This window comes from Phodopus roborovskii, unplaced genomic scaffold, assembly GCF_943737965.1.
Source record: "Phodopus roborovskii unplaced genomic scaffold, PHOROB, whole genome shotgun sequence".
Classification (NCBI taxonomy): Eukaryota; Metazoa; Chordata; class Mammalia; order Rodentia; family Cricetidae; genus Phodopus; species Phodopus roborovskii.
In genome coordinates, this window is record NW_026126434.1 from 29332437 (window position 1) to 29402588 (window position 70152).

Below are 70152 nucleotides of genomic sequence, written 5' to 3' on the forward strand. Positions count from 1 at the left end.
TGGGACCCACATGTCTCAGCCATTCCAATGCTGGGAACAAAGGACACTATGCCTGTCTTTTATGTGGATGCTGGGTACCCCCACTCAGGCCCTCATGCTTGTATGACATGCACCTTTCCAACTGAGCCATTTCTGGCCACAGGTTGGCCAGTTTCTACAGTGTCCACACCACATGGAATTACTGGGGAGTGAGGCGTGTGTGCGTGTGCACACACACACACACACAGAATATATGTAAAAATGTAAAGCCTTAACAATCTTCCCACCTTTTAGAACAAGTCTGTGATCTCAGCTAGTCCACAGGTTAAGGCAGGAAGGTCACAAGTTCAAGGCTAACCTGGGTAACTAATGAATCCTGCATCAAAGTAAAGAGAGGTCTGGGCTGTAGCTCTGTGGCAGGCACTTGCCCAGCATGCGTGAGGTCATAAGTCCAACCCCAGTGTGATCTGCCCAGTGTGAGCTCTGAACTCTAAGACAGCCAATGCTTTGCCATGCTGGGGTGATGGGAGTCCTTGGGAGACCTAAATGCAAAGGAAACTGGTACTCTTCCCTGTGCCATCTCTTCCCTGTGCAATATTAATTTTCACAGCTGTGAGAATTCCAGATCCCTCCCTGAGCGTCCACAGCAGCTCTGCATCTGATCTCAGTGTGCTGTGCTGAAGGATATAAAGCCAGGTAAACTGAGTCAAAGACATCAGGAAGAGGAGCCCGCCTCCAGCTGATGCCTGCAGAGATGAACACATCACCCAGGGTGGCACACCAGGTCAGAGGTCTGCTTCAGTCTGGATCCAGCTCTGCCACATACTCTACACTTCCCAGACTCTTGCTCTCAGGACTTCAACCTGGCAGGGCCCACCCTCTTCCCCCAGGATGCCCAGCCTCTGCTTTGAATGTTTCCCTTGAGGACTGGGCTGTGGATGACCACAGGGACCCTCAACTGAGCTTCTGGAGTCAGCAATAGTTCCAGGGCTGGGCTGGAAACACCACCCTCCTCCCTGGGTCAGGACTGCACCGTCCACCGTCCAATCAAGAGCTGGCATTCTGCCACATCATCAGTTACCAGGGGAAGCTGCTCCTGGAGATGTCCACAGCACCACAGCCCACTCCAGCTCTAGAAAATGTGAGTGACAGTGGCGACTTCACCTGAAGTGGACACACTTGCATCACCTTTGACATCTTCATCATTAAGCTGAGGGGCAGTAAGTGCCAGGTTAAGGCACCTGGCTCATAGTCACCTTCAGTCACCTCCTTTGCTCCCACAAGCTTCAAGCACAGTTGTCCCAATGGCCCTGTGGAGGAAGTGAACACTCCCCCGTGCTCAGAGCTGGCTGAGCACTGTGTTGATGAATGTATGACAGGCCATGGCAGAGCTGGCTCAGCACTGTGGCCTGATTAATGTCTCAGCTGCAACTGGATCAAGCTTTAAAAACACTAAATAAAAAAATCTTTTGAAAAGGTATACATGTATACTTTTTTATACAGTATTTAGTCTTTGAAAAAGTTGTACATGTGTAGTATTTTGATAGTACTATCTCCTTCCAGCTTGCCCTAGGATCTTCCCACATATCTCCCTCCCAACTTCATTTCCTCTAAAAAAAAAAAAAAAAAAAAAAAAAAAAGAGTCCACTAAGTCCAGTAAGTGCTGTCCACATGCACACAGATGTGGGACCCATCAACAGGGGACAAGAACTACCAACCAACAGCCACTCTGCCCCCACAAAACAACTCTCCTTTTGTTCACTTGGTCCTTGGTTTGTTTGTTACTTTGAGACAGACTCTTACAGTGTAGACCAGTCTGCCTCTAACTCACAGAGACCCAGCTGCCTCTGCTTCCCAAGTGCTGGGGTTGGAGACTTGGGTCACTAGGCCAGGCCCAGTGTCATTTTAATGAAGAGAATTGGAATTGCAAGTTTCAGAAGGGGACCTTCATACTAAATCCCTAACCAGTAACTGATGATGCTGTTCTACTCTGCTGCTGATTGGCTCCTCACACTGACTTTACCCAATCAACACCAGAGCAGTGACTGCCCTGGCTCTTACTAACTATCCTGTCAATGGGTAAAGAGGGGAGACAGTTTCTACTGTGTGAGTTTGTCTGCTCCTCCTATTCAGGTCTCTCCTCTCCTCCACCATGATTCGACTGTGGCTCCCCAGAGGCTCTCGTGTAGCAACTGTGATCCTGACCCTGATGGTGCTGAGCCCTCCTGTGGCTTTGGTCAGGGACCCTCGACGTAAGTGTATACCTCAAGGGCTGAGCAGCTGGGGGCAGGAAAAGAACTGATATTTTCTGTGACGACCCACATTCTCACATGAAATCTAAACTATTTCCCCAAATAGGAGCCTGGATGTTTGTGTTCTTTTAGATGTGTGTAAGAGGCCCCTGATATCAGCCATTGCCTTTTAGTTTCTTCCAGTAACATCTCCAGCCTTGTGTCATACTCTCTCAGGGCCTGGAGAGGATTGATAAATCATGATGTTGTATTAACCCTTTATACAGGGATATTATCTTCATTGTGATGAGCTTTGTGGGACAAAGAGGTTTCTGTGTAAAAAAAAGGAACTTCATGTGTGTATTCTGTTTTGCAGATATGTTTCTGTTATTTTAAGCAACCAAAAAAAAAAAAAAAGGCCAATATTCAAGTTTCTAAAAGATTTCTCTGGGAGAATCACAGGGTCATGGGAACAGGAGGGAGTCCCAGGAATGATCATCCTCTGTAGGCTGTGAGATGCTGCCTGGGCACCTGGCAGGCTGAGCCCAGGGCTCTGTCTCTCTCTCTCCCTGACTTCAGTGTCTATGCAGGCTGTTCCCCTGGTGACTCTGTTGGGTGGTGGGTGGGTCAGTGCCCTTTCTCCCTGGATCACACAGCAGCTAAGGCAGCCGTAGGGAGAACGGGCCCTGTGAGCTGTTTCTAAGTGTGTGAGGCCTCTTCTGAGAACCTGAGGTGGGTTAGAGCCCATCTGCTGTTTTTGACTTGATCTATTTCTATTTTATTTTTCCTACATGGAAAAGGCCTGACTTCTCTTTGCATTGTGATCCACTTCTAGCTTCAAGGTCCATATCTACACCACACACAGGGAAATCATAGTCTGGGGTCTGCATATGGGATATAGAAAACAGGGTTATTAACACCGCTAAAACCGTGACCCACAAATGCTGGGACTGTGGACAAGCCATGTGACCCCTCTGTGCTTTAAGGGATGTAAAATGGAGGAGAAGATGCTTTTCATAGAGCTGTTTAGGGATTGGCAGGGATGGCGTGCAGAGCATGAGGCATGCTGCCAGTTTCCTCTCTGTAACTGTTATCTCACTCAAGAAAGGACACAGAGGCTTCCAGACTGCCTCCCACCTCTTTGTTATACTCCACAGACCAGGCTCCTGTCCTTGCATCATCGTCCCTCACACAAACTATTCTTTTTCATTAATTAATTTAATGTGTGAGTGCTCAATCTACATTCCACCTTTCTGCCAGAAGAGGGCGTCAGATCTCACTACAGATGGATGTGTTTTCTGGGACTTGAACTCAGGTCCTCTGGAAGAATCCCCAGTGCTCTTAACCACTGAGCATCTCTAGCTCACTCACATAAACTATTCTTATGGCTTCTGAAACTGCTGCTTTCCCTCCATTTTCTCTTTTTATATAAATCAAACTCATTCTCCTCACTGTTATCATTTAGGTCTCAAGTCACGGAGGTCAGTAATTCTGTCTTGGAGACTCCCAGCTCACTTTCTCTCTCTCTTCCTCCCTCTCTCTCCTCTCTTCCTCTTCCTCTCTCCCTCCCTCTCTCTCTACTTTTCTCTCCCTCTCCCCCCCCCCAAGTCATGGGCAGTAATGACTGCCACAGATCTTTTCCCACAAAAGGCACTGAACTTCAACTCTGCATTTGGTGAGATGATGATGTCCGGTGCTCTAATGTATTTGGGTGACTGTTAACAGACATCTTGTACATTTTCTGAGTTAGATTAAGTATGAAAATGAAAAAGTACACATCTGATGTGTCCCCATCTCTATCCGTGGAAGCCCAGAAGGTCACATGACTGACTGACACCCTCACCTGTCCCTGGGGTCACACTTGGCGTCTGATCTTGTTTGTGAATTCTCTGGATCTGAAATTTAGACAAGAGACTGTGGGTCAGTGTTGGCATCATGGTTTTTATTTTCAGAAACTTCTCCAGTAGTTTCCAGAGGCTCCTGTCAACCCCCAGGCTTGTGACTGGGGGTGGGGGGAGGGCTCCTCAGACTCCAGAGCCTCATCTCTCAGCTGCGCCCTCCCTCCCTCAGGCCCTGTGCACTGTTGCTCCTGAGGCTCCCACCTCAGTACCTGCAGGAGGGTTACCTGGGCAGAGCTTCTCTGTCCCCTCCTGTCACTCAAGTCTCCCTGTTAATGGAGCTCCAGGCCTCTCTCCTATTTGTTCCTCACTGGCAATTTTAATCTCCAAAGTCTTGGGGGGGGGTTCTGTTTTTTGTTTTTTTCTCTTTGGATTCCCTGGGCAGCACAGGCTTGCAGCTCGCACAGGTCAGAGCTGAGGGAGATTTCAGTGTTCTACCTGGTGTGTTTAGAAGGAGCTTGAGCATGAGGGGTGGAGGGGCGGTGTCTTCCGAGCTGTTGAGGTGAGTGCTGATTTCCAGCTCCAGGTGGGGCAGTTGTGGGGTCAGAGATGACACCCTGCTGCCCCTCTGCCTCTAGAATAATGATTTGGGGGGTGAGGTGACTTGAGTCTGGCACCAACACCAGTTCCTGCTGGATGGTCTGTTCTCTAGTTTATACCCACGCTTGCTTGACCAAGAGTGTGTGACAGGGAAAGCCCACCGGGGCCTAGCCCTGCACAAGGAACCACAGGCACCTGAGGAATGCTGGGGGTGGGAGGAGCACCCCAATTGGTCAGCCCTAAAAGCAGACATGCAGTAGCATCACAGGGACTGAGAAGGGTGTGTTGGGTATTTAGGAATGTATGCACATAAGCACATAACAGTTAATGACAAAGACAGCAAGGAGGGATGTGCAGGAGGGTTCATGGGGAGGAAAGAAGCAAGAGATGGAATTATATTACAATCTCAGAACTGGAAGATCCCCACTGGAAGATACACACCACGCTTAAGGGCAGGCCCAGCAGTAGACTTTCCAACACAAAGTGATCTCAATGGTGTTCTTGGAGTTGTGTTGTCTGTTTGCTTTGTGCCTTACAGATCTTTTCTCATATATTATGGTTTTAGACTTTGTGGGTTTTTTTTTTAATTTAGAAATTTAATTTACTAAAATGAAAACTGCTGTCCATTTCAAAACCTAGAATTGCTGCTTAGAATCACCTGTATGCCTATTTTCTCATAATTTTTTTGTCAATACATGTTACTTTAAATTTTTTTCTTATTTTACATATCGATCCCAGTTGCTCTCTCTCCCTCCCTCCCATACCCCCTCCCACCCCATTCAGATTTTGTGTCTTTATGTGACAGGGTTTCTCTGTGTAGCTCTGTAGACCAGGCTGGCCCCAAACTCACAGAGATCTGCCTGCCTCTGCCTTCCGAGTGCTGGGGTTACAGGTGTTTTGTCCTATCCGATTTCCCCTCCTCTCTTAGTTGTCTGTTTTCTAGAGGGAGAGGGAAAGAAAAGGTGTGGATTTGGGTAGGTGGAGAGATGGGGAAGATCTGTGGGGAGCGAGGGAGGGGAAACTGATCAGAATATACTATATGAAAAAGTCCATTTTTTAAGTGTCATAATACAGTGGGAGATAAAATGGCCAATTAACCTGTGCATCCTCTCGGGAGGTGGAGGTCGTAGATGAGGCTTGAAGGAAGTGTGGGCGCCTCCTCTCACGTTACACCTAGATGAGGTTACTCAGTGTGGCATGTTTGATCACCGGAGGCCGCCTTTTTCTGAAGAGAGGAGGAAGCGTTGGGGGGGGGGACTGGGAGGACAAGAGGGGGGGAAAGTGAGGAGGCAGGAAGGGAGGCAGGGAGAAAGAAGAGTGGAGCCAGGTGGCGGGTCACGCCTCAGGAGAGGCAGGGGATCATTAAGTTCGAGGTCGGCCGGTGTACAGAGTGAGTTCCAGAGAGCTGGGGGGGGGGGGGCGAAGGCCAGAGCGATAGAGAGCGCGAGAGCCAGAGCGAGTGGGCGAGAGACACACAGAGAGAGACAGAGACACACAGAGAGATACAGAGAGACACGGAGAGACAGAGAGAGGGAGGGAGGGAGGGGAGGAGGGAGGGAGGGACGCAGTATGAATGTCCTGCCTGGCCTAGGGTTTGGAGATTTCCCAAGTTCCTTGTTTACACCCTTGCCGACTGTCTGTCCTGCGGGCCGCGCTGTGTGTCCTTCTGCCCCGTGGGTACTGACGTCAGAGGAGTCAAAGCTTGTTTCCGGTCATTTGGGGGAAGCTGAAGATAATTCCCGTCTCCACAGCGCGGTTCTTGGAACAGGTTAAAGCCGAGTGTCATTTCTACAACGGGACGCAGCGCATGCGGTTTCTGGCCAGAGATATCTACAACCGGGAGGAGCACGTGCGCTTCGACAGCGACGTGGGCGAGTTCCTCGCGGTGACCGAGCTGGGGCGGCCGGACGCTGAGTACTGGAACAGCCAGAAGGAGTTCATGGAGCAGACGCGGGCCGCGGTGGAGACGGTGTGCAGACACAACTACGGGGTTTTCGACAGCTTCCTTGTGCAGCGGAGAGGTGAGGTGTGAGGGTGGGGAGTGGGACCGCCGCGTCTGTGTGTGTGTGTGTGTGTGTGTGTGTGTGTGTGTGTGTGTGTGTGTGTGAGGGAACAGTAGGAGGGTGCGTGCCTGTTTGCTTGGTGCCTGCAGGAGCCCGTCTGTAGTGCCCCCGCTACGATCTCTTCCACAAATGGGGCGAAAGCCTAGAGATTGAAATAGAGAGACAAGACAGCGGGCCATTCGTTCAATGGCAATGTCAGAACGAATGCCGTTTATTAAGGGGATTGAACCGGCTTAAATACTGATTTACAGCACAGTGGAAAATTACAGGATTTTCCGGTTTAGCTCCTCCCACGAGGTGTGTGTTGTCAAAACGAGAAGACTACCAACAACAGGTTTGTGGCAAGGAGTTCCAGCCAACAGCTTTAGGCTTGCGCAAGGTGCCTCGGGTGCCTCGGGGGTCCATGCAGGGGCCTACACCCGGCCAGGATGCCAGGTCAACTGCAGCTGCTGCCACAGATGGGTGTAAGCACCCTGGGCACAGAACTCCTGGCCTCACCCGCAGCCGCAGCACTGTTAACAGCTCACTTCTCCGCCCCTGAGAAAAACGCTAAGTCTGTCCAGGACATGGACGTGGGTGGGAACTGTATCTTTGAATCGGGGGTTTAGGAGCACCGGAGTGGACATATGCACCCCACATTGTGGGCTTCCAGCAAGAGTCACACAAAGAGGGAGACCAGCCCGAGTGTGGGTGCAGCACCCACGGGCAGGGCAGGCAGGGGGTAGTCATGGTGTCAGCCACATACTGCGTTTGTCTCCCAGGTGAGTCCACAAAATCATTCTGAGAAATTTATCTTTCTCTTCTCCACGAGAGACTCGTGGGGTGACTGCGGGTGTCGGATGGGGTGAACTCAGGAGCGATTTGTGTAGCGTGAAGGACTGAGAGTCTTTCCAGCAGGGGGTCTCAGTGAGATTACTAGAAAACTGCAGGTCACAGCGGGGGACAGAAACTTCACAATGGGTTGATGATTGTCTGGAAACTTTGCTTCTTTGTTAGCCAGAGGCTTTGAACAAACCCCTGAGTGAGGGGCCTCTCTTCACAAGCCCTGTGTTTCCTGGATTTTCCTTCCTGCCTCAGGTGAAAGGGTGTGCAGTGCTGGCAAAAGCAGCCCACTGGCAATGAAGACTCAGACTAAGTTGAGTGGGGAGAATTGGTGGTGGTGGGGGCATGACCTGTGACAGGAAGATTCCAAAAAGAACTGCACCTGCTCCAGGACTGGGGATTCACTGGGCCTTCAGTGATGTGGGGAGGTTGGAATGTTGCAGATCTATGACCGAATTACACTTAATCTTGGCCTATCATTAGTCCACTTAATAGCCACTCTTTGCCCTCTGTCTCTGACTTGACATTGGGGACCACTGAGTGAAACCTTTTGGGCTCCTATAGGTCTAAATTCCACTGTTGTCTGATTCCTTATTCACATATTTTTACTTTTCTGGATTTTCCACACTGGGCCTTTAACTCATCATTTCCTTATTTAACGTTAGCATTGCTATGTGGATATAGCTGACTGTGTTTACTGGTTCCATGTTCTTTCTCGGTGTCACTCGGTGATGGTGTGTGTCTCACATGTCCTCCTTACATCTGCTGTCCTCTCTGGTGTGGAGAGGCTGTGTGGTTCCAGGACCCCAGGGTGGCCTGACATCCAGACGCTCAAGCCCCTTTCATGAAATGAGCCAGCGCTGAACCTGTATACCTGCTCCTGAATGTATCAAAGCCATGTCTAGGTTACTCAGGCTATCTCCTGGTTCCCAAAGGCCTAAGTTTGGGGTCCTGAGTGACAGGGTTTGGTGACCTGCCCACACCCAGAATGAGAAGAAAGGGACAGAAACTGGTGGAGACAGGAAGACAGCTGTGTCCCTCCACTGTTACAAATTACAGCAGCAGACAACCTGGAGATGTGGAGATGGCAGGCTGGGGGCTCAGGTGCAGCCAGGAGTGTTGAGAATCTGGCGTTGTGTGTGCTCTAGTCAGGGTTACTGAGGCAAACTGGGCAGGGAGGGATTATTGAGCTTATACTTCTTTATCACTGCTCATAATCAAAGGAAGTCAGGACAGGAACCTGAAGCAGGAGCTGAGGCGGAGACCATGGAGGGTGCTGTTTACTGGCTTTCTCCATGGCTTGCTCAGCCTGCTTTCTAAAATAACCCTGGACCACCTGCCCACAATGGGCTGGACACTGACCCATCAACCACTAATTTAAAAATGCTCTACAGGTTTGCATTCAGTCCAGTCTTATGGTGTCATTTGTAAAATTAATGTTTTGTATTCTAATGAGACTTTAACAGTGCTGACTTGATATATAATACTGGCTAGGAAAGGTTGTGACGTTTAAAACTCCAAACACCACTTCCAGAAAACAAGGTGGTGATGGGGGTTTCTTCATGAAGCTTGAGAAGACTGTACAGAGATGAACTGAAAATAAGAAAAGAAAAAGAAGGCTTTTTAAAACTAATTTTAAGGGAGGGAGATTGACAATGATAAATCAAATGAATGTCTGCTACACTGTCGTCTAGACAAAAACAGTAAGAAAAAATAGCTCTTCTTCTTTGGTTCAAATAGAATTCTCCTCCAGTACCACTTTCTAAAGCTTGTCCTCTGCTCTGCATGGGTCAGGATGCAGACAGCAACACAGCCCACAATTCCTGCAGCTCACACTGATAGGCCCCTGCTGAGGTGCCTGTGAATCCCTGTGTAACAGACATTAAGAGAACATTGACCTAAGATGTGGCAAAGTTGATTTATATAGAGTTTGGCAGAAACAGATGAGAAAAGAATTCTCAGTAAGTCTTTGTGCCTGACACACAAAACCATCACCATCTATAGACAAGAGACAGAATCTAGGGACACAACCTGTGTAATTTAGCTGTTGGGGAAATGATCCCAGCTGGGAGATTAGCCTTTCTGTCACTGCCAGGAGTCACTCCAGCTGGTGACTCCTCTTGGGAGTGGAGCTGACAGCTAAAGTGTGTAAGCAACTCTAAGTCCTGGGAAAACAATGTTAGAATCTTTCAGTCTGGGTGGACAAAGGCAGACAGGCAGCCAAGCTGAGAGGACAGCTCTGCCCTCATTGTTGTTCTTTTGATGCACAGCTAATGCCTAAGAAACACAAACACGAGACTCAGCGCCCAAGTGGAGTTTATTGAGAGAGGGGAGAGAAAGAGGGGGTAGCTGGTGGCAAACCGAAAGCAGGAGAGAGAGAGAGAGAGAGAGAGAGAGAGAGAGAGAGAGAGAGAGAGAGAGAGGCAGAGAGAGAGAAGCACTTGGCGCGCTTGCTTTAAAAGAGGCTTGCTTGCGCATGGGTAACTGAGTCCTCTGGCCGCCAGGTAAAGCCAGGTAAGGCTGAGGCTGACGTAGGGATGACACGGCCAAGAGCATCCCGCCCATCGTGGGGGCGAGGGTCAGCTGGCTGCTAGTTCCTAACATTCCCACCTCTTATTGTTATTAAAAAGGTGGGGGTTGGGCGTGGCAGGTTAGGGAACAAGGACGTTGAGTTCTAGAGACTGCTTCCTGCTGAATTGGGGGCGTAGATAGTCTTTGGGGGACCTGAGAAGGTTGGGGTGCTGCCACGTCCTGGTAGATGGTTGTTTCATCATTGTTCTGACAGTATGGGGCTCTGGCGTTTCTTTGAGACCTGGCAAGATGTTACTGTAAGACCCTCAGAATGAGGAGTCTTCCAGGTTCGGTCGATACCCCAAGAACTCAATGTCCAGTCCAGTTACTGCAAAACGCAAGAGGCTTTAATGAACAGGAAACATTTGCGCATACGGGCTCCTCCAGCACGCAGGCTAGGGAGAAGCCCCCTCCCTTGGGCCCAGGTGTTTTTAAAGGCAAACCCACAAGCTTAGGGAGGGGGTGGGACCCTTTGTCCATTGAGTACGCGACCCTTGAAGGCCGGATGGTCTGCTATTAGGGTCAGCAGACCTTAGGGCCTCAGGTGTGCTAATTAATCTTGTCTGGGCAAACCAGAGTTACAGCTATCTCTTGACCCTATTTACCACCTGTTGACTCACAGGAAAGGAGGGGCAGTGTGAATTCTTCTTATCTCAGGGCCCTGTGAGAGGAAGCTAGCAAATTCCAAGGAACAGATATTGGTTTCTAGGTTAGTCCATCATTAACATTACTTTTTAGGTCTTTCAGTTAGCAGAACAGAGGACAAGGTTAGGTTTTTTTCTCTTAGGTCTTAGTACTTAATGGGAGAAGTGTGAGGTGGGGGAGGGACTCCCAAGGGGGTCCCGGGACAAGGGAAGGAAGTCCCGAGGCCAGGAAAAAGGTGATTTATTTGGAGTGAATCTGACCTGTAAATAGATCCAATTCAGCTCCCTGGAACTTAAAAGAATCCTTTGAGTTTGTGAAAACATAAATATTGAGACACATTAGCAGCATACTCATGTTAGAGAAGATTTGGTTGAAAGAATTAACACAACTGGCAGTTTTTTAGCACAATGAAAAGCATCTTAATTGTAAGTTATAGTTTACAGTTATGATCATATAATGGCATAGTATGGTGTTTAATACTGTTAAAACTTTATTGATTAATGGTAAGACTATAAACAGTAGCAACCTTAAAATACCCATTTTTGAAATCTGTTTTGAAACAATTGGAGCCTTTGTTGCTGCTTTAAGCTGACAAAGCTACCAGTTGTCAAAAGCATCAGAGTTCTTGAGAAGGACAAAATTTTACCTGAATGATTAGAGAGTAACAGAGACTTACTAGCTGGCAGCATGGACAGCCACCCCAGGTCCTCCACAGTTGTTGAAGTCAGAGGCTTTAAAGACATCTGCCTTCTGCTGATGGCACAAGACCTGTGGATTATGAGCTTTTGGAAGACTTACCTACCGTTGGCCCAAGCAATGTGGAGAAAGTCGATTCCACTGCCCTCTTGTCCACGGTCTTTAGAGCCCTTTGCAGCAGTTGAGACGAAAGGCAGGATTGCTCAGTGGCTAGCGTTGCCACTTTTGTGGATGGAGCTTCTATCAGTGTCCATCAGTCTTCTTGGAGGAAATGGGTGGTGCCAGCAGCTGGCCTGTCTCTCTGTTATAAAAGCTTTTTAATGAAACATTTTAAATGCCATATTCTCTAGATCTCTGAGCATTTGAGGACTGTCTGACTGTTTAGCATACCTTAGTATACAAAAATATGTCTTTAGTTACTTGCCTTAAGCACACAGGTGGCTAGGTAAGGCTTTGTCCCTGTAATTAATTAATCTGTTTGGAAAACTGGATCCAAGCTGAGAGGCTGTGGAGGGATGTTTTACTCAGAGCCCTGCAGCCTGACTGTAACTGGTTTTAACTTAGTAGGTTAGACTTATACCTGTAGAGGGCAAAGAGGTAGAGAAAAACTCCCTTTGATAATAGAGGCTTAACCTTTATAAACAGCTTACAGGAAAGACTGGGTAGCATAAATATTTTGTTAGCTTGAAATAGACATGTATAACCTTAAATGTTTACCACCATTAAAAGGCACATAACAATTTAGAAGTATTTGAGACTTAGTACAGTTGAATTTAAGTTGTATGAAGTTAGCTTACATTTACATAAATTTAAATTAAATGTACAGATATATTAAACAGGACTGGGTAAAATTGAGAAGGCTAGAATGTGAAGCTATGTATGACATGGTGAAAAAGAAATTAGAGACAAAGAATAAAGCAAATAAAAGAATAAAAGCAAAAGGTAAATGAATTACAGATTCTGTTGACGGCAGAAGCTGGCTAGACTACCTCTGCCTAGGTGGCTGGTATAGCAGAGGGAAGAACCATGGCGGGGGGGGGGAGGCTAGGCCACGTGGTCAAGATGGTGGCTGCCATAAACATATCCCCAACAACTGGCAGAAATCATAAAGTTTTGAGATAAAATTTTGTCTTGAGGAGATGCTTCCTCAGCCCAGACTACTGCTCTGAGACAGGCTGCAGCTGTAGGCAGGAGAGTTTTAACGTGGCGGGAAGAGAACAGAAATAAGTTTAGGGTAAGAGATTATTTAGCAGAGAGATAGAAAAAACTCCTTCCATCTACCTGTTCGCTGGCAGTAATTTGAAAGATCCAGTAAAATATCAGGATCTAGAGAGCCGTTACACGGCCAATATGAATTATTTTCTAGGGGATATCTAGGCCACTTTTCAGTACAAAGGTACTGGGTGCCTTAACAAGTGGCATTTACCAGGCATCCCAGTGGAGTGGTGAGGGATATTTCCTTGGTCGGTTTACTCCCAATGGGTAGAGCAGAAAGTGACCATGCAGTCTTGGAACTCGTCAGCTCAAGAGTGTGGCCACACAGTAATTGAGAATGGCAGAGCGTTATTCGAAGCTCATCAGCCCGAATACATTGCCAGGGCCAACAGCGGCCAGAAGGACTCAGCAGTCCGAGAACAGAGCAGATATACCGCCCTGGGCGGTATGTCTTCCACCCATAAGGAATGTACCCGACCTTAAGGAAATGGGTTAAAATTTAAAAGGGTACCTTACCTAATTGAAGTCGATGTGGGGTGGTATCGATGTGGGGTGGTATTTCCAGCGAACGGGGGGGGGGGGTGGAGGCAGACCGCTGGAATCGGAAACAGGATCCCTAGGAAACAAGATCCCGAGTGTCTCTGGCTGGCCGCCCACCAGCAGACGGCCACCAGTGACCCTCAAGGAGAGCCTGCCTGGGGTTCGGCACCAATGTTGTTCTTTTGCTGCAGCTAATGCCTAAGAAACACAAACACGAGACCCAGCGCCCACGTGGAGTTTATTGAGAGAGGGGAGAGAAAGAGGGGGTAGCTGGTGGCAAACCGAAAGCAGGAGAGAGGGAACAGAGAGGGACCAGAGAGAGAGCAGAGAGAGGCAGAGAGAGGAAACAGAGAAACCAGAGAGAGAGCAAAGAGAGGGCAGAGAGAGAGACCAGAGAGAGCAAAGGGAGAGAAGCACTTGGCACACTTGCTTTAAAAGAGGCTTGCACATGGGTAACTGAGTCCTCTGGCAGCCAGGTAAAGCTGACATAGAGATGAAAAGGCCATGAGCGTCCCGCCCATCGGTGGGGCTGGAGTCAGCTGGCTGCTAGTTCCTAACACTCTTGACTTATTCTCACCTCCCTTTCTCCTCTAGCTGAGCCCCAGGTGAGTGTGTACCCGACAAAGACTCGGCCCCTGGAGCACCACAACCTCCTGGTCTGCTCTGTGAGTGGCTTCTACCCGGGGAACATTGTAGTCAGATGGTTCCGGAATGACCAGGAGGAGAAGGCTGGGGTCGTGTCCACGGGCCTGATCCGGAATGGAGACTGGACCTTCCAGACCCTGGTGATGTTGGAGATGGTTCCTCAGAGTGGAGAGGTGTACACCTGCCAGGTGGAGCATCCCAGCCTGACCAACCCTGTCACAGTGGAGTGGAGTGAGTGGGAAGCCCTGACCCTGGGAGTCCCTGCCCACCAGGGATGGGTGTGGCTTGCCTCTGCCTGTCAATTTTTTCTGACCCTGTGAATCCCCGCCTACCAGGGAGGGGCGTGGCTTACTCCTGCCTGTCAACTCTCTCTGCCCACACACTGTTTCCACTGGTCTGTGCTGTTCCCTCCTTCAGCCTGGATCACAGGGTTAGCTGTGTGATCTTCTACAAGCACCTTGGCCCCCTGGGAAGCAGTTACACCACCACACACTTTTCTAAGCTCTCCAGTGACACCACAGCCCAGGAACCAGCTTTTTCCTGGCTGCAGCCTCTTCTCTCTGGCTGGGTTGTGTTTCTGCTGCTGCTCATGAGATGATGGACAAGGAGCAGCGAGGGTCATGGCTGACCTCAGGGACATCCAGTCTCAGCTCTGCCTTTGCTTACCTCTGTCACCTTCAGGATGGTGCAGCCTCAGAGCTCAGAGGCTTCCTGTCAGATCAGCTCAGGGGGGCCATATGATATCTCTTCATGCTGTTTGATTGCTTTCCAACATCAGCAGGGATGTTCAATTCCTGCTCCTTCAGAACAGGGTTCTTCCCTAGTCTCTAAGCTCTGAGTCTCAAGGTCCCAAGGGGAAGCGGGGTTTGGGTGAAAACCTGCACACCTGGCTTCTTTTCTCAGGGGCCCAGTCCACATCTGCACAGAACAAGATGCTGAGTGGAATCGGGGGCTTCGTGCTGGGTCTCATCTTCCTCGGGCTGGGGCTGTTCATCTACTTCAGGAACCAGAAAGGTAAGGAGCCTGGTGGTGGCCAAGACCCCATTGCATTTGAGGCAAGACCCATGCTTTGTTCTTGGATGTCACTGGGTGTGTGACCTCAGATTTCAGTGGACTCTGAACCCAACAGTCTGAGTTACTGGATTGAACCCCAAGGAGTGATAACATTAGAGACAGGGAAAGCTGAGGTGACTCTGCCTTGAGAACTGGGAACAGAGGAAGAGAGAAGGAAGAACCAGTGGGCTGGAGTGAGCCTGTGGCTTCCTCAGCCCCCCTCTCTGTCCACAGTCTGCTCTGGCCTCAGTGCTGTGGGCTGTGGTGCCAGGGGAATCGAGGGTGACAGCTCAGAGTCTGGGGACATGTGTCTGGAGATAGATCCTCCTCCATGCACTTAAGTGCATATTTTATTCTCTTTTCTAGGACAGTCTGGCCTTCAGCCGACAGGTAACACCTTTCAGACAGATCTGCTTTTCCTGCAATGTGGGGATGGGGTTGATGGGCACCAGACAGAAACACCAGGGGAATTATAGACCCAGGGCCCGGCCAGGCGGTTTGCAAAGAGCCTTGTTCCCTGCACTTACCGAAGGCCTGTGCTCTGAAGCAGGGTTGACTTGGAGCGGGAGTTCTCTCTGCCCATTGCCATGTTCTCAGGAGAGCCTGAGGGGGGTGAGACAAGCCACTGCAGAGTTAGGTCTGGAAACACCTGTGTCCCTGTGCTCTGCAGGGCTCCTGAGCTGAGTGGAGCTGACAAGACTGGAGGAAGGAGCATCCCCGTCTCCATGTTTGGTACCAGTCCCTCCATTGGCAGAGCTTCCCAGGACCTGGCTCCTCCTGGCTCTGGACCCTTCAGACCCGTGCTCCCTGGTGGCTGGCTGGGCCCCTGCCTGGGCCTGGCAACACCACACAGAACTCCCTCCCCTCCCCTCCCCTGTCCTTCTCCTTCTTGTCCCCTGCACTTTGTCTGAGCTTCTGAGTCAGGCTGTTGTCATAATGCTGCCTTATATTTTTGTCAAATAAACAAATAATGAAAGTCACCTGCTTCATTGAGTTTCAGGAATACGAAATAGCAAAGAGAAAGGAACGGCCCAGGGTAAGTCACTGCAGGGCAGGTGACATACAAGAAATAAATTCAGCGGTCTACATTACTTGTGAATTTTACTATTTTTGAAATTGTATTTGAATTTTAAAAGCCAACATATAATCATATCAAACACAGGCATTTATGCACATAAGAAGGGAATCCGTGAGAGGCTGTGTGAGAAGAGGGAACACATAAACACTTCTTTAACAGAAGGCAGGTTACGTCCCTGTGTGCCTGCTGCCATCTCCCCAGAGCACCAGGGTTCTCAGGCACCTCACCGAGCCTAAAGGGAAATGAAAACCAAGACATGTTTGCTGTGAGTCGCAGGGAAGGGAAACAAGGTAGGTTTGTGGTTCTCAACATAGCCAGAGAGAGAGTCAGGACCTTGTCCAGGCGGTACCTTGTGGCGGCACAGAGATCATAGGCTGACAACACAGAGGTCTTCCACAGTGCTGGTCCAGCAGCCCAGGTAGCCACACCCAGACTCCTCATCCTCTGTCCTGACTGTGCTCACCAGGTGTTTCCCTCCTCCCCTCCCTGTCTGTTACCCAGACCCTGTAACTGCCCTGCTGCAGCTGCACAGCCAGCCACACAGACCTTCCCACTCTGTATTCCTGCATCCTGTCCCAGGGCAGCTCTGGGCTCTGTCTGGTGATTCCCATAGTCACCCATCTGAAGTAGTTGATCTGTACCGACTCCAAGGCAGCCAGAGGAAGCTGCTTGCTTTGAACCCAGTATGGAGAGCAACAAGAACGCTATCCCTTACTTCCTGTGAAAACAGTCCTGTGGGTTCATGACTCAATTTCAGGGTCTATAGCAAGGGTCTGTGCAGACTGATCCTGGTTCCCAGAAACCAATGCGACTGCCCTCCCTCAGGGACCCAGCCTCTATTCTGCCTCCTCACACTCAACAGAAGGGGAGAGTCTGGCTCTGCTTTGCCTTCAGTGGGGGAGTTCAGACTAGACAACCCATGGTTTGGAGACAACTGTTGCACTGTTTTACCTGAATGAAGATTATCTTAAGTTAATATTGAAGGAAATAAAAAAAAATGGTCAATTTAAAACAGCCTGCTTTTGACATTCATAATTTACAAAAGCAATATAGAGGTTTCAGTTCAGGCATGCGTCTTAGTCCAGTTATCTTACAAAAGAAGCATGGGGGCCAGAGGGCTGGGTCAGTGGTTAAGATCACTGGCTGCTCTTCCAGAGTATCCTGGTTCAATTCCCAGTACTCACATGGTGGCTCACAACTGTCTGCAATTCCAGCTCTAGGGCTGCAGTGCCCTTCTGGCTGCTGTGGGCACTGCAAACAATATTCTATACAAAATGAAAAGTTTAACTCCTAAAAACAATTGCTTGTCAGTTATAAACTATGAGAATGATACGAATGTAGTTTTGATGTAATCTCCTGTGTTCCTGGGCTGTGAGTATGTAATTCTCAGGAAAGACCACCTTAGCTTCCCTCCATCAGTGCTCGTCACAGTGGCCTGGTGTGCTGGTCCTGTTTTCTCTGTTGGCCACATTAGTGTCCTGTTTCTCTTGGTGCAATCAAAAGCTCCCCCATAATGCAGGATTGTGGGGGTCTCTGCAAAGACCTTGGCCAGAAGAGTAATGATTCCTATGAGACAAGAAGGAGTCCAGTTCAGCACGACTCAGTAGCTGGTGCTGGTTCACGCTTCCATAGACTGACACTGGGCAGTTTATTTTAGGCATATTTAAGTGCAGTACAATGTGGGGAGAAAAGTCTCCTGGTGTAACACAATCCCAGTGAGTGATGATCTTAAGGAATCATTACATCAAAACTCTTTCCAAAGCACATCTCACCTCCTCCATGAAGATGGGTTCTATAAATAGACTATATGTGTCATCTTTGGGACCTGGAGGAGGATATAGTGTGTACTCTCATACAGAAAGTGCAGGGGTCACCAGCCTAGTAACCACCTCTGTTTCCAGCCTTCCTGGTGGACAACAGGTAATAGGCCTCTTCCTTTGAAGAGACAATTATTCATCTTTAACATTCTTGGGTTTTCTCATGGTTATCTGTGAGTGCAAGGACCTCATGCCCTGTACACCTCTCTCTCTCTCTCTCTCTCTCTCTCTCTCTCTCTCTCTCTCTCTCTCTATCTCTATCTTTCAAAAGAAAAATAGTGACTATAGGAAGCCAGGATTGGATGTGTTACATCTTTGGCCATTCTAAGTAGTATTGGCAAGTATAGGAGAATTATAAAAATAGCTAACAGAGGACCAAGCAAAGGGAAAAGTCATCTTAACCATGATGGCCATTCAAAGGTCATTTCAGAAATTTTGTTTATGTCCTTATGCTAATCAATTTGGCCAACAATAGAAAAATATGACCTGGCAACACATGCCAGGAAATTGTTGACAAAGTAGATTATATTTCAACAACAATAATTTATAGTGATCTATTTTGTGAGACTGTGATCCTCAATCCATCCATCTTGATTAACTTCTGCTAATGTTTTTTTATGTGATATAATAGTTTTGCTGATCATACAGACCATCCCTGAGACCTCACTTTGTAGTCCCATAACTATTACTGGGATTGGCAAACAAACACACTGTTGTGGCTGCAACCATCACAGGACCAATAGATGCAAAGAACCATCACAATTTTCAGGAGAAAGCTCTTAATTCCATTGACTGACTGCAAATATTTGATGATCACAATAGGTGTAATATGACCTATTCCATATGAACCTCCATAACCCACAGGAGGGGTGGTATAAGTAGCATTTTCATAGAGACAAAAAACAAACAAACAAACAAAAAGAAGAGGTCCATCCAAATGCAGTTCTTTAACAGAGGGAAAGTTTTGAATAGGAGGAATTCCAATAAGGAGGGGTATAAACATAAACAGTGTGATAAAAAGAAATCAAAACACTATTGACAGGTGTTGCTGGGCTGTTTCCTTGTCCTGTTGGGTTTCGCTGCCTTTCAGCCCCAAATAAACACACATACTCTATATTAATTATAAAATGGTTGGTCAATGGATAAGGCTTCTTGTTGGCTAGCTCTGTCTTAAGTATAAACCAATTTCTATCAGTCTATGTATAGCCATGAGGCTGTGGCTTACCCTGTAATGCCCTGGCATGTTATTACTCTTTTGGTAGCATCATGACTCTGTGTTGAGCTCCCTCTACCTAACTTTCCCAAAATTCTCTTTGTCTCCTAGTCCTGCCTAGGGACTCATTGGTCAAACAGTGTTTTATTTTTCAACCAATAAGAGAAACACATATACAGAAGGACATACCCCATCATACAGGAATATCAGGGGAGTCACTATGAATACGGGTACAGGTGGGTGCTGTTCTGTGGCTGTGTCTCAGCACTTGGGATCATACACCTTTAATCCCACCACTGTGGAGGTGGGGACAGGTGTGAAATGGCTGGGCAAAAAGAGGAATAAAAGGAAGAAGCAAAGGGTCTCAAGTGGAGATTTAGTGTCCAGACAGGGAGAGCAATTTCTCTCTGAGGATTCGTGGAGACTGGATCACCCATTTTGGCACGTGGTAGAGGAAAGAGGTAGTTGATGGTGGCTTTGCTTTTCTGATCTTCAGCTTGAACCCCAATATCTGTCTCTAAGTTTTTATTTTTCATGTTACACTCCATTCTCTAAGACCTCATCTCATTCCCTTTTCAAATGACCTTGCTTACCACAATTAAAGCATCAGACATTTTGATTTTTCTTTAAGACTTTTTAGAAATTCCTTCTCTTATCAGAGTAGCATCATAAAGGTGAAATCTAATATCAGCCATATTTCTAATCCATTCATGTAAGGGCACTTACCTTTAAAGGCCTAATCACCTTTTTGAATGCTAAATAGCATTTTTAAAAGCCAAAGGTTAAATTAATATTCATCTGACATTTGGATCTGATACTACTCAATTTATAGCTGAAGTCAACCTTTGCAAAATATCAGTGACGGCTTCTTTTGTGCCTTGTATAATTTTAGTAAATGACTCAGACCTCTTTCCTGATTCTTCAACCTGTCCCAAGCACTTAAAGTTGCTAAAGGACATAGTGCCAAGGTGTGGTCATCCCACTCAAGCTGTCTTTGTAACTCAGCATGTTAGCATTCATCTAGAAACTGTCTTGGGAAATAATAATATCTCTAGCCCTATTTTATTTTCTATAGCCCCAGCTTCCTCTTTCCACCGCGTTTTCCATTGTGACTAAGGACCAGCTTCTGATACTGCTGTTACCAAATCTTTTCAGTCTTGAGAAATAATTCTGCTCTGAACTTCCCACGAATTTAACACCCTTCACAAAGGGTGAAGACATGCTATCCTTAAATGTCCTCAAATCTAACATTTCTATAGGATTGCATTAAATTCCTCCTTCTGTGGGAGTTTCTGTTTCCTCGGGGTGGTTCCTCTGTAGAAGCTGGATAAACCAAGGTTATTCTCTAACAACCTTTGGTCACTCTTTTGTTTCACCGTGCAGTGGCACAATAAATTCTTGTCTAAATTACTCTGTCTGTGTCTGAGAATTTTTCTTACTTTCATTTGTAAGTCTTTCTAAGGCTTGCATCTTACAAATTCATTTTTTATACTTTGCACTACAAAACCACTACAGCTATTAAAGATAAAATATGAATTACCAGACTGATAGTAAATATAATCAGTATTCTGTCAACCTCAGTTAAGTCGTTTCTCTTCTCATTCTCTGCTTCTATTCTCGAGCTGTCTAATGTACTCTTTCCTTGAGAATTTCCCAGGTGTCTTACAAAAATTTGATGAGTTCTCAGTTTGTTTGCCACTGTCACAACTTCTCTGTCCTGAAGGCATGCACGTCTTTGGACACCAACTGTTGTTATTAACTAAATCTCAATTGTTCTATTTTACCAACAGCAATTCAGGAGCCAGATGCTGGGTGAAAACCTGCTAGCTCAAAGAGGCAGAGAAAGCACCCAGCTGCTTATTCCTTCTATGTCATCCCAGAAAGAGAGCTTTCTCCTCCTTCATCTCAAACCAAACTCCTCCAACTGGAGGTCCCTCCCTCCTACTCCCTGTGCATCTCTCTATCTGTCCCCCTGACTCTTCCTTACTCTCTATTTTTTCCTGTCAACTGGTTGCATCCTCTGACTCTTAACCTATGATTCATTTTATTAATTCTGTTTACAATAATCATGCAGAAAATTCTTGGACTTAAGTTGTATGCTAGGGCTGAACCATACCACAGCTAGCAGGTTTTTCCAGTAGATAATGTAATCTCATGGTTCACAGTATGATTAGATATTGATATGTGGAACACTGATATTTGAAAGGAATATAAATAGAGTCACTGTGTTGCTCTATTAGTTATCAACTTGACCATATCACTAATGAAGTACAATCCAGAAATGGAAGGCACACCTGTGAGACATCTTGTGCTTGGTTTGAAGTGGGTGATCCACTACTGGTCTGCACCTTTGAGGCAGGAAGACATATGTTTTAATCAGACCTTGAGTCCTGAAGACCTTTATTATGGGCCAAACCTTCTGATGGGATTCTAAATAAGGACACAGAAGAAGAAACATTTTATTGTACCTGCTTTCCCTCACCTTGCTATCACACCCACTGCATCAATGGTATTGGAACCTACTTCTTCAGGATTCCAGCATATAAAAAAGAGCTGGTATATCCAGTCTTAAGGGATTTAACGACTACTGGGTACTTAGACTTTCCATTCATAGCTACCTGATGTTGGATATGCTGGATGGCAGCCTAAATGTCATTCCAATAAAACACCTTTATATATAAAGAGAGATTCATTTCATAACTTCTATGACTATAGAGAACCCTGACTAATACAGTCACCAAATAACAGCATAGACAATGCCCCAACTAAACCTCCTTTACCAGTAAGTAAAATTTCCTGTATCAGGAGGTTACATCTTGTTGAGTTGTTGGGAGAAGGGGCTCCATGAAAACCCCAAACATCACAGGCTATTGCCAAGACTATCAGTTGCTCTTCACAACCTGATGGTAAGTTCCTGTTATTGAAGACAACCCTTACATATGCCTTCAAACATGGAGAAATTGAGTTGTTGCCAAAAGGGAAGGTCCAGCCCTACTACCTAGTGTTTGTGTGTGTACCCTTTATGCTACCAGAGGAGAAAGGAAATCATCAATGTCTCCCAGCTACAATCCCTGTGGCCTACAACAGTGAACCTTCCTTCATGTGTGACATAGATGTTATGGGAGATTCCAACTATATTCTGCTTGAGTGTAACACACATTCCTTGAGATGGAGCCCGTAACTGACACTGCCAATGTGGCCAAGATCCTCAAATAGATCATGGACCTAGAAGAAAACCTAATACTGTTATTCTGCTCAAAGATTAAAGCAATATGATGATTTCCTGTCATATGTTGCTATACCCATAGATCAGTGCCTTTCTCAGCACCTGGCATAGAAGCAGGAGATGGGAACTAATACAGAGCCTCATAACTGGACAGTGTGCAGAGAGGGAGAGACTTTGGAGCACTCAGTCCTAAATGGAATGTCTTCATCAAAGCTTCCTCTACAAGGTTCAAGGGTCTCTGTGGAACAGGAGTCAGAAAGATCGTAAGAGCCAGAGGGGATGGATTTCTCCAAGGAAATAGTCTCTCCAGACACAAAAGGCCTGGAACACATGTGTATTAGGGTTCCTTTTAGGCCACCAGCCAGCTCCTAAATCATGACACAGAGACGATATTAATTATGAGTATTCAGCCTTATTTTATGCCCATTTCTTCCTAACTCTTTAAATTTAACTTGTTTCTCTTCATCATCCTTTTAGTTCAGGGTTTCTTCCCTTCTGTGTGTCTTACTCCATCTAGCTACTGGCATCTGACTGGCTGGCTGGCTCCAGGCATCTCCTTCTTTTTCCCCTCATTCTCTCTCCTGTTTTAATCTCTCCAGCCAAGATTCTTCCTCCTATTTATTCTTCCTGCATGCCAGGCCCATCTATCCCTCTCCTGCCGAGCTATTAGCTATTCCACTTTTTATTAGAGCAATCAGGTGCCTTGGACAGGCAAAGTAAAACAGCATTTTTTTATTTATTGTGCTTATATAGTGTAATTCATACTCTATGTTTAGTGACCACCTTCCTAAAAAACATTTTATATGCATTGATTAGCAGACTTCTTCTGTCCTTTCTTAGGATAAAGCAGGAAGGGATTAAGGGATGGAGGCCTTTCCCTCAGCAAATGGGAAGTCACTATGGGCACCACAGTAGGGACTGGACTCCCACAGGTTGAATCATCCTAAGGCAGAATGACAGTGTCAAGGCTGGCCTGAGTCAGAAGAGGTGTGTCAGCACAATCGATGTCCATTCAAGTGCTGCAGATGCAAACTGATCAAAACTTTCCAGCCCTGAGCTGAAGCCCTCTGCTTAACATAGGAAACTGAAAACCAGAAAGACCTTCATACTGAACCTCTGTCCACCAACTGATGATACTACCCCGTTCTTGCTGCTGATTGGTTCATCTGCACTGAAGGTGCCCAGCCAGGCATCAGTGGGCGGAGCTGCTCACAGTCCTCAGTCAGCCAGGCCTGCTTCTCTGGCCACCATCCTCTCCTCCTCCTCCTCCATGATGGGTCTGTGGCTCCCCAGAGTCCCCGGTGTGGCAGCTGTGGTCCTGACACTGATGGCGCTGAGCCCTCCAGTGGCTTTGATCAGGGACCCCCGACGTAAGTGCACATCTCAGGGGCAGAGCTGCTGGGGGCTGGGAAGAGAACTAGCTTCATTTGGTCAACACTAAATCTTTTAAAACTTGTCATTTTTTTCTTTGACCACTTCTTTCAATCATAGGAATCACAAATTATTTCCATTCAAACGATCTTATATGCTCCTCTGAGACTTGTAAATGAGATCACATATGAATCCTGTCCCCTTCTCCCTCATGAGACCCCTCCAGCCTGACATCATATTTCCTAGGGGCTAGAAAAGACGAAGAATATAGGGTGTTAAAATAATAACCTGTCCAGAATCTCTCTAAAATATTAAGATGATTTAAAAGAAAAAATTAAAGGAAGAAAATGTGCAATTAAGAGGACTTGGGAGCTCTGTCCTAGAAAACTGTTGTAGCCCTCACTAGAATCTGAGGCATGAGTACATCTGGCTAATATGCCAAGAGGAATCATAGCATCTTCTCTTCTCCCTGAACCACAGTGTTGATGAGCCCTGAACCTTGTGGTGGAGATGCTGTTGTGGGAAGTAGTTAGTGTTCTCTCGCTACTGTTGAAGGGACCCTGGAGTTCTCTCTCTCTCCCTCTCCCCCCTCTCTCTTACTCTCTCTCTTGTCAAAGACACCCTGGAGCTCACCCTGGAACTTAATGCATGTGTTAGCCTCCCAGACAAGGAGCATCCATGGTGCACCCTTTAGTGCCTTGAAGTCTTAACAGTTTCTCTACCATCCTATCACAGGATGGCATTTGCTGTTATTTGGAACCAGCCCATACTGCTTCTGCAGCACCTGCTGCCTTCCTGCCTGAGTGTAAAGGAGAGGATTCAACTAGTTTAAGATATGAAGTTATATTGTTGTATATCAGCAGAGGGCAGGACCAACAATTTCATAGGGTTCAATCTATGTACCCTGAGCAGGGGTGCAGACAACGTGAAGGCAGCTAACGTCTCCCGGATTAGAAGCTAATCAGCAAATAAAGGTTACTGGTTTGCCAGGGTTTCCCCTAAACCTTGTAGGTTCCTTCATCTCACTGTCTGCAATCCATCATCCGTGTCAAGTTGTTGGTATTTACAATTCCTCTTTGGCCTTTCCCAGTACGATGATGCAACCCCAATATGTAAATTTGCATATATGTATTATGTATGTATGTAGGTATGTATGTATGCATGAAGTCATTAACACTTTCATTTAGATAAGTCCCCATGAAATGGTCACTTGTTAATGTTCTATTTCTTGTCTCTGTTGTGAGGGGCCAGTGTTTGCAGCACACTAACTTTAGAGGACATTAACACCCCAGAGCATCAGCACTACAAATCCAGATCGTTCTTTCTTGCAAAATACTAAGGAGTGGTCCCTCCAGGTGTCAGGGAGCCTCCCCTATGGCTCATTTGGCCCCAGCAGACCCAGCAACTTTCCCTAATTCCACAGATCACAGAGATATACTTGGATTTGCCTTATGGGGACTCTGTGGTGGCCTTAGTCCTGTGGTTCGCAGGAGGCACCTGGGTGAGGTCTCTTGGTGGTGGCCCAACCCCTACAACAAAACCTGGGCCATGCTTCATGTGACCGCTGCATGGAAACCCCATGGCCGACAGCCCCTGCTGTCACTGCACCTACAGATTTAGCTGCTCATTGATGCCTCCACAGTTAATGGCTGTGACCTCTGCAGTGGTTGTTGAGCCCCACGTGCACCTCCTGGTGCTGTGGACTGGGAGGGCAGGGGCCCTGTGTGCAGAGAAAGTAAAGAAGTATCAGGTGTGCCCCTCCTCTTCGGTTGGGGATTCTAAGTGAAACTCAGGGCCAGAACCTCAGTCTGAAAATCTGAATTCAGGCAGCAAGCAAGTGCTTGTCTGGGCACCCCATTTTCTTATTTGCTGTATCCTGCACCCTCATGCTGGGCAAAAGTCTTTGGAAGGCTGCCACCCAGACAGAATGAAAACAGGCTTATACTGCTTGCTACACCACAGAACAGCACCTGCATGCACATGTTTTGACTGTCTCTCCTTCAGGAAGGTCCTCGGGGATTTGTGAATAGTAAGATCGACTTTGTCTGCTCTGGAATTTACTCCTTGGTGTAGCCTTTTATTTTTGCAAGGAGAGTTTTATGCAGATCTCCATTGGTGGTCTGGCTCACAACTGTCTGAAACTCCAGATCCAGGAGACCAAATACCCTATCCTGGCTTCTGTGGGCCTTGTATGCAGTGGTGCATGTACAGACAAGCACACACACACACACACACACACACACACACACACACACACACACGAATAAAAGCAAACACAGACAATTCAGAAGAAAACAAACGCATATCTGAAGGCCAGTGAGATGGTTTAGTGGGGAAAAGGACTTGCCATCAAGCCTGACAACCTGAGTTTGGTCCCGGTCTGTCCACACTTGTGCCATCACACACACACACACACACACACACACACACACACACACACAGATGCAATTAAAAACACAAATAAAAATTATTAAAATATGCTATCAGTGCATCTACTTGGGCTATGATGTGTTGATATGACACAAATATTTAAGATCTATTTTTCTTACTTTTTAATTGTGTGTGTGTGTGTGTGTGTGTGTGTGTGTGTGTGTGTGTGTGTACATGAGTGGAGCTGCCCATAGAGGTTAGAAGAGGACATCAAATCCCCCTGGAGCTGATTTACAGGCAGTTATGAGCCTCCTGATTTAGTAAGTTCTGGGAACCACACCTGGGTCCTCTGTCAAAGCAGCAATGTTCTTAACCTCTGAGCTTTTGCTCAGCTCCCAACACATCACTAGATGTATGGTGGCTGGTGACTCCCAACATAGTGTGTGTATGTGTAGTGGCTGGTGAATGCTGACATAGTGTGTGTGTGTGCATGGTGACTGCTGACCTACTGTGTGTACATGGTGACTGCTGACATACTGTGTGTGCAGTAGTGACTCCTCACTTATCAGCATGTGTATGGTGGCTGGTGATCATGCTAAGCATCCATCTTCCCAAGCACCAGCCATGTGTGCATTGGAATTCCTTTCTCTTCTAGCCATATTGACATGATCTGTAGATTGCTTTAACTCTGTAATAAACCCATTGTGCTGTAGAAAAGCAAGATCGACTCTCTGACTTCCTTTTGTTCCCCTTTCAACTTTGTCACCTCCCTTCCTCTGCCGTCCCTTACTTTGGTGACCCCCACATACACACTTTGCTCTTCATCCAAGTTGACATCTCAGTTCATGAGTGGGAATACTTTTGTCTTTCTGAGTCTGACTCGTTTTGTTTAGCTGCCTATGGCATCCAGGAAGTATGTGTACACCGTGGAATCCTACTCAGCCATGAAGGGAATGAAGTCCTGTCACACACTTCCTTTATCCATCCATCCATGGGTAGGCATTTCTGCTGACTGGACACTCTGCTATGGGAACAGCACTGTAGCAAACAGGGACTCAGATTTCTTTTAGGTACATGATTTCATCTTTGAATTAATCCCCACAAGTGTCTAGTTCTTATGAGGACTCTCCAACTGTTCACCATGATGTCTGTATTAATTTTCACTTCCTTCATCCGCACCAGCCCTTGTTAACTTCTGCTGAAGCACCCTACCTGCTGTGACAATATTTAACTGTGTTTCTGGTTTGTACTTTTGTCATGGCTTGTGGAACTGAGTATTTCTCAAACACTTGTTTATCGGGGTAAATAAGGATCAGGATAAACAAATAGGCCGAATAGATGTTTATTCAGAAGAGAAATAACTTACAACCTAGACAGATGAACACCAGGAAATTCAACCCGATCCTCTCCTGTCCGAGTCACGCCAGAAAGAGAGCGCCTTTCCTGGCCCCCTCCGACCTCCTTCCACAGGTCACTCCGCCCATGGCTCCACCCCCAATGGGCGTGGTCAGTGCCACAGAACTATCTCATTACCCTTGTTGACCATTTGATTGTTATGTCTTGTCAGCGCGTTGTCTTTTTAGCTCCCTTTCCTGTGTTTTAATTGGCTCATTTGGGTTTCAGAAGCTCACGTTTAAAAAGATTGTCACATGGGCAGTGGTGGTGTACAACTTTAATCCCAGTACTCCAGAGGCAGAGGCAGGTGGGTCTCTGTGGGTTCAAGGACACCCCGTTGTAGGATATTATGTTAACTAGGAAAAGATGTGTTACATTTGTTTTGGCTGTGATTACTTTAACTGTGTAAAGGTGTGTTACTTTTGTTTATGCCACATTTGTTTAATTAGGAAAAGATTTATGTAACATTTGTTTCACCTTGCCTGCCTAAGGCACCTGATTGTTCTAATAAAGAGCTGAATGGCCAACAGCTGGGCAGAGAAAGGGTAGAGAATAAATAGGAGAAATCTAAGCTTGAGAGAAAAAAAAAAAAAAAAAAAAAAAAAGGAAGGAGAAGGCAGAGAGAATGAAGGACATGACTAGGGCAAGACGCCAGGCAGATTCCAGACAGACACAGACAAGCAGTAAAAGTGAGATATATAGAACTAAGAAAGGTAAAAAGCCCCAAGGCAAAAGGTAGATAAAGAGAAACTAGTCAATTTAAGTTAAAAGGGCTAGCCAAAAATGCGCCTAATCTAGGAGGAGCATTCAAAACTATTAAGTCTGTGTGTCATGATTTGGGAACTGGTTGGTTGCCCAAAAGAAAAAGTCTGTTACAATAGCTTGCACTACAGAGTGAGTTCCAGGACAGCCTGAGAAATCCTGTCTCAAAAAAATAAATAAATAAAAAGAGTTTTATGTATATGGGTGGCTTAACATGCAGTATGTCTGTGTCCCATGAGAATGCAGTGCCCAGTGAGGCCAGAAGTGGAGTTACAGACAGTTGTGAGCCACCATGTGGGTACTGGGATTTGAACCCAGGTCCTCCATCTGTAAAAGCAGCCACTGCTCTTAACCACCGAGCCACCTCTCCAGCCCCAGAATTGGTCTTCAAAGGTCTCTTTCAACAACTTCATTACTGCTACAGGAAATGCTGCTGTCTTTTGTGTGCTGCAATGTAGTGCCTGGGCTATGATCTGTTCCATGAATCGGGCAAAGGCCTAGAGATTGAAATAAAGAGACAAAACAGCGGGCCATTCGTTCAATGGCAATGTCGGGATGCCTAATGCCATTTATTGAGGGATGGAATGGGCTTAAATACTGACTTACAGCACAGTAGAAAATTACAGGAATTTTAGGCTTAGCTCCTCCCCACCAGGTGTGTTGTCAGAGGCATGTGTTATCAAAATGGGAAGAGTACCAACAACAGCCTTGGGGCAAGGAGTTCCAGCCAACAGCTTCAGGCTTGCTCAAGGTGCCGGGGGTGGGGTGGGGGGTCCATACAGGGCCCTACAGGTCTCCCTTTCTTTTAATATAAACTAACACCTGTCTTAGGTGGCAGAGGACGTCAGCATAATTCCTTATCCGTCATTGGAGAGGTCACCCAGGCCTGTAATTGTCCTGTCTTAGGTTGGATATTTGCCCCCTCTGCCTTACCCGTCTCTGGTGAATAGTTTGTCAGCCACATGTGGGCAGAGGCATTTTCTCTTGAGCCAAAGACAGTAGAATCTGTCTTGTTTGAAAGTTGGCCTGGGCCTGTCTAATGCTGTGGCGAAGTAGCACCAAGTGCAAGGGCTATGAACCCCAGTAATGTGCCCGTAAGTTGAAGTCCTTTAAAAGGTCTTCTGCACTGGCAGGTGGTACTCAGGTTTCATTGATGTTAATGGTCTGCATGGCTAAAGCACGTGTATAATTTAAAAACTGACCACTCCAGGATTCCTGGAGAAAAATGATGCATTGACACAGATATGTGTGAAAGACAGAGAACAAGAAGCCATATGAGCTTCTCACAAAAAATTCAAGTGTTCATATAGGTGGCTAGTTTGTAGATTTAGTTTAAAAATGCCAATTTGTACTAGATAATCAAGTGTGTTTTGGGTGGCTAAGGCTTCAGCCAAATCACTTGATAGTTGATCCACTGTGTTTGCAGTATTTACAGATTGGGAGAGGGTTATCCTAGAAACTGTTGCTTCAGTGACGGAGGCGGCACTGGCAGCCATGATCCCGAAATCCTTTCCTCTCTGCTGCACACCTGGGGTACCTGGCCCACGACAGCTGTTACTTCGTATGTTCAGAAGCTAACCAGTCGGCAGACCTGCTGAGAAAAATTGGAACTTTCTCCAAAATTAGTAGCATTAGTTACAACAAAATGGAGGGAACCAGAATACAAGTGCCTGAGATGAAGGTGAAATTTTTATCCTTTGGGTCAAAGTGTAAATTTATAGCCGCTTGATCCAAACTATAATTAGTGGTCAGGGAAAAGGGCCACATATGGTTACTCAGACCCACAGGCATCAGGATGGGTATATTCTTGAAGGTCCATTGAAATTTCTTTCTGGCTATTATAATCACGGTCCCTCCCCATATGGCTAATCAGACGCTCAGGCACCCAAATAGGGTTATCTGTGTCTTGTGGAAAGACACAAACTGACCCTTGGGCCCATACTAGAACTGGGTCAGGGCTGCACCATTGTCCAGTAGTGACATTCTTCCACACAACTGAGCCATAGTTGGATGACTGAGGATGCCAATGCCTGTGGGCCACAGATTGAGCAGCACCATCAATAGTTAAAAAATTTTAAATATAAAGGACAAGAGAAAGGTGATTATGAGGAGACCCTGTAAACTCCCCCTTTTTTTGTTTTATGAAGATAGGTTTTAATTATGCGATGTGCACGCTCCACCATGGCCTGACCCTGAAGATTATAAGGGATACCTGTCTTATGTGAGATAAAAAAATTTTTGCAAAAGGATTTGAAACCCTGACTAGTATAAGCAGGGCCATTATCAGTTTTTAATTGTCTGGGCATTCTCATATAAGCAAAGCTTGTAAACAATGGCTCTTAACATCCTTAAGCCTTTCTCCAGTATGAGCAGAGGCAAATATGAGATGAGAATGGGTATCCATAGATACATGAACAAATCGTAGTCGACCAAAGGAAGTAACATGAGTAACATCCATCTGCCAGATATCATTAGGTGTGACACCACAGGGGTTAACTCCAAGGGGTGGAATAGGTAAGAACTCTGAAATAGGGAACATTTCTTAACTATATCAATAGCTTGGTCTCTAGTAATTTTAAAATGGAATTTGAGTGACCCTGCATTAAGGTGGAAGGTTGTATGAGCTTTGCAGGCTGCTTCATACCCAGACTCTTTCATCATCATGATGGCACAATCTGTTTTAGTATTAAAATCAGCAATGGCATTTCCTTCACTTAAAGGGCCGGGCAAATCAGAATGCGCTCGGAGATGTCCTACAAAAATTGGATGAGAGCACCTCCATAGTAGGCTTTGTATGGCTAGTAAATGTTCTTGTACAGGAGACACTGAAGCTATATAAGCAGCAGTTTCTAAGGGAGCCAATATATGATACACATATTTACTATCTGTGTATAAGTTAAATGGCTCATCAGAAAAATGTTGAAGGGCTAATTGTACTGCAGCTAGTTCTGCAAATTGTGCAGACTTCACTTTAAGTATAGAGCGTTTGATAATGGGAAAAGAAACAACTAGTGCACAACCATTTGAAGAGCCATCTGTAAATACATTACAGGCCCCCTTCAGAGGATTTTGGGAAATAACCTTGGGGAAACACACAGGGTGATTTTTAAAAAAATGAACTAACTTATTGGAAGGAAAATGACTATCAAAGCAGCAGGGTGTGGAACACGAGAAATGTGCCCACTCCTCATCAAACTGTTGAAGCCATTGTATCTGTTGTTGAGTATAGGGAGTAACAATTACATCCGGCATCTTGCCAAAAACTGGAATACTCATTTTGTATGCCTTTTGAATAATAGAAAGCATTGCCTGAGGATAAGATCTAACTGTCTTTCTTGGGGATGCATGTTCATGCACCCATAATATAGGACCAGTTTGCCAAAATACCGCAGTAGGGGAATACACTGAAGCAAAGACTAATAACATCAAGTTCTGAGAATAGTCAATATAATTTAAATGTGCAGATTGGAGACATTTTTTGCACAAGCGGTATACATTCTCGTGCAGCAGGCGTTAAGGTGCTCAGAGAAGTAGGATCAGAATCTCCTTGTAAAATATCAAATAATGGTCTAAGCTGCCCAGTGGTTAGGGCCAAACTAGATCGAACCCAATTTATGTCTCCCAGTAATTTTTGAAAATCATTAAGGGTGGTCAGATTATCCAGCCTTAAAGTAATCTTTTGAGGACGGATACCAGAAAATAACAATTGATGACCCAGGTATTGATAGGGAAATTCTTGTTGCACCTTTTCTGGGGCTAATCTTAAGCCCGCTAGTTGAAGATTATGAAGCCTCATTCACTTCCTTAGAAACAGGGCTGGCTAAAAGAATATCATCCATATAATGTATAATATATAGGAATTGAAATTTCTCTCTAATGGGGGCAATGGCCAATGATACATAAATTTGACAAATAGTGGGACTATTGGCCATTCCTTGAGGCAACACCTCCCATTGATATCTCTTATAAGGCTCTTTAAAGTTAATAGAAGGAATGCTAAATGCAAATCGCTCACTATCCTGAGGATGCAAAGGAATGCTAAAAAAGCAATCTTTTAGGTCTATAACTAATAAATGATAGCCTCGAGGAATGCCCATAGGGGAAGGCAAGCCAGGTTGTGTTGCTCCCATAATTTGCATACAATCATTAACAGCTTGGAGATCTTGTAAGAGTCTCCATTTTCCAGATTTTTTCTTTATAACAAAAATTGGGGTATTCCATGGGGAAGTGGAAGGAACAATATGTCCTTCCTCTAATTGTTCCTTTACAAGTTGATGTGCAGCCTGTAACTTCTCAATAGATAAGGGCCATTGCTCCACCTATACTGGGTTATCAGTTTTCTAGGTGATAGGAATGGGAACAGGCTGCATAGCAATAGCCCCTAGGGAAATTTTCCCAGCCCAGAGCAATCTCCGGCTCTTTTGATAATTAAATTTTTGGATGCAACAGACTGAGGGTCACCTTGTAGGAATTTACCCAGTCCTTTTCCTTGTACATAACCTTGGTAAGCCAGCATATTTTTAACAGGCTCAGTAGTAAGGACTGCTCCCATGGCCTGAAGCACATCTCTCCCCCAAAGATTAACAGGTATATGACTTAACACAAAAGGCTGAAAAATTCCTGTATGTCCTTCATCATCTGACCATTTAAGAAACTGAGTACTACATTCTGGAGCCACAGCAGTTCCCACTCCTTGTAAATGAGTGGAGGCTGGCTGGAGGCCATGCTTGTGGCCAATGTTTTTTTTTTTTTTTTTTTTTTTTTTTTTTTTTTTGGCTGTTACTGAGGAGTCCGCCCCTGTGTCCCCAAGTCCAGAAAATCATCTACCTTGTATGGTAAGGGTAAGCATGGGGCTCTGTTCAAGAGTTGATACCCAAAAGGCACCCATGGATCCTGTGGACCCAAAACCAGCAGATCCCCTGGTGTCCTTTAAAAAGGGATTGTTGGTTTTGAACATAGGGAGAAGAACCAATTGTGCTATCCGAGCACCCTGTGGTATCATTAATACCCCCATTTCTGCCCTAACCATGATTTTTATTTCTCCTTGAAAGTCTAAATCTACTACTCCTGGAATAACTCTAATTCCTTTCAACAAGGCACTAACAATATCCCTATTGCTCCTGGGGGAAGAGGCCCAAAGACTCCTGTTGAGTGCCCATTTGTGGTATTAATATTGCTCGAGTGGCAGAACAGAGGTCCAATCCTGCGCTTCTTAGGGTACCTATGATAAGGTCCTGGACATAAAGGGGTTTCTCTGAGGGATCATCTGTATTGGTCGGGTTACAGGTGTATCCATTGCCCCGTACACCTGGGCTTGAGGGGCCCGAGGCTGGCCCCGCTTCCAGTTTCCCTGAGCCAGTAAAGGATTACCAAGGGCATCTGTCTTTGACCTACATTCCTTGCTCCAATGATGACCCTTACAGCAACGTGGGCAAAGCCCTGGCCTAGGGCTCAATTGCGTTGTCACACCCTGGGGGCAGTTCCTTTTGAAATGTCCTGGCTGTCCACATCCAAAGCAAGTCTTTGGTCTGGCTCCTCCATTGTTCTCCCCTCTTTTCATGACTGAAGCTATAACCTGGCCCATAATGTGATGACCATCTATGTCCCGACATATGCGTATATAGTCATTAAGACTTTTGGACTTATGGGGACGTAAAGCCTCTTTACAATACTTGTTTGCATTTTAGAATGCCAATTGTTTAACTATGGGCATGGCATTTTCAACATCACCAAAAATGCGGCCTGCCAGCTGTAGGAGGTGGTCTGCAAATTCTGAATAGGGCTCAGAGGGTCCCTGCAATACCTTAGATATTTGATCTCCTGCAGCCTCATTAGGCAGGACTTTCCAAGCTCTAGTAGCAACAGCAGCAATTTGTGCATAGACCTCTGGGTCAAAAAGAATTTGAGTTGCAAGGGTAGCATATTGCCCTCCACTTGTTGCGCTCATGAGCATATCTGAATTCCTAGCAGGAAATCCGGCAACAGCATTACTTTGCGCAGTTTCCTTGCAAAATTCTTGAAATTCGCCTCTCCAGAGCAAATAGTCACCCCCACTCAGCACGGCTCTACAGAGCTGCATCCAATCACTAGGGGTGCAATTTAACGCTGCAAAAGACTCAAAAATTGTCTGAGTAAAAGGAGCATCGGCCCATAAGCAGTGACAGCCTCTTTAAGCTGTTTTATATCCTTTATATCCTTTAATGGACTGTGCTCCCTAACCCTGTTATCTGAGGATCCACTGTCTCAATCACTGGAAACACCTGTCTTTCCTTTTCTAACACTTCTACCTTCTTCTAAATTTTGTACTTCCTCAAAAGTCCTATTCATCTATGCCATTTCTTGTTTTACTTTATGGCAATGAATTCTTTAGTTGTCTTGTTTTAATCCTGGTGCCCTGCCTTTTCAATAGGGCCACTAATTGCCCACTGAGCTTTTCCTTACAGTTACTGGCACCAATCCTTCAATACACCCTCATTCACTTACTTTTGCCGGCCGGCCTTCGAGGGTGATCTCTTAGGTGATCCTTTCTTTCCCGATCTCGGCGGGACCTCCACTTGTAGCGCCCGCGCTACAATCTGTTCCACGAATCGGGCGAAGGCCTAGAGATTGAAATAAAGACAAGACAGCGGGTCATTCGTTCAATGGCAAAGTCGGAACACCAAATGCCGAATGCCATTTATTGAGGGGCAAGAACGGGCTTAAATACCAACTTATAGCACAGTAGAAAATTACAGGAATTTTTTGGCTTAGCTCCTCCCTGTGTTGTCACGAGGTATGGTTGTCACAGGGTGTGTGTCACAAGATCTGTTGTCACGAGGTGTGTGTCACGGGAAGAGTACCAACAAAAGCCTTGGGGCAAGGAGTTCCTGCCAACAGCTTCAGGCTAGCTCAAGGTGCCTTGAGGGCCTACAGGCTTCTTTCTGGAAAGTTCTTTATTTTCCTTCTTACTTTCTTCAATTAGCCATTTAGGGGCATGTTGTATAATCCACACCTGGTTTATTGTTTCCAATTTCCTAATTGTTTTTTAATTGTAGTTTCACTTTATTCTGGTCTAGGATGATGGATGATGCATGAGCTGGTTTTTATGCAAATTTTACCGAGCCTTAATTCAAGGCTTAGCATGTGCACAGGCTGCTAGGACAGATGTGTGCTCTACTGTGGTTGGATGGGATGCTCTGTAACTGTGTTAGGTCTGTTGGATGTGCCTTGGAGTTAAAGTCAGCAGTTTCCTTGATGATTCTCTGTTCTTTGAGTAGAATGGGGTATTGGCAGCCCTATTTATCACTGTATTAGAGTCTATTTCTCTCTTTAGGTCTATTAATGCTTGATTTATATATTGTGGTGTTCCCATATCAGGTGTGTGCATATATATTTATAGCTATTAGTCATTTTTGTTAAATTTATCATTGTATCAATGTACTAACACCTTCTTTGTCTCCTGCACATGAGATTTGTTACTTTGTCTCACTTTTAGTTTCCATTTGTGTAATATGTATCTTTCCCCAGCTTTCATTCCTAGCCTCTATATAGTTCATAAATGTGATGAGTTCCTTGTAACCAGGATATACTTGAGTCTTTTTTTTATATTTTCAGCCATTTATATCAGTTGATTTGTAAATTTATTTGTATTCAAAGTTATTTTTATTGCATTTCCCTTCCTTCTTTCCTCCTCCTCTTTTTGTTTCTTTCTTCCTTCTTTCCTTCTTTCTTTTTTCTTTTTCTTTCTTTTTTCCTTTTTTTTTTTTTTTTTTTTTTTTTTTGCGTGCCACAGCACTTACATATCTGAAAAGTCACTCCTTAGTGTCTTTCTGTGCTGTGTTTCATTAGCATCTGCCTTGTTACCCTGTCAACAGAAGCACCTCTGTTTGAATGTTCCAACTGTTGGATAATTTCATCCCTTACTTCCAGAATTTTAAGCTCCAAGAGTAGAAAGAAGAGATAGAATTTTTCCTCTTAGGGTTCCTAAGGCCAGTACTAGGGGTGTTTTATAAACAATTCTAGGTAGGTGCTATTTCAGATGAGGGTGAGACCTGTGTGTTACGAGTTTGTTTCCTGGCAGTCTGGTCCCACAGCTGTGCCAGCCCCAAATAACACACAGAGACGCTGTATTAGATATAAAGCTGGCCTGTTACTAGCATTTCTTATTGGCTAGCTCTGTCTTAAATATTAACCCATTTTTATCAATCTAAGTATTTCCATGTGGTCTTATCTTACCGAAGACAGGGTCAAGACCTCTGTTCTCCTGGGTCCTACATGTTGAATCTCCTTCCTACTACTTCCCAAATCCTCCTTGTCTCCTAGTCCCGCCTATCTTCTTTCCTACTGGTCAACAGTGCTTTATTCATTTACTAATACGAGAGACATATTTACAGAATGACATCTCCCATCACCTGTGGGCACGAGAAAGGGCAGCAGGTGGGTAGATGGGGCAGGATCAGAAAGGGGGGGGGGGCTGTCCTGCATGGTTTTTGTGCTGGTTAGTTTTAACTTGACACGACTCAAATTAAATCACCTGGGAAGAGCATCTTAATGAGGAATTATCTATATCAGGATGGCCCATGGGCATGCCTGTGAGGGACTGCCTGTAAGTGAGTGGTAGTGCTGGGGTTTCAGTACCAAAATGTAAGCAAGTGTATTGCAGTTCTGGAGCTACAAAGCTCTGTTGGACAGCTCAGCCCTGATGGGGATGGTATCCTCAGTCCTGCTCCTCTCCTAGAGAGGACTGTTATAGCTGAGCTCTGCTCTGTTCCCTTAAGGGACCATCCGAGAGCTAAGCACTTCTTCTCTGACCTTCTTTGGCTCCAGTCGACTTATGCGGAAGCCCCTGCAGAAATGTAGCAATTCCTCTGGCTCCAAAGAAAAGTTGTTACTTTTTCTGCTACAGCTTTACTGAGTCCCCTAAGGGAACATCCCAGCAAGTTTCTTTTATTCTGCTCTGGCAAAGATTTCTTTGCAAAGGAGGAGTCCAGCAGAGTGGCTGCTTCTGCCATGGTGGAAAAAGACAGACAGAACTGAATAGGCAAAGGGGCTTATATAGGGCTTTGTAGGGAGAAGTTTTTCTGCTCAGGAGTTGGTTAGTTTAGTGGGTTGGGGGCAAAGATGGCTCTGATTTCAGGTCAAACTGTATTTATTTCACTGGCATTGTTTAGCTTTCTGGCTCTAGTTTTGGGGCCAGGGGTATTTCTTTCACTGGCTCTGATTCTAGGGACAAAGTGTGTTTCGTTAGCAGTGACTTCTGAGTCAGGGTGTCCTTCTTTGGTTCTTGATTCAGGGATGAAATGTTTCTTTCACTGGCTCAGGTTTCAGATCCTGGATGTGTTTCCTTATTGGTTCTTGGTTCAGAATCAGGGTCCTCAGGGATTGGTTGGCTTCTTGCTAGGTGATTGGCTTCCTGTTCAGGGATTGGTTGGCTTCTTGCTCAGTGATTGACTTCCTGCTCAGGGATTGGTTGATTTCCTCTCTCAGTTGGTCAGGGGCAGAGTTGGCTTTGGTGTCAAAGCCAAAGTGGATTTCTCCTCCTCCTCCCCTTACCCCTTCTCCTCTTCCTCCTTCTCCTTCTCCCCTATATAAGAGGGACTTACAGATTGTGGTTCAGCTAATCCATTAATGGCTAGCTGTAAACAGAAAGTTCAAGAATCCAGAAGTTGCTCAGTCCAGGAAGCTAAATCTTGTCTTTTCCTGTTGGAAATTGAAGCTGGATCTATGCTCAGATATGGAACAAAGCTTGGCTGAACTCTGGCTTTCTCTTGGCTATACATTTAGAACCTTCAGTTATTCCACAAAGGTTTGATGATTTAGTAACTAGCTCTAATTAGCCAGATCAGCCTAGCATATAACCACTAGCCCCATCACCATAGTAACCTTTCTTGTTCTCAAAACTCCTGATCTTTCCACCCATGTCAACATTCATTCTTTGTGATTTTCTATATTCTGCTTGTAAGAACAGCTAGTCCTCAACTATTCTTCTTACCTCCCCTGCCCCTTTCCTACATCCTTGCTCTGCTGAATATATAACCTCTGGGTAGAAAAATAAAGTTTGCCACTTGATCAGAATCCTGTCTTGTGGTCAATTCCCCCATGTCTCTTGACACACACCCCCATCCCCTTCTTGGGTTTTTGGGTTCTAGGTTGAAGTCTCGCAGGTCAAGGCATTTTCCCAGCTCAAAAGATCTGGTTTAAGGTGTGTCTTCCTACTTAAAGATCCAGATTAGAAGTGGGTCCTCCCAAAGGCTACATGGAGAATTTCTTTGACTGACCCTTTTGCCCTACACTTGATTGTTAGCTGATGTAGGTAGACTCAGCCCAGTGTGGATGGCACCATTCCATAGGCAGGGGTGCCTGAAGAATATCGGAGAAGAGGAAGCTAGATGAGAGATGTGAGGATCCATGTGATTATTCTTTCTCTGCTCCTGGCTGTGAATAGGATGTTGTAAGTTCTCGCCTTGACTTGCAGGCAGCTGTAGACTGTACTCTGAAATTATCATGCAAACAATCCCTTTCTCTCCTACATTGTCTTTGCCAGAATATTTTATCACAGCAACAGCAACAAAACTCTAGTTTCCCTCTGCCTCAGTTGATCTCATGGTGCAGGTAGTTGGGAATTAGAGGGTGTAGGAGGTGAGTTCCTTGCATGTGTCATTCCCTTTGCTAACATCCCAGTTTGGAACATTGCTTGAATCTCCTCCCAGAGAGCCTGCAATAGAGTGTGTTCCTGTCCCCACAGCACATTTTCTGGAGCAGCTGAAGGCTGAGTGTCATTACCTCAATGGGACAGAGCAAGTGAGGAGTGTGACCAGATTCATCTATAACCAGGAAGAGTTTGCACGCTTTGACAGTGACATTGGGAAGTTCCTGGCAGTGACTGAGCTGGGGCAGCCCATAGCTGAGGACTTGAATAGCCAGAAGGATGTCCTGGACAATTATCGGGCCTCAGTGGACAGGTGCAGGAATAACTACAGACTGGTTGATTGGTTCCTGTTGAACTTAAAAGGTAAACATTGGGCTGGAGGAGCGTAAGGGAAGGTATGTGTGGAACTCTGATGCACCTGTGATCTTCTTCTTGAGGCTTCTTTTTGGTCAAAAGGCCCTCCAGGGGCAGCAAAGAGCTCAATGGTTCAGAGCATTTAGTGTTCTTACAGTTCTCAGTACTCACAGTGGGCAGCTCACAGAGGCCTATAACTCCACCCCAGGGGATGTGAATCCCTCTACCAGCTCCCCATGAGTATTGCACACACACATACACACATGTGTGCACACTGGAACACATACACATGCACTCATGCACACACATAATTAAAAATAAAAACAAAATCTTTTAAAAAAATTTTTGTTGTTTTTTTTTTCTTGGCCTATGTATTTTTACACCATTGAAATGGCTAGACAGTCTGAACAGATGGCTCAGTGGTTAAGAGCATTTGCTGCTCTTCTAGAGGAGCCAACATCGGTTTCCAGCATCCACACTAGGTAGCTCACTCTCAAAACCTGCAACGCCCTCTTCTGGCCTCCACAGGTACTGGCACACATGTGACCTACATACACAAACGCACACATAAATAAATGAAAATAAATATTTTTAATGATCTGTAAGCTGGTTTTTAAGGCATAATTTTATTCTTAATGTGCTGTTTTATATAGTCCTGCTAATAAGGAAGTATGGCAGATTCCTTCTACAGTTGAGGTGGTTTAGCACACATTCAGTTTGTTAGAGTGTTGTTTTTTGTGCTGCCAAATATTTCAGAACAAAACAAACAGACACAAATGTGCAAGAGACAGAGAGATTCATGGGGGAATCAGTGATGGGGATAGCAGGATGGGGTGGACTGAATGCATTGTGTACCTGTGTGATATTGCGTAAGGACAGTTTAATGAATTATGTAAAAATATAACTACAATGATAAAGAGGCATGCCTGTCTTTTATTTGTAATGCCCTTGTCTTCCTGTGTTTCTACAACATGGTTCGAATTGGTAAGGAAAGTCCATTCTTGCTTTAAATGTGGTGGTTTGAAAGGACTGTTAGGGGGTGTGGGATTGTTGAAGGAAGTGTGTCACTGTGGGGCGGGCTTTTGTTCAAGCTTCCCTTGGTGCCACCCCACTTCCTATTGCCTGCAAGATGTAGGACTCTCAGCTACTCCTCCAGCCCCACACTGCCTGCACACTGGCACATCCCACCGCGATGATAATGGACTGAACCGCAGAACTGTAAGCCAGTCACCCAGTGAAATGTTTAAAGAGTTGCCATGGTTGTGGTGTCTCTTCACAGCAGCAGAGACCCAGCTTAAACACTCGGCTTCACCCATTGTACGCTGCTCTGAATTCCAGTGTCTCCCTCAGTGGTTTGCAGGATCTCCCGTCCACGTTTTAACCAGGCCAGATGTTGCTTAGCTCCTTGAAAATAAAAGTTATTTTATTTTTAATTGCATGTATGTATGTGTGTACATGTGGATGCGGAGCTCTCAGAGACCAGAAGAGGGTCCTGGGTCCCCTGGAGCTGGAGTTACAAGTGACCGTGAACCCCAAGAGCAGCAAGTGCTTTTAACTGCTGAGCCACCTCCCCAGCACCCTTGCTTAGCTTCTGAGGCAAGATTGGGCCTATTCAGAGCTTCGAAGCTGTAGGCTGTTCATGAAATTGATTTTTGGACACTTCACTGACATTTGATTGGCAGTTCCTCCAGTTTGGGGTTTGTATTTTTGTTTTTCATTGCTTTCTTTGAAGAAATTTTATTCGTAAGAATTTCTGAAAAATTGTTCATGTGTGTCAATCAGTCCTAGAAGTGACATTTGCAGGACTGAGAGGAAATATTTCCCCAGAATAAATGTTTCCATAGAGGCAGCTATGTGAAGGATTGTCCTAAAACCAACCCCTGGTAACATGATCCCCAGACCCTGGCTGGGCCACAAGTGTCAGCTCAGAAAGAGACACAGTTGTACAATGACAACAATATTCTTATTTCAGGTATGTTTGATTTGCAAAGGAAAAAGATTCTTCTGCCGAGTGTCACATAGTGTGTGTGTGAGGGAGAGAGAGACAGACATCCAAGAAAGACAGACAAACAGAGAGAAGAGAACTCTGCATTTCAGGTGTGGAGATCACAAGACAGCCTTTGAGAGTCATTTCCCTCCCTCCATGTGTATCCTGGGAGTTGAACTCAGGTCATCCTTCTTGGCCAAAATCCCTTTTGCCCGATGAGCCATCTCTCTGGCCCTAAATGTAATGACTTTTTACATTTTCCTTTCCTCAAGGCCTCTGAGAGTCACCTCTCTCTTCACCTGTTTCCCAGGGTAGAACCATTCCTGAGCTATTTTAGGGGGTATGTGCCCTGAGCTGCTGTGCCCATGGTCCATCTACACTGTCTTCAGTTGAAAAACTGGGACAATTCCAGTTCAAGAATTATTGTTACAAGCTATAAAATAAAACCTTAGAGTCCTTCAGATCCCATGGGCCCTGAGACCAGGATTAATGTTACAAGAAGGTTTAGGAGGTCTGTCTGGACTTCAGTCTGGGTGGATAAAGGCAGACAGGCAGCTGAGCTGAGAGGACAGCTCTGCCCTCAGGACTTATTCTCACCTCCCTTTCTCCTCTAGCTGAGCCCCAGGTGAGTGTGTACCCGACAAAGACTCGGCCCCTGGAGCACCACAACCTCCTGGTCTGCTCTGTGAGTGGCTTCTACCCGGGGAACATTGTAGTCAGATGGTTCCGGAATGACCAGGAGGAGAAGGCTGGGGTCGTGTCCACGGGCCTGATCGGGAATGGAGACTGGACTTACCAGACCCTGGTGATGTTGGAGATGGTTCCTCAGAGTGGAGAGGTTTATACCTGCCAGGTGGAGCATCCCAGCCTGACCAGCCCTGCCACAGTGGAGTGGAGTGAGTGGGAAGCCCCTGTCCCTGTGAGTCCCTGCCCACCATCGAGGGGCGTGGCTTACCCCGCCTATCACTTTTCCCTGACCCTGTGAATCTCTGCCCATCAGGGAGTGGGCGTGCCTTACTCCACAGAGAAGGATACATAGAATGTCCAAGTTACTGGCTTTTGTACCTCACCTAGTTTAATCTCTACACCCACTATACTGGTTGATTAAGAAGGGAGCCAAGCAGAAAGTCATTGAAAAATAAAATATTTAGATAGGTTAGGTAAAGGTTCTGGTCACCCTCTGCCAGATGTGTCAATGAAGACAGAAATCCCCAGTACAGCACACAGCGTGAGCTAGGTAGGTTCTCTGGCAAGGATCGGGACAAAGTGTCTCTCTAAGATTTAGGCCATAATCCCAGAATGGAACTGAAATTAGATATACCTCTTCAAGACAGTAAGTGTAAAGTGGAGCCCAGGCTGGCCTCAAACTCAAGACCCTCCTGCCTCATCTTCTTCAGGAAATCCTGCCAGTGTCTGCCACCACACTAGTGGTGGTGGTGCACGCCTTTATTGCCAGCACTCAGGAGGCAGAAGCAAATGCATCTCTGTGAGTTCCAGACTAGCCTGGTCTACAGAGCTAGTTCTGGGCAGCCAGGGACACACAGAGAAGCCCTGTCCTGGGGAGGGGGGGACCAAGAAAACACAAAACAAAAAACAAAATGTCATTGGATAATCAGTGTCACCAACTAGTTCTTTGTGGTGCACAGGATTCTTGAGTAAGATGTACCTATGTCACAAGAGGCTATGGACTCCAGAGCTACAGATGACATTGGAAAGGTACCCCAGGTGGCCACCCCAGTTCATCCCACAAGTGTAAGAGAAGGTGGTCTCCACACCCGAAAATGTTTGATATGCAGATGAGTTCAGCAGGGGACCCAAGAGTTTGGGTGGCTGCTACTACTGCAGGACAAAGTGCAGATGACTCTGTCTGCCTTGAGATTAGACACAATCAGTAGCAGGATAAAGACAAAGGGCCACTCTAGGTTTGGGTGACAACATACTTGGTTCCTCTTGGTCTTGTTCCATTCTGAACCTGTGTCTGTCTGGTGCCCTTGGAAAATGCCCACAGGTACCACAGTTGACTTCTTGGTCTGCTATGCTCCTTTCCTGTTGGCTGTAGAGACCACTCATGGATCCATATTGTTGGCCAACATATTAGTATGCAACACTACCTAGCCACCAGTTGCTGCCAGTGTGCTAGCAGAAATTAAGTAACGAGTTTCATTATGAGGGATAGTGTAGATTTATAAAGTAAACCAGACATTAAATTTCCCACCCAGGGCTGCAGCTACAGTCTTCCACTTATGCTGTTTTGTGTGATTCTGAAATACCTTTCAGGAGTGGCCCGTTCTAGTTCCCTAGTGCTCTGAATATCAGGCCCTCGATGAGGGGCGTTGACTTTGAGATAAAACACACACATGGCTTCCCTCCTCAGGGGCTCAATCTACATCTACACATAACAAGATATGGAGTGGAATTATATTCGTGCTGGGTCTGCTGTTGCCTATAGGGCAATGCTTCTACTTCAGGAAGCTGAGAGGTAAGGAGCCTGCTAGGGGCCAATAGTCTCCATAGCATTTCCGGGGAGAGTTGTGGCTTTACTAAGGTTAGTTACCGGGTATCAGGAGAACCTTTGTGAAGATGGACATCACCCAGGTTACCTCAAACTCTACACAACTTCTGAACTCAACAACACTCTATGGCTGCTAGAGTGGCCTGAGGTGAGACAAGCCACTGCAGAGTTAGGTCTGGAAACACCTGTGTCCCTGTGCTCTGCAGGGCTCCTGAGCTGAGCTGAGGTGACAAGACTGGAGAAAGGAGCATCCCTGTCTCCATGTTTAAAAATGTGTCCTGTTTGTCTCACATTCCTCCACTGACAGTGCTTTCCCAGGACCGCCTCCTGGCCCTGGGTCTGCAGACCTGTGCTCCCTGGTGGCTGGCTCAGCCCTGCCTGGGACAGCACTGGATAGAATTCTCCTCCCCTCCCTTGTCCTGCCCTTTTGTCTGTTGATCTGAACCCATCCTGTGACACGATCCCTTACCATGTTTTTCCTCAAATAAGCATGCAATTTAAAGACAAGCTATAGGAAATAGGAAGGAAAGATTACATGACCACAACATGGCTCTTGTTTAGTTATAAGTATGTGAGGTAATGCATATGCTGAATTCTGAATTAAACATTGTGTGTGTATATGTCTGTGTGTGTTTTTGTGTGTGTGTATGTATGTATATTCATGTATATGTGTGTTCCCGTGTATCTGTATGTCCATGTATGTGTTTGTGTATGTGTCCGTGTCCGTGTGTGTGTGTTTGTGTGTGTGTGTGTATAAATCAAACACCATGCTCTCTACACTGTAATAACACATGTATCCCTGACTGACCTGTAGACTAGGCTGGCCTCGTACTCACAGAAATCTACCTGCCCCTGTCTCTGATAGTTAGAATTAAAGGCATGTACCACCACACCCAGCTGACTTCAACTTGTAATTTAAAAAACCAAAGGCAGTTCCTAAGCATTCAAAACAACCATAGAGATTGAAACAAGTGTGATTGTGTAACCTAAAAGGCAGCACAAGGCTGATGAGGTAGAGCCCCCCCCAGGTGTCATAATGACAAAACAGTGTGGATGAGTTTAGATGAAGTCTGCTGGATGTCTGCCCCGCCATGGACCTGCACAGAGCAAAATGCTGAGTGTTGGTTCCACTCAGATATGAAGAGTTAGTTTCAAAACCAAATCCAAGAAGTGAGCCATCATCTCTGAAGTCTACCTCAGTGTAGTGACGGCTACAGAATTTACACGGCATCTCAGAGGAGTCTCATCCTTTTGGGGAAATTCTATGCATACTTTATTATGTATTATTCGCATAAAGTAGATTTTCTGAGAGTGTTGTTGGTTGTGTTTGACACTGTCAGCAACTTGACCTTTCCCCCCAATAATTTCCTTATCTAACGAAACCTCAGTGCTTACATGTGGAGTTTGAGACAGCTTAATGAGTCCCCAGATTGCTAATAGAGATGAGAACTAGATACAACCAGCAAGTAAAATAAACACGTGAAGCTCTGATTTTCCGAGCACTTTTCTGTTTGCATAGTGATTTAGAGAGAACTGGAGAGAACACCTTGAATATGTCCAGCAGTCTTACCACCTCCCTCTCTATCCCTCCATGTGCTTAACTGCCTCCTTTTCCCCCAAACAAAAGTCTTCCTAAAGTGTTGTTAGTGCTGTCTGAATAGTTGGCATTTTCAGTATCATCGTCTTGACTTTGTTACCATTCCTGTCTGGCAGAAGTGTATTTACAATAGATTTGTATCCTACATTATTAATGCCATGCATTTGTGTAGTACGAATTCAAATTGGTCTTTTTTTTCCCCCTGCAGATGTAGAAATCTGAAGAATCAGAAAAGCAGAGCAGCCAGCCACTAGAATCCTTACCTCAAACAATGCTCAGACCAAAGGGCAACCCTGTCCCTAAAAACCCTCAGACTGCCTGAGCTCCTGTCCCTTCCCACCTTATATCCCTCTCCCTGCCCAGCCATAGCCTCCTGTCTCCACCTCTCTAGTTCTGGGATTAAATGCCTGCCATTCCTAAGTGCTGGGATCATCTTTGTGTGAGCTATGCTTTTCTTATAGACAGATTCAATCTTGTGTAGCCCAGGGAACTCTCAGAGATCCATCTGCCTCTGTCTCCTGTCTCCTGAGTGCTAGGATTAAAGGTGTGGCCACCACTGCCTGGCCTCTATGGCTAACTAGTGGCTCAGCTTTACACTGTGATATTCAGACAAGCATTATTTGTTACAGCATAAACAAAATATCACCACACATTTGTCTGTTTATTTTTTTACTTCCTAAATATATGGTTATATAAAAAATGAAACAATTACATTTGGTATTCTTTGAAATCCTAATACTTTTTGTTTATTTATTTTGCCAGTTTTTTACTACCCAACACCATAATGTCCTAGCTACCAAGTGGGGAGGTTCCAAATGCTCTACCCCACAGCTGTCTTTTCCCAGATTAAATAAATTGCTTTTTATTACATGTTTCCTAAGAAATCAGTTCTTTAAAATAAAATAAAATCTTTAAGACCAAATGCAAATGCTAATTTCTCCCACAATTCATTGTCTGGGTCTCCCAGGTGATCAATTGCTTTCCCCATCTTTCAGTTAATGTGGACGCAATCACTGATTCCCTAATGTTGGAGCACTCTGGCCCTTCCTAAACAAATTCCTCCAATGCCACTGTGTGTAGTCTCTACCATTTTCTCAACAGTTCAGCACTTACATTCCACACATCTGATTTGTCTGCTCTTGACTGTGGGTTTCTGCCCTGAGTTTGTTGCAATAATGGCTGAAAGCTGGAATTGTCAACAAGTAAACACCTCCCACCTGCTTCTGCCAGGGTGTTTGTTACAGAAACAGAAATGAATTTGAACCAACCAGAGGAGAAAGCCTGTGTGAGACTGAAACAAGGGATGGGTAAGACCTTTAGCAGCCCTACCCTAGTGGCCACCTCCTGAGGCCAGACTCACCCAGTAAAGGCTCCACCAATTCCCCAAATTCCACTATCAGCCAGAGGGCAGCTCCCAAAGCGTGAGGTTACTGAGATTCATGTCTCAGCATCCAACCCCAGGTCCTCAACATTTCCTGGCCATCTCCTAAGGCAAAGGACTCTGCAGCGGGGTCCCTGATCGGTAGCCCCACCTGGTAACGTGTGTGGACCTCCTCAGTCGCTCCAAGCTCTACCCACAACCGTCCCACTCTGTCTCACTTGTAATCTCAGGCCAGGTTCTCAGATTTGAGATTTATTCTCCTAAAGATACAGGCGTCTTAAGAGCCAAATATCAATTCTAAATCTCTCCTTTAAAAATCATATTTGGGGAAGGCCACACCTTCCGTGGGGAGCAGAAAGGCGATGGGAGGCAGGGGAAGAGGGAAGGAGGGAAGGGTGAGGGAACTGGGATTGTCATGTAAAACAAGCTTGTTTCAAATTTAAATAAAAATATTGTCATAAAAAATCTTACTTGGGGAGTTTATACATAAGTATTCCATATTTGTAAATTTACATCATTTCTGCCCTTCCTTCTCTCCTCCAGATCCTGCCATGATTGCTCAACCACTGCCTCCCACTTCTAGAATTCATGAGTTCTTCACACACATATACATGCACCATGCACACATGCATATATACATACACACACACATTCATATATACACGTGTGCACACTTGTATACACACAGATATACACTGAGTCCAATCAGTACTGTTCTTATTTGCATGCTGAATCTCTTAAAACTTTCTCTGAGGATTTCATATGAATATAAAGTGGGGTGTGGGAGGGGAAGGTCACAGTCACCCTCATGTCCCCCTCCAGCTCCCCACAGGTCTCCTCACGTTGATCCTGGGTTGGCAGCACAGCGGTGACACCACATCTTCATGCCATAGCATCTGCAGATGCTTGAAGCCCTCATGAACCTGGGATTTAGATTAATCCCAGAGCTTGTAAAAGGTACTCAATATTCAGACTTAGAGAGAACACACATATTCCTCAAGAGCCCTCCTCTCTACCAAGAACTTGCTCTCTCACACACACACAAAACAAAAACACACTTCACAACCCATCCAAGATATTTATTATTTGTAGAAAAACAAAACAAAACAAAAACAAAAAAAACAAAAAACAAAAAGCACAGTTTGGAGAAATAGCAAACCATCAGTGAATAGAAGATACTGCCATGTCATGCTCAGATCATTCCACGGCAAAGGAAGAACTCTGTAATATTTGTCCCAGTAATTAGGTGGTGACTATAAATGATGGAAAGTAGAAAATAGATACAGGAAGGAGGCAAAGACCTCAGCTGGACAGTAGACACTGTCTCCATTGTTGAAGCTTAAGGCTGGAATTGCAGGAAATGCCGGTCTCTGCTAAGGTAAAGCTGAGAAAGGGGCCTCAGCCGTTGACACAGCAAGTTTCCTCATTCAGCTTCTACTGAAGGTGTCGCCTGTGGTGGGGATACACATGGTTACCAGCAAGTTCAGGGTTTAGTACCAAGAGTCCCTCAGCTTCTTTTCTTGTCCCTCCTGGTCATTTGACTCTCAGAAAGTCTTTAAACATTGATTTGGGTTCCCAACAGGAACCGCAAACCCTATTTTTCACGGAGGTCAACATGCCTCACCCCTTTCTAGATCTCTTTAGAGGCATCTTTCAGACTAAAAGATCAATACCAGTCATTGATTGACTCAAGAGATTTCCAGTTCATGCCAGGGATCCAAGAGGCTTCAGACTTTGGAGCAGTGGCTACTGCCTCTGGACATGAGAGCTCTGAAGTGCCTCCCCAAGTCACCAGGATGCACCATTCTCATGTGAGTCAATAGTCTTGAGAGCTGAAGAAAATTTCTAATACTCAAGATGTGGACTAAGGAACATCCATGGAAAGGGTCGTGGCTCCTGAAGGTTTGATATACTAACTTGATTCATTCCAACAAAAGGAATTAAGAGGCACCACTTTCCCTGGCCCCTCTCTTAAAGGCACCACACCCCCTTCCCCCACCCCTGCTTTCCTCCCTCCCATACCCTCACATCTGTCAGTCTCTGACCACATGTAACCTACCTCCAGGCATCTCACAGGGCTCCTTGGCGGCGTTCTGCGGCATTGCGCCTTTGCATGCCCTTGATGATGAGGACAACCCCCACAATGATGCCTACTATACCCACAAACAGCCCAAGAGCACACACCACGTTCTCTTTAGTTTCTGGGAGGGGGGTATGCTCTTCAAACTCTGGGGGGAAAAATAAAGCAGAGTTGTCAATTACTGTGTTAGGGGATAGCACTGGTGACCAATGTAATAAAGAAATGAGTTCTGGGGCTAGAGAGGTGGCTCTGCATTTAAGAGTACTGGTTGCTTCTACAGTGGACCTGGTTTTAATGCCCAGCTTCCATACAGCAGCTCACAACTGTCCATAGCTCCTGTGGGAGAGGCCCTGACACTCTTTTCTGACCTCCATGGGCACCAGGCACTTACATGGTACACAGACATCTTAATGAGGGAGGTGTGTGAATCGCAACCATGTTAGCAAACACAGTGAACTCTTAGTTTGTGGTGCTGGGAATGTGGTAAGTGCTCTACCACTGAGCTATGTTCCCACCCCTACACTGTGAATGCTAAGGGCCCAGAACCCAGCATCACAGCAGGACGTCTTAAAGTGAATGACAGATATGCTGTACCCCAGTGCTTAAGCAGAGGCTCCTCCAAACCCCAGTGATCCACCACACAGTCGTAGACATCTTCGGTGGTTGGCAGGAAGGTCAGATAGTAGAATTTGCGGAAGAGATGGTCTTCCCTGGGTAGGAAGACTGTTTCTGACACGCCTGTGGTGACAGGCTGTCCATTTTGAAGCCAGGTGACATTGACCACGGGCGGGGAGAACTTGTCGATGAAACAGATGAGGATGTTGGGCTCTCCCAGGCTCACTGGACTGTTGGGGAGCACAGTCACCTCTGGAGATACTGTGGAGGACATGACGTAAGTCAACCTTCATCTCCTAAGTGTGCCCCTCTCCCTCCCTCGCTGCCTTGTGGTACAATTCTACCCCAGGACTGTAAAAGCTATACCCTGAGGAGCCATGTCATCCAATAACCAGCTCTGACATCTGGAGGCAGCATTGTGGTAGGTGATGCCCACCCGCCAACCCACCCACATCCACCCAGACTCCCATCCATAACTTCCCCTGTGTAGACTCAGCAATGAGTGATAGTGGATAAAGATAGCAAGACGAGAACAGCAAAAAAAAAAAAAAAAAAAAAGGCCCTATGATTCCTATGATTCTAAAATCCCTGAGCCTGTGGCCTGAGAATCTATTTTAAAGCTACGAGTTCCCACATCTGGGAGGAAGTGATACAGAGGAGAGGTGAATACCGTTGACATCTGGAGTGTGGTTGGAGCGCTTTATCATGATGTCCAGGTTAGCTTTGTCCACAGCTATATTGGCCAATGCACCCTGAGCTTCAAAGCTGGCAAACTGTCCAAATTCTTTAAGTCTCCAGATGGTCTCTGATTTCCTAATGTCCACGTGGAAAATCTCATCACCATCAAAGTCAAACATGAACTCTCCTTTTTCGTCTGGGGACAGAAAGAACTCCGCCTGGATGATCGTGTGTTCCTCTGAAAAGAGAGGGGAGGGGACTGAGGGAGGGGAGTGGAAGGGGGAGATGGGATGGGTGGGGACCAGCACAAGAAGAATAGCAGAGGGTAGGCTGGGAGCTAAGAGACAGTCTGAGTGCTAGACATCCATGATGAGCAAAGCACGGAGGCAAGAAAGAAGGGAGCTGGGTTAGGGAGGGTGAACGGATGATGAATGCAAGACAGCCTTCAACGTAGCCTTCTCTGTTAACCCACCAAGTCAATTAGAGTTGTCCTTGCATGCATGTGGATGAGGTCGCCCACTGAAGCATGAGCCACCTACCAGTGGCCACCCCTTCACACACACACACATACACACACACACACACACACACACACACACACACACACACACACCAAAAGAAAACTAACTCTCCCTCAGCAGCTATCGGCTGTCAAGAGGTCCTCAGCTAGGGGCAGGGTCTCCAGAGCCCCTCCCCCGTCAGGGCTAGATTCTTTCAACTGGCTTGTGCAGATAAACACAGCAAGTTCATTCATGTGTGCAACAGCCATGTCATGTCTCAAAGACAGGATCTCTCAGTAGCCCTCCCCATCCTCTGGCTTAGAGTCTTTCTGCACCCTCTTTAACATTGTTCCCTGAGCTTTGAGGGAGAGGCAGGTTGACTCAAAAAAACATAGTTTTGAATGGGTGTTTGATGACTTCATGACTTTAGAAATCTATCGGCATTGTATGGGAAAGAAAGGTTCTTACTCCCTGTTGTGAGGGTGTAAATCACTTAGGTCAGCTCACCAGCAGCAGGATTAGGAACTCTGGAACCAAATACAGTTCTGACATCTGAACCCTGTGATGGGAGCAGATCACTGTCTACTTAATTATGTGAGATCCCTTCTACCAGGATAGGTTTCTCAGCACCTCATCAGGCCTCTAGCAGAGACTGCTGACATTCTGTGGACAGAAACTGCTGTAAGCATCAAGGACTAGACCCTTAGAGACATCCGTGGAGCAGGGGTGCCCAGGAGGTTGAGATGGAGACCTTGCAACATTATGAACCACTTATACTCACTTCAAGGCTTCCTCTATGAGAAGGGGCATACCTGAATTGACCTTGAAACTTGACCTTTGTCTAAACACTACTTAGATTATGACTGAGCTTTTGTGGGACATGGTCTGTTGTGATTGGCAAGGAGAATAACCAACAGTAAAGGAGATGAGGAGGCCATTGCTTCCCTGTTCTCTTTAAGAATAAGGTGACTGATTTTAATGTTTGACCAAAGGATTTATTTTACAGTTACCTCTATGCACAAACATATATTCTACATGCCCCTCCCCTCCAGCCACGCACACACACGGAAGAGCATCTGCTTGGGCAATAGAAGCCCAAACTTGCTTTTTTTGTGGCTGAAGCTGAATTTCTACTTTACTTATTTTCTTTCCACCTATAGCTATCCACAGGGTCCCTCTGGATGCAGAGCCCTTCTCACAACAGATGTTTGCATCAGCACAAAATGTTTGCTTTGGAGATGATGACAGAGTCTAATAGGTAGTCTCCACTTACTCATGTTTCGTATCTCCAGTAAACCGAACTCAGTAGTGGTGACCACTGACCTTGTAATGTCTGCTGGGTCACACAAAGGGATGGGCATCGATTGCTACCCCTGCCCCAAGAGTCATTAATTAAACACACTTCCTGTCAGTGTACCTGCCCCCATCTTCTTGGGTGGATTTGGGGGTGGTGGTGGGGTTGATGACCTTTGTTTCTAATGATCTTAAATACAGTGTCTGTGACTGAAATAGGACAGGATTGACAGCAAAAATGAAAGTGCTGTATGCTCAGCCAAGATCAGCACTAAGGGCTCCTCACTCAATCTTCTCAGCATTGTGTGGTGCTTCCAATTGTTAACTGTCTCTAAAACATTAAAATCCAGGTATATGCCTCATCGGTGCCTTTTAAAAAAACTACTTCCACATAGCCCCCAAAGCCTAGCCTCTGGTGAGATGGCGGTCCTAGCAACACATGTCCTGGCTTATCTTGCTCAACTAAGTCTGGCCTACTTCATGTTGGAAGGAAGAATTTCCCCCAAAGTGTAACTGCATTACAATCTTCAGATGCAGACTTGCAGGGTGCTTGTCATTCTTATCTTTCGGTCCCAAGGCTGTCTCACAAAAAAGCCCACCGTGCCTTTCTCCAAAGCCGCCTAGTCTACTGTTCCTGGTTCCACTTTTCTTGGTACTCACCTTTGATAGCCCATGACTTCTGGGGACTCATCAGGACAGCCATGAAGAAAAGTCTTAATACCAGGGCACCAGCTAAGGCCATTTTCTTCTTGGTGTTTGGTGGGGTCAGAAGAGATCACAGACTGAGGCAGAAATAACAAGAAGGGAAAGAGATTAAAATGCAGTCTCTTCAGTTTTAGCCAATCAGAAAAATCTTTCAGGCTGACACATCTGTTGCTAGGGAAAGGATTTGAGCAAATAGGTCCTAGGCAACTCACTATTTAATATCACATTTTCTACTTACCCTTTCAAGAAATGATCCTCATCAAGGAGTTTTTCTATTTATTAAAAAAAAAAAAAAAACAGAGTCTTTAGACAAAGTAAACAAAAAATTCAAGTGTTTGTGAAACACATTTGTGAGGTTAGAATAAATTTAAAAGTCACTAACATGAAAATGTAGAATGTGTCTCAAGTAGATTGAAAGATTGGTTTTAAGGAACACTGAATCATCTAAGGAGAAACTGAACAACTAGGCCATGGAGAAAGCCTGGATTCTGGTGATGGAATGTCACTCAAGGATCCCCCTATTTCTGGCTACATTTCCATTCCCAGTATGCTGAACTCCAACATGGTCAGCTCAGCATGGGATTCCAGACCATTGCCATCCACTGTATTCTGAGAACATCAGAAAATAAACTGAATCCCAAGACTCCAAAGGCTTGGAATGGTATATCTGGAAAACAAGCAGCGATTACTAGAAGCAGGGGGATGTGTGGGTGCCTCCTCCAGTTTCTGTCATGGCCTGGATCTCTAGCCAGAATGGGACCTGAGGGTGAAGCCTCCTCTGGGTGTTCAGTGAGTTCACTATTAAAGAATAGCTTGGGCACAGCTTATTCCACTGGAAACAGTAAAGCGATGCTCACAGGAGGACTTTACCACCCTGTAGTAATGGGCTACAGATGTTCTCCTCTACAAAGAATGAATTTCTGAGACAAAAGTGTGCCCTGAGATTCTCCAGAGAGGCTCCTGAAGGTGAAGAGACTTTTACATCTCTTGTTTCTGAAAATGCCGTGCAATACACAGAAAAATGTTTAGTTGAACACAGAAAAGACTAAAATCCATTGATGAGCCACCAGGAAGAGAGGTTGCACATCTGCTGCTGAATTAGTGTCAGTAGGATGGAGACTACTCAGGACGGATCTTCCACACTGCTGTGTGAGGCCCTCTCTGGCCATACAGAGAACCCAACAGACCAGGAGGGCAGCCATCCTTCCACTGCTGATGGTCTGATCATGCCAGCAGCTTTCGACATCTGGTATTAACCCCCCCCCCCAGGTCACTAAGAGGAGACCAGCAGTGCAGTTCTGTCCACAGAGTGTTAGTTGTCCATTTCCCGGAGGCAGGAGCGTCCCATGGGATCATTCCAGGCTGAGAGGTTGATGTTACAATTCTATGATGTAGCTTGACAACCTTTTTTGGAGCCAAATCCAAACACATTTTTTGCATCTATCTTTTGCAAGCTTCTGTAATGCCATGTTCTTGGCAAGTGAGTGCTAAGTTTAAAGTACTTCCAAATACACGATGCTGCTCAGCAACTTGTGATGCTGCCTAGTTCCGGTCCTCTGATTGGTTCTGCTTAGGAAATTATTAAACTAGATCTCAGAAAATGACTTTCAGTTCCCTTCCTCTGTGATGGGAGGAAGTTTCTATCTGAACACCATTTGTGGTTTCCTGTTCTCCCAAACTCTAGCATCTCATGTGTCTGGGGGATTTCTGAAGCCACCTGAATGACGCTTCCTTGGTGACAATCAACTGTGATGAGCCACCAGTCACAGTTCCTTCAGGAAACAGAATGGAATATGTTACAAGAAGTATATATACCCTAAGGCTGGGAGAGCATTGGGCAGGGTGGACCTTTTAACTTCAAGTGGTCAGAGGCCTCTGGGAAGTCCCACTGATGTCAGTCCCACCGGAGTCCACGGGACACAAAGGAACAACTACTGAGGGTGTCATCTGTGTCTGCTGCCCATGTCCAAGCCTTCCACAGCTTGCCCAGTGCATGACATGGGTCCATCATACTCCCTACCATCAGGCCACAAAGTTTGGGCCCACACTCAAGAATGCATGTTCAGTAAATGGAGGGTGGGAAAAGTCATATCGTCATGCATTCCCCAAGAGCCAAACAGGGCCTCGGAGGCAAAGAGGAATCGGATAAAGATTATTGAATGTATGTGAATATAATTACCATCCAGTGTGGATCTGCTTGTTGTCTGTTTTCACTCTCCCACTCTAATTATCTCACAGTCCCCAAGCATAAGAGCGGGCGTGTCTACACTGGACCCAGATCCATTCTGGGGCTTCAGTGCATTCTAGGTTTGTGCGGCCTGAGTTCTGCCAACCCCCAGCTTCCATTTCAGCATCCCTTTCCCCATCAGCTCCTGTACCTTGAGCCGCTCAGTATCACACCCCATTCTGCTCGTTTCACTTTAGGACAGATTTCTTTCTTTATATATAGTTCTGTGAACAATGTCGTTGCTATTTCCATGGAGAGGACATTGAACCATTAAACTGTCTTTAGTAGAACAACAATTTTGACAATATTAATTCTTCTAAACAACAAATATGGAAAGTATTTTAGTTTCTGAATCTTTTTCAGTTTCTTTTTCTGTTGACTTTATTTATTTACTTATTTGAAGACTAGGGATTAAATCTGGGACCTCACCAAACTATAACCCAGCATAAAACTGTAGTATAATCCTGAGACAGGGTCTCAGCTAGGCTAGCCTAGGACTTGCTCTGTAGCCCTGGCTAGCTTTGAACTTGGGGTTGTAGTCACACTGAGCCAGGGTTACAGGACACCAGCAAGCCTTTTTTCATCAGTATTTTTTTTAAGTTTGCTGTGAATTGTGACAATTAAGGGTTGAGTTCCTTTCACAATTTCTTCTTAGAAAAGCTTGTTGCTGGTGTGCAGGAGAAGCTATTGCTTTCTTCTTCTTTTCTTCTTCTTCCTTTTTTAATTTTCGTTTTTTAAAAAACAATCTTTTTAGTTTACATACTAATCCAAGTTCCCCCTCCCTGCTCTCCCCACCTTCCCCCCCCCCATTTTCTCTTCAGAGAGGGTGAGGCCTCCAATGGGGAGTCTACAAAGTCTATCACATCATCACCACCTCAAGGCATGACCAAGCCCCCCCCCCCCGTCCCCCCCGTCCCCCTAGGCTGAGCAAGGTAACCTTCCATAAGGAATGGGCTCCAAAAAGCCAGTTCATTTGCTAGGGATAAATCCTGGTCCCATTGCCAGTGGCCCCACAAACTGCCCAGACCACACAACTGTCACCCACATTCAGGGGCCTAGCTCTGTCCCATGCAGGTTCCCCAGCTGTCAGTCCAGAGTCCAGAGCTCCCACTAGTTCAGGTCAGCTGTCTCTGTGGGGCTTGCCATCATGGTCTTGACCCCTTTGCTCATGTTATTGCTCCTCTCTCTCTTCGACTGGACTCCAGGAGCTCAGCCCAGTGCTTGGCTGTGGATCTCTGTGTCTGCTTCCATCAGTTACTAGTGACAATAAAGTAGTCATCAATCTGATTAGAGGGGAAGGCCAGTTCAGGTGCCCTCTCCACTATTGCTTAGAGTCTTAGCTGGGGTCATCCATGTGGATTCCTGGGAATTGCCGGAGTGCAAGATATTTCTTTCCTTGCTCTCCCTCTCTGTCCTTTCCCCAACTTGACCATCATCACTCCCATTCTCTCTATCCCCCTCATCTTCCATCCTCCACCCCCCCACACACACACTCCCAATTTACTCAAAGGATCTTGTCTCTTTCCCCTTCCCAGGGGGGCTCATGCATGTTTCTCTTAGGGTCCTCTTTGTTACCTAGCTTAGGAGAAGCTATTGGTTTTGTTTGTTGATTGTGTCTTGCTGTGTTACTGGGTTTATCAGTTATGGGGATCTTTAGGTGGAGTCCGGCTTTCCTAGTTATAATGAAATTAGACCCATATGCAGTGTGTTAACTCCACACGGATTCAGGAAACTAAGCAGCTGCCAATTGTTTCCTATTCCAGTGATATGAATTAAATAAGGGAGTTATAGCCTCCGGAAATGTTATTCCCTTGGATGTTATTCTCCTTTCTTCCTGTCAACTGCTAAGTTTTCTATGTATTTACAAGTAACTTTTACCCTAATACTGAAAACACAGCATCCCTAATACTTCAGCCTCCTTCCCCTATACCCCAGAGTGAACTATGAGCCACTCCGCCCCATCTTCCAGCCCTATCGAGCATCATCCTCTCTGACGATTGCCCTTGACTCCCCCAAAGCACTCATGCCTGAGTTACCTACTCTTAGAATTTTGGCTGACTCCAAGAGAACTGATCGGTTTTTAGGTGCGTTTTAAGAGTGCCAGGCACAGAATCATGGCAGCAATTTGAAGCTGATGAAGCAGCCTCTCTCCATCGCTCCATCTTCCCCACTCCCCAACTAAGCTTGGTTCTAGAATTTCTTTGGGATCCTCGGAAGACTTGGCATAGTAGGTGACATCTCATTGTTTACTTCTGCCCCCCCCCCCATCCTCCAGGTCCTGAATTGAGTTTGCTATGAAATACAAAACAAAAAAAAAAAAAAAAAAAAAAAAAAAAACACACACAATTTGAGGAGGGAAGTTGGCGGACGAGGAGAAGCTGCCGCCGCCGGGCTGGGAGAAGTGCATGAGTTGCAGCTCAGGCCGGGTATACTACTTCAACCACATCACCAACGCCAGCCAGTGGGAACGGCCCAGTGGCAGCAGCAGTGTTGGAGGTAGAAGCAAGAATGGCCAGGGCGAGCCTTCCAGGGTGCGCTGCTTGCATCTACTGGTGAAGCACAACCAGTCTCGGAGGCCCTCATCCTAGCGGCAGGAAAAGATCACTAGGAGCAAGGAAGAGGCACTGGAGCTGATCAATGGCTATATCCAGAAGATTAAGTCAGGAGAAGAAGACTTTGAATCTCTGGCCTCACAGTTCAGTGATTGAAGCTCTGCCAAAGCCAGGGGAGACCTGGGTGCCTTCAGCAGAGGTCAGATGCAAAAACTGTTTGAGGATGCATCGTTTGCTCTGCGGACAGGGGAGATGAGTGGGCCAGTGTTCACGGATTCGGGCATCCATATCATCCTGCGCACAGAATGAGGGCAAGCAACTGGCCAGCCTACTCAGGCTGCCAAGGAGTTCATGGATGCCTCTTCCTGCTAATGTCACACAGTATTTATTATTCCTAAAATGGCTGGGAAGGGAGCTCTGAGATAAGGACTCTGAGCTTCCTTTTCCCTGTTTGCCCCCAGTTGGTGCTGTCCTAGCCAGGTTCCTTCTGAAGGAATTTACTTCAGAAGGGCAGTGGGGGTATGGAGGCCCCCAGGCTTAGGGGGTCAGAGGTGACCTGACCCCTCACCCCCAGGTCCCAGAGGCAGGCAGGAGGGCCTTGTTTCTTGTTAGTTTTATGCTCCATTCCTCTGTTCAGCTGCAAAAAGCAGATGTTCCACACCTAGCAATGCAGCAACTCAGCCTCAGGGTGTGATGCAGCACCCCATGCGCCTTTCATTAAACCTGGAACCACTGGGGGGAAACACACACACACACACACACACACACACACACACACACACACACACACACAATTTGATACAATGATGGATTCAAAGTTACTATTTGTAAGGCTTTGGGGCAACTTGAAACACTAGTATCTTGTCTTGGACAAATACGCCACCTACTGGTCACACATAGAACTGTCTTCATTCGGGTGCACTTCACAGAGATGGAGGCGACCAAGGGAAGGGACCCAAGAAGAATGGGGTGGGTTTCAGGGGTGCAAATGCTGGGGGGCTAGTATCTAGTAAGCTTTTTTCTCAACTAAGGTGCTCCTCTTATTCCCAGTGTGACATGAACCTGAGTTTCTGAAGTGTTGAAGGTGGTACTTCTCTGGTTTGTTCCTCGGAAGCATCGGCTCTGGACAGGAGAGCCGTGAGACGACTTTGAGAGAAGAGGTCTGCTGACTGGCTTTAGACAAAATTCCAGCCTGAAGCTCTAGGTTCAGGCTGGACTCTCCAGGGTCGATGAGGGGAGCTGTGTATCCAAGAGGATAAATGACTGACCCTGACCCAGCAAGTGAAGAGCTCTGAGCTCCCAGGCGGTGTACACCAAAGTGACAAGTGGGTGAGCATGTTCACAGTTGTAGGAACTGGAATTAAGCATTGGTCTGGACTCTGTTTCTTTGTGGCCCTGGGGAGTTTGAAGGATCACAATAATTGGTGAGTTGAAAACAATAATTTCACACTTGTAAAAAAAAATCTCTTAAAGTCAACTTGAAAGTAAATTATAAATGTAAGTGAAAAATTAAACATTCAGAGGAACTTGTTTGTCAGAACTTTTTTTGGACTTTCGGACCGGGATGAACCCAAAGAGCTCTGTATCAGACAGATGCCAGAGCTGAGACCTGCCCAGGCTGAAACTTAAATGCCTGGCAGTGTCACGAACCACTGACTCCCTGCCCCTGCCTCCTTCATCTTCTCTTCCTTCCCTTCCTCACTCTTTCCCTCTCTCCCTTTCCTTCCCTTCCTCTTGCCCCACTCCCAATCCTTGCTCTCTTTAGTTTTTGTTTTGTTTTGTTTTGTTTTTGTTTTTTTTTTGTTTTTTTGTTTGTTTGTTTGTTTAGCTTTCTCTAGTTCTACAGGACTTCAAGTGGCAAGTGTCTTTCCTAAGAAAACCAATTAGCTAGAGGTTCCTGTGATGTCATGGTTGCTCTGGTCCTGTGATGTCACCGATTCTCTGATCTTGTAAATGCCTGCACAGCTCATCTTGCCTCTTCACTCTTACAGCTCAGGTCCCAGTCTATGAAGTGGTGCCTCCCCATTCAGGACTGAGTCTTCCTGACTCTTCTACCCCAACTAAGATATTCCCTCACAGACCAACCCATCTATGCAATTCTTAATTGGGTCAAGTTGACAATTAAAACTAACCATTACAAAATCAGGCAGTGGTAGTGCACACCTTTAACCCCAGCACTCAGGAGGCAGATACAGGCAGATCTCTAAGTTTGAGGCTAGCCTGGTCTATAGAGTGAGTTCCAGGACATCCAAGACTACATAGAGAAACCCTGTATCAAAAAAAAAGAACACACACAAAACAAAACTAATGATTACAAACAGGGCACAACCCTTTTATTCTGAGGGAGAAATGGCCCTTGTATTCTCCTTCCCACCCCCCCCCATCCCTTTTGTGAGCCTCCCAGGATGCACTGCAGGGCCTCTTCTGAACCCACTATCTGTACATCAAGATCAGTAGCTGTGTGCTAGCTGACACAGGATTTGCCGAACACCCTGAAAGACAAGGAATCAAAGCAGACAGCTGGACCCCAACCATAGTGCTTTGTGTTCTTCTGCCACTACACTGTTATAAAGAAGAGAATTCTTCAAAGGAAGCTCAACACTGCTCTGCCCCGCTCTGGAGAGTGGATCTAGAGACCCCCTCTCTAGCCTGGAAGATTTCAGGGGAATCCCAAGGAAGGGCTGTGGATAGAGGAGCACACACCAGGGTGCCCAACACTCTCCATTGTACCCACACACTGTGTCAGGAACCTTATAAAATTTCTTGGTTAAACATTTTGTTTTCCAGCAAAAGAGATTTTTTTTTTAAAAAAATATGTAAAACCACCAAGTGGCACACAGGGTACCTTGGCCTGATGCTCTGACCTCTGGGAAGGAATGTCCCTGCCTTAGTTTTCTTCTCAGTAGGGTTAAGATCCAGGTTAGAGACACTATGGCTGCTCTTTCCCTGGAGTTACTCCCACACAGTCTTATTTCTGTAAGGCCTGGTTACTACAGGGATGAGAAGCAGAAACTCTGGATGGTTAAAAGACAGGGATTTTGTCCCCACCATCCAAATCATAACAGGCCTGGAGACTCTCACCATCAACTTCTCACAGGTAAGCAGATTGCCCCAGGAGGTCACTTCTCCCTCCCACTTGCGTTTGCTCTGTCTCCCCAAGACTTGGCAGCTACATTCTCAGATATTATACTGGGCAACAGACTCAAGGATCTGGAAATTAGTGGATCATATCCAGATTGGTGACACAGAACACCTGGTCCCGAAGCTGGAGCTGAAAGGTGGTTTCTAGTCTAGCAGTCCGCCCTGCTGGGCTCAGCCATGAACTTCAGATGATCTGCTTCTATGAGCCTGGCTGACAGCGTCATGAGCCTTCTTCTTTCCTGGGTGCAGCTGTGGTTTCCTTGACTCCCTTTTGCCTCTGATGACCTCGCAGATGATCCTTCTAAAGACCCCTCATCTCTTTGAACCCTTCTCCTGGGCTCCCAGGGCAGCATACCCCTCAGGTGACTCTGATCTGGAGCTGTCTGTGGGGCAGGTATGGATGTGGACTTCATGCCCTGTGATCTTTGAGCTAACAATGCTGGCTAGAAGTTGGCCTGGTACTGGCAGAGGACTCTGTGCTCAGTGTCTTGAAAGCACAATGGGATTTGTACAGGGAGAATCTGGTGGACTTCTCCCAGATGTTCAGAACTTGGCTACTAGAAGTAATGCTGACACTAACCCCCACCCAAACTTGTTTTTAACTAATTAAACCTTACTGTTTTACTTAAAAAAATCAGGTATAGACAGTCATGTTTCCAACCATGCAAGACCAAAGACTCCGTGTTCTGAGGGGAGTTTGGCCCCATGTGGGGGGATGGTAGATGTTCAGCAAGCTGGTGGGCACGACAATGGTAGCCATGATGTGGGGCGCTACCTGACAGCAGGTTGCCTGCCTGCTGGACAGGTGTGGAGCAGGGAACAGCCTGAGTGCTGGGGTTCTGATGAGGTAAATGCTAGTGTTATATCTGTGCCTAGATGTCTATTGAAGTCAGAGCAGAGCGCAAAGTCCACGAACTCTGAGTTTCGCTTTTGAGCATACTGCGATGGCTGAGGGTGTATGTGCTGTTCTGCCTGGAGTCCTAATTTAGAGTGAACCTTGGGGACTTGGCTTTGCCTCCGGGTTGAGAACATTCAAATCGCCCTTCACCCAAAGATGCCTCCACTTCCCCTGGCTGCTCCATAGTTGCCTCTCCAGCCAGTGTGTCCTGGGCTCACCTGTCTTTAGATACCTGCTATGTGGATGAAGAACACACCTCTGATTGGGTGAGACAACACAACTCAACAGCCTTGATTTCACCCCAAAGGGGAGAGAGAGACGGTGAGTGGCTTGGAGAGTCTCTAGAGAAAGGTAGACATGGGGTTTGGGGAACTCTACGAACATGAGGAAGTAAGGCCTATGCACAGCCAGCGTTCTGTCAGGCTCTCACTTCCTGTTGATCTCCACTGCACATTTTTTTCAGAGAGCGGTGTTCTGAGGTAGGCTGTTACTCATGCTGACTTCCAACTCATGGTAACCCTCCTGCCTCAGCCTTCAGAGTGCTGGGATTATAGTGAGCCATCCCACCAGGCTGTGTCTTTCTATTTTTATTGTTAGTCTCTCTTTAGCTCTGGGCTCTATTCGTTCTGATCAGAAAATTTCCCTCCACTCAGGTTGGCCTCAAACTGGACATCCCCCTGCCTCATCCTCTTCAGTATTTGCCTCCTGGTGTGTGGAATTTCAATCTCAAAACTCGCAAGAGGTAGAGGGAGGCGTTTCGAGGCCATCCTTGGCTACACAGCAAGTTAGAAGCCAACCTGGCCTATGTGAGACCTGAGAAGGTTGGATCCTAAGGAGTAACTCATAGGGAGAGGTCAGATGTGATCAATAATAACTGTAAAGAATGGAAGCAGACCATAGTTTGGCGGTGACAGATCTGGTGTTGGCTGTTTACTAAGATAGCATTGTCCTAGCTTGCTCTCTGTTTCAATGCTAAATATCAAGAGCAAAAGCAACCTGGGGAGGAAAGCCTACCATCTACCATGATGGGAAGTCAAAGCAGGAACCTGGAGGCAGGCACTGAAGTAGAGACCATTCAGCAACATTGCTTACTGGCTTGTTTTTTTATATCATGCAGGCCCACCTGTCCAGGGGTGGCACCATGCTCAGTGGGCTGGACCGTCCCCCATGGATCATTAAACAAGAAAACAGTATAGACTTGCCCACAAGCCAATCTGATGGAGGCAGTTCCTCCACTGAGGGCCCCTCTTCTAGCTCAGCATTTCTCAACCTGTGGGTGGCGACTCCTTAGAGTCAAATGAACCTTTCACAGGGGTGACCTGAGACCATCGGAATACACAGATGTTTATATTATTATTTATGACTATCAAAATTAGAGTTATGAAGTGGCAACAAGAAAACGATTTTATGGTTGGGGGTTACCACATGAGGAGCTGTATTAAAGGGCCACATCATTGGGTAGGTTGAGAACCACTGCGCTAGCTTGTGTCAAGTTGACAAACAGCAAATGGTGCAGAAATCGCAGGGCATGCTGGGTGTATCACAGCTGCACTTTCTCCTGTGTTTGCTCCAGGGAGGATGGTGGATTGTCCAGGGTACAGTCTATCTGGTGTGGCTGCGTCCTTGCTCTTCATTCTGCTGACTATGAAGCACCCAGGTAGGGTCCCTGCCTCCCTTGCTGGCACGCCCTGCGGATCTAAGATGCACAACCCAACCAGATAGTGCAGTAACTCAGGGTCCAGGGCTCACGCTGGGCTTTCCACCCCGGCTCTGGAAAGCTCTTGACTTAGTTGCTCATCTCTTGGGCATGAGTAACAACTTTAGACCGCAGTGAAAGTCACCGGGAGAGCATGCGTTGCTTGGTAGCTGGAGCATGCGCAGTTTCCATCCCGTGCTCTTAACACTGTGGGTAAGACTTAACATGTAAACCCCAGCGGCGGGTGATACAAGATCTTTGTTTAAGTTCTGGAGAGCATTTTTTGAGCTGTATCTATTTTATTGCACCTTAAAGAATAAATTTATTCTTATGACTACTTTTATTAGCTTTAATGTTACATGGGGGCGGGGGAGGGGGGGTTTCACATACATAGTGTGGCTTGTGTGTGGAAGTTAGGAGACAATTTGCCAAAGCTGTTTCTCTTCTTCCACCATGTGTTCCCTTGGACTTGAACTCCATTCTTGAAGCTTGGCTGCAAGACCTTTCCCTGCTTAGCTCCCTTTCTATAGACAGGGTCCCATAGCCCAGGCTGGCCTCTAACTCACATGGTAGCCCAGATGACCTTAAACTCCTGATATTCCCGTTGGGGCTGCAGAGGAAGAACGTGGCATACATGACATTTGAATTTTTTAGGCATAGCAACTGTACTAGCTAGTTCTGTGTGTCAATTTGATACAACCTAGAGTCATCAGAGGAAGGAGCCTCAGTTGAGGAAATGCCTTGATAAGATCCAGCTGTAAGGCATTTGCTTAATTAGTAATCAATATGGGAAGGCCCAGCGCATGGTGGGTGGTGCCATCCCTGGGCTGCTGGTCCTAGGTTCTACAAGAAGTTGGGTTGAGCACACCAGGGAGAACAAGCCAGTAAGCAGCTCCTGCTTCCAGGATCCTGCCCTGTTCCTGTCCCGATTTCCTTCAGCCATGAACAGCAATGCTGAAGTGTGAGCCAGATAAACACTTTCTTCCCCAAACTACTCTTCGGTCATGGTGTTTCAACGCATCAATAGAAACCCTAAGACAGCAACTTACAGAATTATTAATCATCTTCAGATATCAAGGTAGCTGACTTAAAATTTGATCAGAAGACTCAAACTTCCTGGGCAAGCCATGCCTCTAACCCTCTGTGAAGCCCACATTTGCTGCTTACTGGACTTTTGCCTTCTCCAGAAGGAGGGAAACAAAACCAAGTCAGTTCCCTCCCTGGAATGAGCGACCCTGGGTGGCCGCAGGACCCTAGTGGCACTGTTGATTTACCCAAATTAAAAATGGCTATAGAATCAAGATAAAGTTCCCCATGGGAACATCAACTCACCTATTAATTTATTTGGGGGTGAAGCCCAGAGGTGTTGTCACTGATAGTGTCTTAAAGTTGGGTGGTTTAAGAGTGCAAATCTCAGGGCAAAAGAGGTGACTCAGTTATTGAGTCACCTTCCAGAGGCCGAATTCAGTTCCAAGTACCTACAATAGATGGCTCACAACCACCTGTAACCCCAGCTCCTAGGGATCTCATGCTCTCATCTGGTCTGCACACATGTGTCTACCCACACAAAGGTGCATAAATAAAAATAAAATCCTTTAAAAAAAATTCCCAGATCTCAAAGGTTCCTTAACCACGGAATTGCCTCCCAATTACAAGGCTGGTGAACATTCATGCTCAAATTTTTAAACTTTAGGATACATAGTTTCTTTTTAAACCAGAAAATGTATAGATTTTCATGCTTGTATTCTCTGAAATGATACGAAATCCCTCCTGGCACCAAATCCCAGCACCTCGGCTGCTCAAATGGAGCATCCCAGTCCTCTAACTATCTCCCTTTCCCTGCTCTGTAGATGACTTCAGGGTCATTGGTCCTGCCCTTCCTATCCTGGCCAAAGTCGGGGAAGATGCCCTGCTGACATGTCAGCTCCTCCCCAAGAGGACAACGGCACACATGGAGGTGAGGTGGTACCGCTCCGACCCCGACAGGCCTGTGATTGTGCACCGGGATGGAGCTGAGGTGACAGGGCTACAGGTGGAGGGGTACAGAGGCCGGGTGGAGTGGACAGAGGCCAATACTGATGAGGGAAGTGTGGCTCTGAAGATTCGCCAGATCCAGCCAGGTGACGATGGGCAATACTGGTGCCGCTTCCAGGAGGGGGACTATTGGAGAGAGGCGAGCGTCCTGCTCCAAGTGGCAGGTAAATATCTACACAAGAGCATCAACTCAACTTACTGAAAGATCCCCTGACTCATTTTTAAAGAATTATTTGTTTTTATGTTTTGTGTATGGGTGTTTCGCCTATGTGTGTCTATGCATCCTGTGTGTGCTCAGTGACCAGGGAGGCCAGAAGAGGGTCAGGTCCCCTGAAACTAGAGTTGCAGGTGGCTGTGAGTCACCACATGTATGCTGGGAATCAAGCCCAAGTCCTCCAGAAGAGCAGCCAGTGTCTTAACCACTGAACCACCTTCCCAGTCCCTCTTCTGCATCTTCTATTAATTCTTTGAGAGCTTCATACAATGTTTTCTGATCATGTATTTCCCCTCCCTGACTCATCCCAGATTCCACTCCCTTCCCTACTGGTACAGCTCTGTCTCCTCTTCTTCCTCCCCTCATCCAGTACAGTCTGTGCTGTCTTAGGTATGTGGCCATCTACTGAGCTTGGTCAGCCTACAGGAGCTGTACCCCTTAAGGTAAACTGACCCTTCTCCCAGAAGCTATCACTCTCCAATTGCTTCTAACTAGTGGTAGGATTCATGCCCATCTCCCCCTCTACACTGGAATTTTGTCCAGTTTGAGCTTGCTTGGGTCTTGTGCAAGCTGTCATAACTGCTCCCCATGCTGAAGGGGAGTCGGGCAAACCCAGCTACTTCACCAGGGAAAGGATTCTCTGGAGACAATGGTCTCTCTGACCACTGAAGCTCTTTCTTTGCTACTAACACCTTTAAAATACCCATTAGCATGCATTCCTTGTGTGAAGTGGTGGGTCTCATGACAGATTCACTTGCTTTTCATGGACGTAGACCATATTTACCCCCTTGCCTTTTCCTGTCTACCTTCCCCACCCCCATAATCTCCTTCTGCTTAATATGGTGGTCTCCAGTTTTATCCATTCCCTGTGAATACCTTCATTTAATCCTTTTTGAGAGAATAAACCACACTGTGGGTGCTAGACCGTTGGTTGAGTAGTTAGGAGTGTTTGGTGCTCTTCCCGCACCAACAGAGCAACTACAACCTCCTTTAACTCCAGTTCCAGGGCACCCAATGCCTTCTCTGGCCTCCACAGGCACCAGGCACACCCATGGTGTACATACGCACATGCAGACAACACCCATACACATAAAATACAATTTAACAAAACACATTGCACATTCACATACCATTTTCTTTACCTACTCATTTGTGAGTGGATATCCAGGTTGGTCTTATAACTTGGGTTTTTACCTGGGCCTTGGGAAGGGTTCTGCAGTGAATGAAGTAGGCTTAAACTCCCTAGGGTGTTCTCCTAGATGTGGGACAGTGGGGTTGCACATCTATTTTGCTTTTAGTTTTGTTGAGAAACTTCCACACTTAACATTTCTTTTTCTTGATACTCATAGTTATAATTGTTCCCTTTGTTATGTTCATTTGATTCAAAGTGGATGTGAGAATCTGTGTATTTCTGAGATGCAAGCTGACCCAGACACTGATTCATGTCACACTCAGGGACTTTTAGAATTAAGCCAGGTGTTTCCTCTGGGTGCAAGTGAGAGGCTTATTCATTTAGTCTCTCAGTCAGTAAACAGTTATGATATTAAAGAAGGCACTTCATGATTTATACAAATTAGTTAGACTTCCCCACTGGGGAAAAAATGTGAAGGTACAGTAATTTTTCATGCATTTATTGGGTGCCAAAATCGCAACTGAGCACAGAAGGAATAAAAATAGCCCATGAACATGATGTCTGAGCTTAATAATACATACCAAACTTAAATCAGAGTCCAGATGTCATTCAAAAATGGCAGATCTGGCACCCAGTACAGAGAACATAGAGGAAGGGAAAAAGCAGAGCTAGGGCACAGACACTATCGAGAATAAATCACACCACATCTTTGCAGCACCAGAGACATTAAATGAATTGACATGTTTCCTTCCTCTCCCTTTTCACCATCTGAATCTGAAGAAAAGTATGGTCAGATGCTAAAGTTTAAAGACACAGACTGGGGAACAAATAATAATAATAACAATAACAATAACACTAATAAAAACAGAACTCAGTGAAGTAGGGAGAAACCCTGGTAACCCTGCTTCCGGCCCTGGGCTCCCACCTCCTCCCAGTGAAGGACTTGGGGTCTCAGTTCCCTCTGGACTCTGTGGGTTCTGGACTTCAAGGATGTGCTCTCTCTCTCTCTCTCTCTCTCTCTCTCTCTCTCTCTCTCTCTCTATTTCTAGCCCTAGGATCTCCCCCAAACATCCATGTGGAAGGACCTGGAGAAGGAGAGATCCAGCTCGTTTGCACATCCCAGGGCTGGTTCCCTGAGCCTGAGGTCTATTGGGAAGGCAGCTGGGGAGAAAAGTTATTGAGTTTGTCTGAGAATCATGTGCTGGGTGAAGATGGGCTGTTCTATGTGGAAGACACACTAGTGGTCAGGAATGACACTTCAGAGACCATTTCCTGCTCCATCTACAACCATGGCCTTAAAGAGGCCAAGGAGGCCGCCATTGCCCTGCCAGGTCAGTGCTCTGCCTCGGGCACTGTGTGTGTGGGGGGGGGCTGCTCAGCAGTAACCCGTATTTTCTTTAATCATATTTAAATAATATGTTAAAATTCATGAACATTTGTATGAGAAAAGCATATGGTGTATTTTGATTAGATGGCAGTTCATAGTATTTCAGTAATTTTCAAGTTCTACATTTTACTCCAGTGTGATTTTTCTTCATAGATGTCCAATGAATTGGAAATATAATAAAGATATTCCTCCAACTGAGACATCCTCCTGCTGTGCCATGCCAGTTACTCCCAGGAACCAATCGCATGCTTAGGCAGAATGGGATGGTTTCTTTAACAGCTTCTTAATTGTAGTCTTGCCAGTAAATAATAACAAAAACAATAATCAAAACACATAATATGGTAGTGATGAGGTATGTTTCCTACATTGTTAGAAATTAGAGCAGGGACAGAGAGAAACAGAGAGAAGCATCAAATGATTTGGGGAGCCCAGAAAAGTCCTCATGCTCAGTGACAAAGATCTATTTACCATCTAGTATCATCTATCACCCACCTATCTTATCTACCTATCTAATCTATCAATCACATGTGTACCATGATTTACTAATTTTCTATCATTCACATATTTAATCCATCACCTAGCTATCACATATCACCATCATCTATTACTCTATCATTGCCCTATCATCTATTTATAATACCATCATCTACCATCTTTCTAAATATTTAACATCTACCTGTCTGTCATTTGTCTATCTCTTTTCTATTTGAAATGTACTCCAGGCTGGCCTCATACCCACAGCAAAAGTCTTGCCTCCTCCCCCCTCCCCCGTGAGAAAGAGAGGCAGGGCTCTCCTGGTGCTGGTGCAGTTGGTATGAGAAGGGAATGGCATACACAGGCCTCCACAGCATCCTTCACACATAGGGAAGGGTTTCTCCAGTTTCTGTTGCTACACACTCACCTGGCACACACTTTTAGCCCATGACCAGAGGGTGGTGTGGCCTCCCACACCCTCACATCTCCGAACCTAACCTCTGCTCACACTGCATGGTCACCAAAGAATCTTCATTTAATCCCACAACAAACTTAGGCTTTGAGTAGCAGTAGGTAAATTTTATAGTTTAAACTCCAAAGCATGGACTGGTTTGGTGTGTAAGTCAGCCAGATTTGAAGTGGCGGATTCATTTTATTCTGAGAGTTTTAGAGGTAAAATCATTTTGTTATTGGTGGGTAGCCTGGGCTTAAACTAGTGTTCTCTTCAGATTAGCAAGGTTTTTCCTTAAACATGGCATCCTGAGACCATGAGTCCTACCCTCCTCCAATTGTGACCCTGAGCCTCATGCTTTCCCTGGGGTGCCCAATTGGTAGAGTTACTTCTCCATGTTGGTTCATTCCTTGTTCTCTGTCTGGCTTATTTAACAGCTACCTCAAGGGTCATTGGACTTTCCCAACCCATTCTTGTACGAGTTGGAGAGAACATAGAATTAACTTGTCACCTGTCACCTCAAGCTGATGCTCAGAGCATGGAGGTGAGGTGGGTCCGATCCCACTGTTACCCCGCAGTCCATGTGTATGTGGGCGGGGCCCACTCAGCTGAAGAGCAGATGGTGGAATACAGAGGGAGGACTGTGGTGGCAGCTGATGCCATCCATGAGGGGAAGCTGACCCTGCGGATACATGATGCCAGAACTTCAGATGATGGGCAGTACCGGTGCCTTTTTGGAAAAGATGGTGTCTACCAGGAGGCCCGTGTGAATGTGCAGGTGATGGGTAAGGATTCCAGACAGATCTTTGGCTTCTCCAGCTTCTTAACACTGTGACAGATGCTGGTCTGGGAGATCTCTCTGGCACCCAAAATATTCACCATGCTTGTTCATTTTCAAGTTTATATTGAACTTTCAGTGTAGCAACCACCATAGATACTTCAAGATCACAACTTCAGGAATGCTGATTTGATATATATATATATCAAGTATATATATATATATACTTGATATATATATATATATCAAGTAATATGAATAATAAAAAAAACCCAGAGACAGATATTGGGTTTCAAGTTGAAGATCAGAAAAGCAATGCAGCAAAGAAAGGGTGAGCCTGTCTCCACAAATCCTCAGAGTTCAATGCTCTCCCTGTCTGGAAACAAATCTCACTGAGACCTTTGGCTTCTTCCTTTTAACTCCTTAGTGCTGTGATTAAAGGTGTGAGCTTTGTTATTCTTTCTGGCTGATTCACTCTAGTATAGCCCAGGGTGATCTTGTACTCACAGAGATCTCCTGAGTCCTGGATTAAAGGTATGTGTCACCATTGCCTGGCTCTATGGCTGTGGCTGGCTTTGCATTTTGATCCCCGATGGATGTCTTTATTAGATCATAAACAATGTATCACCACATATTCTCTGAGAATTTCAAACCATGTATTTTAATCATATTCACCCCACAATTTCCCACTTAACTCCTCCAAGATCTA

General features: G+C 45.9%; 4 protein-coding genes and 1 pseudogene across 5 annotated transcripts in view; 4 read left to right on the top strand and 1 right to left on the bottom strand.

The window, feature by feature from the left end:
- The first annotated feature begins 2071 nt into the window (after positions 1–2071).
- On the top strand, positions 2072–43850 carry LOC127224284 (H-2 class II histocompatibility antigen, I-E beta chain). 2 transcript variants are annotated; one of them, XM_051187254.1, is made up of 6 exons: positions 2072–2231; positions 6400–6669; positions 13795–14076; positions 14749–14859; positions 15265–15288; positions 43817–43850. In XM_051187254.1, exons 1-6 carry the CDS (start codon positions 2132–2134, stop codon positions 43828–43830), a joined length of 801 nt encoding a protein of 266 aa, XP_051043211.1. In that variant the 5' UTR covers positions 2072–2131; the 3' UTR covers positions 43831–43850. The 2 variants fall into 2 exon arrangements, with proteins under 2 accessions (XP_051043211.1, XP_051043210.1); XM_051187253.1 differs by lacking the exon at positions 43817–43850 and adding an exon at positions 15569–15878.
- LOC127224288 (H-2 class II histocompatibility antigen, E-D beta chain-like) lies at positions 23503–46096 on the top strand. Its single transcript, XM_051187259.1, has 5 exons — positions 23503–23602; positions 38854–39120; positions 41713–41994; positions 43473–43577; positions 45416–46096. Exons 1-5 carry the CDS (start codon positions 23503–23505, stop codon positions 45427–45429), a joined length of 768 nt encoding a protein of 255 aa, XP_051043216.1. The 3' UTR covers positions 45430–46096.
- Positions 46097–47646: 1550 nt separating this feature from the next.
- LOC127224287 (H-2 class II histocompatibility antigen, E-U alpha chain) lies at positions 47647–52536 on the bottom strand. The gene is made up of 5 exons (XM_051187257.1): positions 52415–52536; positions 49954–50199; positions 49263–49544; positions 48648–48816; positions 47647–48038 (listed from the first exon to the last, which is right to left on the bottom strand). The coding sequence occupies exons 1-4, from the start codon at positions 52494–52496 to the stop codon at positions 48659–48661; spliced, it is 768 nt and encodes a 255-aa protein (XP_051043214.1). The 5' UTR covers positions 52497–52536; the 3' UTR covers positions 47647–48038; positions 48648–48658.
- Positions 52537–57040: 4504 nt separating this feature from the next.
- Positions 57041–57972, top strand: LOC127223911 (peptidyl-prolyl cis-trans isomerase NIMA-interacting 1-like; annotated as a pseudogene).
- Positions 57973–62852: 4880 nt separating this feature from the next.
- Positions 62853–70152, top strand: part of Btnl2 (butyrophilin like 2) — an 11168-nt gene continuing 3868 nt past the window's right edge. Inside the window, exons 1-4 of the mRNA XM_051187260.1 lie at positions 62853–62934; positions 64824–65171; positions 67403–67711; positions 69103–69450. Of these exons, the coding sequence (XP_051043217.1) occupies positions 62856–62934; positions 64824–65171; positions 67403–67711; positions 69103–69450 (1084 nt within the window). The 5' untranslated portion in view covers positions 62853–62855. The remainder of the gene's footprint in view (positions 62935–64823; positions 65172–67402; positions 67712–69102; positions 69451–70152) is intronic.

Excerpts from the sequence above, each read along its gene's own strand:
- LOC127224284 (XM_051187254.1), top strand. The coding sequence starts at position 2,132 with ATGATTCGACTGTGGCTCCCCAGAGGCTCTCGTGTAGCAACTGTGATC. Across the intron at positions 2,232-6,399 it reads TTTGGTCAGGGACCCTCGAC|CGCGGTTCTTGGAACAGGTT; the intron begins GTAAGTGTATAC and ends CCGTCTCCACAG. Across the intron at positions 6,670-13,794 it reads CTTCCTTGTGCAGCGGAGAG|CTGAGCCCCAGGTGAGTGTG; the intron begins GTGAGGTGTGAG and ends TTTCTCCTCTAG.
- LOC127224288 (XM_051187259.1), top strand. The coding sequence starts at position 23,503 with ATGATGGGTCTGTGGCTCCCCAGAGTCCCCGGTGTGGCAGCTGTGGTC. Across the intron at positions 23,603-38,853 it reads TTTGATCAGGGACCCCCGAC|CACATTTTCTGGAGCAGCTG; the intron begins GTAAGTGCACAT and ends CTGTCCCCACAG. Across the intron at positions 39,121-41,712 it reads GTTCCTGTTGAACTTAAAAG|CTGAGCCCCAGGTGAGTGTG; the intron begins GTAAACATTGGG and ends TTTCTCCTCTAG.
- LOC127224287 (XM_051187257.1), bottom strand. The coding sequence starts at position 52,496 with ATGGCCTTAGCTGGTGCCCTGGTATTAAGACTTTTCTTCATGGCTGTC. Across the intron at positions 50,200-52,414 it reads GAAGTCATGGGCTATCAAAG|AGGAACACACGATCATCCAG; the intron begins GTGAGTACCAAG and ends CTCTCTTTTCAG. Across the intron at positions 48,817-49,262 it reads GCCTCTGCTTAAGCACTGGG|AGTTTGAAGAGCATACCCCC; the intron begins GTACAGCATATC and ends TTTTCCCCCCAG.